The sequence below is a fragment of the Nematostella vectensis genome, chromosome 11, assembly GCF_932526225.1.
Source record: "Nematostella vectensis chromosome 11, jaNemVect1.1, whole genome shotgun sequence".
NCBI lineage: Eukaryota > Metazoa > Cnidaria > Anthozoa > Actiniaria > Edwardsiidae > Nematostella > Nematostella vectensis.
The window spans coordinates 3269111-3338428 of NC_064044.1; the positions used below are offsets into that span (position 1 = coordinate 3269111).

Sequence of the window (69318 nt, forward strand, 5' to 3'; positions counted from 1 at the left end):
GATCCCCCATCAGGGTACTTCCACGATGGATCCCCCATCAGGGTACTTCCACGATGGATCCCCCATCAGGGTACTTTCACGATGGATCCCCCATCAAGGTACTTCCACGATGGATCCCCCATCAGGGTACTTTCACGATGGATCCCCCATCAGGGTACTTTCACGATGGATCCCCCATCAGGGTACTTCCACGATGGATCCCCCATCAGGGTACTTCCACGATGGATCCCCCATTAGGGTACTTTCACGATGGATCCCCCATCAGGGTACTTCCACGATGGATCCCCCATTAGGGTACTTCCACGATGGATCCCCCATTAGGGTACTTTCACGATGGATCCCCCATTAGGGTACTTTCACGATGGATCCCCCATTAGGGTACTTTCACGATGGATCCCCCATTAGGGTACTTTCACGATGGATCCCCCATTAGGGTACTTCCACGATGGATCCCCCATTAGGGTACTTTCACGATGGATCCCCCATTAGGGTACTTCCACGATGGATCCCACATTAGGGTACTTCCACGATGGATCCCCCATTAGGGTACTTTCACGATGGATCCCCCATCAGGGTACTTCCACGATGGATCCCCCATTAGGGCACTTCCACGATGGATCCCCCATTAGGGTACTTTCACGATGGATCCCCCATTAGGGTACTTTCACGATGGATCCCCCATTAGGGTACTTTCACGATGGATCCCCCATTAGGGTACTTTCACGATGGATCCCCCATTAGGGTACTTTCACGATGGATCCCCCATTAGGGTACTTTCACGATGGATCCCCCATTAGGGTACTTCCACGATGGATCCCCCATTAGGGTACTTTCACGATGGATCCCCCATTAGGGTACTTTCACGATGGATCCCCCATTAGGGTACTTTCACGATGGATCCCCCATCAGGGTACTTCCACGATGGATCCCCCATCAGGGTACTTCCACGATGGATCCCCCATCAGGGTACTTCCACGATGGATCCCCCATCAGGGTACTTCCACGATGGATCCCCATCAGGTTACTTCCACGATGGATCCCCCATCAGGGTACTTTCACGATGGATCCCCCATCAGGGTACTTCCACGATGGATCCCCCATCAGGTTACTTCCATGATGGATCCCCCATCAGGGTACTTCCACGATGGATCCCCCATTAGGGTACTTCCACGATGGATCCCCCATCAGGGTACTTCCACGATGGATCCCCCATCAGGGTACTTCCACGATGGATCCCCCATCAGGGTACTTCCACGATGGATCCCCCATCAGGGTACTTCCACGATGGATCCCCCATCAGGGTACTTCCACGATGGATCCCCCATCAGGGTACTTTCACGATGGATCCCCCATCAAGGTACTTCCACGATGGATCCCCCATCAGGGTACTTTCACGATGGATCCCCCATCAGGGTACTTTCACGATGGATCCCCCATCAGGGTACTTCCACGATGGATCCCCCATCAGGGTACTTCCACGATGGATCCCCCATCAGGGTACTTCCACGATGGATCCCCCATCAGGGCACTTCCACGATGGATCCCCCATCAGGGTACTTTCACGATGGTTCCCCCATTAGGGTACTTTCACGATGGATTCCCCATCAGGGTACTTTCACGATGGATCCCCCATCAAGGTACTTTCACGATGGATCCCCCATCAGGGTACTTCCACGATGGATCCTGGTGAATTTAATTTAACACTTTGATTGCTAAGTTCTATAGCAGAAATCTCTTCTCCGTTAATTGCGGTTCCCCACAGAGCCTAATATTCTAAATTACATTTGTTTACTTGTCACATTATATAATCTTGCAGCCAAAAATACAGCATATCCTGAGCATATGTGAAAGCGACGACTGCTTGAGTCTAAATCTATCAGGGCCATTGTTTTAAATTTTCGCAAAGTGACTTAAAAGGGATTATGATGTGCCCGAAAATATTTTCCCCACATATCCCTATGCTCCTTTGTAGCTAAGTCACGGGGAGCAAACTTTTTTCTAAAATCTCGCTTTTGGCTTTTAGCTAAAGTTTGCTTATTCGATTTTTTTCTTTCTAGAGATTTTACTTAAAATTCTTTGATTTTTTTGACAGGACTGTTTAAGCCTGGTTTCCATAAAGTCGTAAGGCTCGTAACAGTCGTATAAGGTTTGCCACCCCAGGTGAACACACGACTCGCTATCTTTTGATCTTTTGTTTTCACCTGGGGTGGCAAACCCTATACGACTGTTTCGACCCTTACGACTGTTACGACTATATGGAAACCAGGCTTTACAGGTATCACCCTATGGCAGGTACGCACTAGCCTAGACCAGCTTAACAGGTTCCTAAGCAAATCTGAAACTCGCTTTTTAGGCCGGTTAAACGGGAGTTAGACGGGATTTGGTACCGTGCGTGTAAGAAATTAAGAACAGGATCAAGGATCTTGGGTGAACAGCGACCTGTAGACGGGATTTAGGGACAAAAGCAGACGGAAAGGAGGAATTCAGGCCCGGGGAGGGTTCTTTAGGGTAAAAGTGATAGGGATGCTCCGTCGGGAAATTTAAAAAAAAAAATCCCCTTAAAATACCTGAACACCAAAAATTGCTACCCTAAAAAATACCCTAGAAGAAAATATTATCCCTAAAAAATATCAAAATGCAGATTTAAGTATCCCATTGTATAAAGTCTGGAATGACGAATTTTTAGAGTGTTTTGTTTAAAAGTCGGAAGTATCAAATATTCCCTCAACGTTCCCTCATAGCGCCTCAAACCCCTTAAAACAGATACCCCCCTAAAAAATACCTGAGGCCCTATTTCGACCCCTAAAAATACGACGAGCATCCCTATTAGGTCGAATTTCATCAGTAACTAGGCTTCTCCGCAAAAAGAAGCCTAGAATTTAGACGCGGGAGCGCTGTGGCGTTCTTTTCCGGTTTGAGTAAAAGAACGCTGCCTTCAAAGCCTATGGCCGACAGGTTGTGCCATGGCCGACAGCGTTGGGCGATTGCTGTCAGGGGACACACATAGCGCCTCGACGAATAAGGCGTTATAATTGCATCAACGCATAATTAATATCAAAAGGTCCATAGACTTCGTGGCCTCGTGTAACCCAGACGATAAGAGGACGGGGTCTAGTTTTTCTGCTCTAAAGGATTCTGGCATGCAGATGGCAAAGTGGGGTCTTTGTCCGTATTAAACGGGTTCCAATGGCTGATGTAAAAGTTAAGGCCCACAAAGGTGTCCGTATTAAAGGGGTTCCATTGCATCGAAAGACTAATTGTCATTTTATAGTTCCTACTCTCTTGAAATGGGGGGCACTGAGCAGGAGTCATGAATAGGTCGGAAATCAGGTTTTTTATATTAATTCCCTTTTGTTCCCCACGCCCTTGCGATGTCAAATCGGAGTAGGCATTTCTCAAAATCTGTATTGAACTCGAATCAAACCAAATGTTTCCAAAGCTTATGTGAAACTTGTATTCCTTAGTCTGAGACTATTTTGGTGGTTTCTCAAATTATATTTCATTAAAAATAAAAGCTTATTAACACCATATTTTTTGCTACAAAATGGGGGTTTATGCCGGGATCCAACTTTGGGGGTTTATGTGAATAAATTTTTCATTGCACGAACTTGTCTGGGTTAGCCGATTTATAAGGTGGTGGGGCGTCTATTTCCAGTGATAGCGTACCGGTACTGGAAGTTACGGCTATGCCTAGTCCACTGCTTTGGCCATTATTACTAATCTTTTACTTTTTGGTAGAAAGGAACGAACGAGCCATATGATTCCGATAAACTACTCAGAAATTTCCCATTTCTCTGAATTGGGGGAAAATGACTTTCATATCCTTGGCTTAAGGAAATAAGCCATGTAGAAATCTTCGAGGGGTCTAGTTATCACACCGACGCTTTACTGAATAATAGATTCAAGAAGGTTTAGTACGCTCTCACCCATCAATTGTCCTGACACATGCAAGCATAATACAACTGCAGCGCTAACCAATAAACTAGTCTTATGAAATCGGGTCAATTCCTCTCCGTTGGTAACGAATAACGATCTAGTGTTTTCAAGAAACAACGAATTCAATAGCCTGTAGAGTAGGCTTAAAAAAAATAGATTAGCCGGAACCAGCTTTGGAATTCAAATGTGATAAGTTGTCTTCAGAAAGATGTGCCGACCTAGAATAACTCGTGTTCCCTTCCCGCTTTCTCGTTAGAGATTATATTGTCCTCTTCCCGAGGCGTAAATACAAGTAGATCATTTCCAAAGGTTCTCAGACAACTCATGGTCATTTTAGAATAAAACACGTTTTGTTTTGGGGAGGAATCGGTATTGTTTCAGAAAGAGTGTTTGGATTATTGAGCGCAGCTTGTTGTGTGAAAACATTCGTTTGGTGCCGGACTACGCGAACCTTTGCTGATCAATATCGGCCTAAATCACCAGATCAGTAAACAACACTACAAAATCTAGCAAAGTGTTTATTCAATACAAAATTGCTAACCGTTACAGAGAATATTTTTAAGACCGAGTTTATCAAACGTAAATTATTGATGATTTTGTAAAATGGTTAGCACATTTTGAATTTCCTATAAATACCAATACTTATCGTTTACATACAATGTGCCGTCGTACGGAGTAACTAAAAAACCTCTCAATACTAAGCAGTGGATATATTTTCCTTTTACAAAAATACGGCGAAAATTAACTGTAAATGTGGACGCGGTTAATTTGGTCGGGATATCTGAATGAAATAAAGGATACCTTCGCTTGAATAGTTCGGCTCATTAAGTTTCTAAATATCTTTTTGTACGCGCAACTTTTAACAGGAATTGGAAACAACATGGTTACCCAAGTGAATAATAGTTTGATTTTAGTTCCAAAACTAGAATAATTTAATACCGAAAAGTAATTCGGTTTCAAATTTGTCATATTTGCTGATCTTTCAATACCTTATGTGTAAAAACAAATTCACGCCAAATAAAGCGTGAATACTCGCATCTGAAATGACTGAACACTGACCCTGAAAAAGTACCCGATTTGAATACATATCTACAATGAAATCCACATAAAATCAAGTGATTGTAAAATATAGTAAAACAAGATCCAGAGAACCCATTTTAGTGCTCTAGAACGCACGGAACCCATTTTGATGCTTGAAAAGCCATTACAGTGCCCGCGCAATACGAAAGCAGGCTACAAAATAATTCCCCAGGTCTTGCCCTGTTTAAAACTCAGTCGATTAGAGTGTGGTAAACTTATATACTTGGATTATCGAGACCGTCTAAACCACCAATTTCTTAATGATAAGAATGGAATGGCGGGTCGAACTGATAGATATTAGTAAGTTGGTCTAGTTGTGTCACTGTCCTCGTGAGTAACACATGACAGCACCTAGCTCACTTTAGAACCAGAAATCTGCTCCCCGGTGAAAATAAAATGTTTTTCTTTTCCGGTCCAAAGACAAAGTAAAAATCCTGTAGTCTTTTCTGTACAAAGCCAACTCCTGATGCAGAACCCTCCTCGCTTGAACTCAAACAAATGCCTCCTTGCCGGGGTCACCGCGAAGTTTATTTGTATCTTTGTACGCGTTATCCGTAAGAGCATAGCTCCCTTCATCTCTCTTTCTCAGGCGATACACCAAGAAAGCAATAAGGATAATCGCACACACTCCCCCTACAACCACGGCAGCAATGACTTCGTTTGTAAGGACTTTTAGACGCTTTTTCTCTGATACTCGGGCCTGCATGTCACCTTCTTTCGGATTCTCGGGGTCGGTCTCCATCACATCGTCCTCTGTAGTCGGCTTGACAAATTCCGTCGGTTTTTCAGTCGGTTTGACCGGTTCTGCAGTAGTGATTTCTACCTCCTCGGTTTCAACCTTTGGCTCCTTTGTTTTTCTGTCTTTTGGTTTTGGTTTTCTTGTAGAAACTTCGGGCGCTTTTGTGAGCTCTTTTGTGATGGTAACTTTTTCTGTGGGAATGATTGTGGTAGGAACGGCCTCATCGCCACTTCCAGATCCGCTCGAATCGCCCTGGATAGCCGAACCTTCTTCGCCATCTTCACCATCTCCCGAGACCGTAGGAGTCGGTTTTGCTTTCTTATTTGGTGGTTTTATAGTAGAAACATCGATGTCTATCTCTCCGTCCTCATCTATGAGAGCGGCGGCAAAACCGCAAAGAAATACAGCGAGAATTAAGAGAGTAATCTTCATACTGCCACACAATCCTCTCTAGATGTTAAAACAATGTCTCTGGATATCCTAGTTTGTATTTTGGTGTCGTTTATCCCTCTTTGTACTTCTGATTTTAGAGAATTTTCGCAATCCTTCACACTTCAATGTCTCTCCTTCGAGTTGTGTTTCTAAAAGCAGTCAACGCAGCATTGTGCCTCATACACTGTCAATCAAATGACGTCATGAGCCCATACCGAAAACCAATCACTTCAAACACACAAACTCCCGAAGTATGTGGTGTATTTCCTCCAAATCAGCGAGCAAAACCCAGTTTTGCAAACATTCAAGGACGTCTAATCACTTGAATGTTCTGCCAGTAATATTTCTTTCACCTGATTTTAGGTTAAACACCATGAAAACAAAATATTTTCACTGTCGAAGGATCTGTCGGGGAAGCGATACTGTTATCGATATCCGCCCGACAACGGCTCGTGACGTGGCGAAACACTCCCGTCTAGGAATCGGGGAAAGCCTATTTCCGGCTCACGCATTCGGAAACGACATCTTTTTAAAAATCGTATATTCTATCATATCAGAGCCACACATGATCTAGAATCCATGAAGGCGTTCTTGTGGTTCGGTGCTGACTGAATATTCTAGGATTGCGAATAAGTGAGTTTCTACATATGTAGATATTTTTAGAAAGTTACACAACACAATTTTCCCCCGGACGAAGGAAAAGTTCGTTGAAACATTAACAATTTCCCAAAATATTGGAGTAATTTTTTTAATCCCTTATCCTCTTTGCTATAAGACAATCGAGATACGAATATTCTTTCAGCCTATTCATTTTACATTATTGGGTACAATGAGGTTTAAAAAAAAGACTCATTTGGTCATTATTGTGAATAAGGTTTCTGGAGAAAAAAAACTATAAATAGCCATACGTCCCCTTCTCACTGCTTTTTAGTCCTTAAATGTGATAGAATGAAAAAAGATCTTGGCTGCTAAAAGCGTTTTTAGAATGGATTTGAAAAGCGGGCCAAAGGCGCGTGGGTCGTTTATGAATCCGGACTTGGAAAAAAGAAAGTGCTCTAAGTAATTTTCAGCGTCCGTTGTTAAAATAATATTATAATAGGACCAATAAAAAAGACCCGAATAGTCGTGATCGTAAACCAGAAGAATAAATACAATGCACCAAAAACTGGTATTCGCTTTTACCAAATTTTCGTCTTTAATAAGACTTCTTCAGGGCAGTCTCAATATCAGTTTTTGCATCATAGTAGGACCAGGTAGATTTACCGTTTTTGGCTGAAATAAGCGTTGCTTTAAAAAAGGCCCATGTTTAAGTTAACCGGCTAGTGTTGAATCCCCTCAAATGCTATAGAAATGCTAGTCAAATTGTGCTGCGGAGAAGAAATGCTGATAGAAGCCAGGCGCGCACACAGAAGGGTGCGCAGGATGCGCGCGCATCCCCCTTCCCCTTGGCGGCCAACAGGTGGGTCATCCCTTATTAATAAAGAATCTTCAAATACTATGCTTTTTCTATATGATTCCTATGACCCCCCCCCCCCCCCCCCCTCAGCCAATTCTGGATACGCGCCCGGAAATGGGCACCATTCAACCCCCCACCACAGCCACCACCACCTCCCCGCATTCTTGTATAGGTGCATGTATGGCTTGGCTTTTATTTACCAGGATTCAGCCATTTTGTGATCCCCATAAAGCAACCTTATTTGAAATAGGTGTGTACATACGTCACTTTCGATACAGTTCTGTTAAACACGAGGTTCCGCTATAAAAAGGGAAAGCTCCTTCCACTCTCGGGCTCGAATTTGCAATTATAATCATAACACTGCCAAGCTAGCAGTCACAATTTTTATGTCTCTAGTAAAATTGCTTATTTCAGAGCCTCAGTCGGCTGGAATAAAACTATTTTTGCACAGGTAACAAGGCATTTGTGCTAAGAGATTGATAAATTAGTGATTTGCTCTCCACTCAGGTTTTCGATGCAAACTTTTAAATTTTGGGCTATCCATAATCTAACGCATCTGCATAAATTATTCTTGTGCTGTGATGAACATGCTCGTATTTTAAAGCGCACACAGCTTGGTATAGCATTATTTTACTATAAATAGAACCATTTTAGGTGGACAAGTCTAGAAGTGACATTTAATAAGGTTTAGAATATAGAATTTGAATTGAGCGCTCAGAGCAATGGTCCTGACATGTTGACTCATTGACGGTTGATTGATAACTGATTGTTCTTGAGCCCCGGGGTGGGAGGAGCTTTCCCTTTTATAGCGGAACGTCGTGTTTAAGTGATCTCTTGTACGCGTCTTGTAGAAACATGGTAATGCTGTCAATGATAAACCATTATTGATACAATCATACGACTACTAGAAATTATCGCCTTAACTGGTGACAACTGCTATCACCGCGCTGTAGGCGTCTAGCAATACAACTAAAAGAGAAACCATTATTGACACAAGCAAACTAATTAAATGTGGCTCGCCATTTCTCTTGACAAATCGTAGGCGTATAATGGTACAACCTTCAGGGTAAACCATTATTAATACTATTAACGCATCTTTCAATTTCATGCTTTTCAACTGAAAAAAGCTATTTTTTTTACTTTGCAGGCGATAAAATAAAACTGCGAAATGGAGATCTATTTCAAGACTTGGCAATAAGATTTGACAATACTATTTGAGTGGAGTCACACTTTGCGTTGTGATTACGTCAGTGGAGCCAAAATCGTCCTGAAATACATGTGGCTTATACATGTGTTACACATACGTTAGACCGGTGAAACAGGGGATTTCAAGTAAAGAAAGCAAAAGCTTATGGTATACTCTCGGCCAATTTTCGCCCAATGTTCGGCTAATTATCGGCTAATTCATGGTTTACAAGGCGAATTAGAGTGACCGCAAGCTCCCGGTGCTTTTTGTGTGTCCCGTATGCTTATCATCAATCTGCCATTGGGAAAAGACCCATAGACCGTTTACTTCTAGTGTTATATACATATTTTTTTTTAGTATATTGGAGGACAAATTATTAAACAAACAAACAAAAAATACAAAAAACAAATGACCCCTCATAAGTATATGAATATTTTCTAAAAAAAAGTTCGGTTCACCCATGGTGTTATGAAGGTTCCTGGGGGCGAGCGCAAAAACGGACGCAGGGCAGGGGGGCAGGGGGCGTCCGTTTTTGCGCTTGTTCCCAGGAACCACGCGGCTTAAAATAAAAGGTGGCGCCCTATCACTGAAGGAGAGGGTTTTCCCCGATGATAACACCGACTATCGCCTGCAAGCAGGCTAGGTGGAAAAAAGCTACCCTCTCTACCACCATCTCTATCCATTAATGTATAAACTTAGAATAAGTAAAATGATGTAATGATACTAAAAATAGGCATCAACCCCGAGACCAGAACACCTACACTTCCCACCCCCCTCGGGGCCTGATTGACCATAAGCTGCATCATGTTGCTAAGGGAACCGTTGTTAGGGTGTGGCTGAATCCCTAGCAACTCGCACATCATTGGGTATATATCAACAGACCTAAGAGGACCATCAAAGTAGTACCCAGTCTTAAAGGCGGGACCGCGCGCATAAAAAATGGCTCCCATTCTCTCATCGGATGGGTATCCATGGTAACCATAAACCCAGTCGTCCGAAACATTAAACCATGCCCTCCTAGGCTTGAACCCATACCCGAACCCAGCTGAGACATAGATGGGAGGGACCCGGCGATTATTTTTGTAATGGAACGCTTCCGGTATTTCTTCCTTTTTGTACACCTTGACCTGGGGGTACTTCTGAATCATGTGGGTGGTTAGATTGGTGTAGATTTCGTCGAATTTCCCAGGTTTTGGCCATATGTGACCGAACGCTGTAGCTTCAGTTAGCATATAGGTTGCAGGGTCAATAAAGTCATCAAAGAAAATCACTCTACTTTTGTTGACAGTTGTGAAGCTGTGATCCGAGACAAATATCAAGTTGACCTTTTCGAGAAGACCGGCATTCCTGAGTGAGTCGATCATTCCACCAACAACAACCTTATCCACATGTTCGACCATTCGCCTAAACTTGTCCGAGTCTGGACCATACGAGTGTCCGACCCAGTCAGGTTGATCAGCATAAAACCCCACAAACTGCGGGGGTTTCTTTGACGTGAGCCAACTCATAATCTTTTCTATTCTCTTTGAGAAGGGGATGGTGTAGTTAGGGTAGCAGTGTTCGTAGGGAGGCCACTCTTTCCGGGTCTTATTCCTGTACTTCCACAATTCACTCGACGGTATTGCACTACAGTTGAGAAAGCACGTCAGTTTCTCGTAATACGTAGGCTTGATGTCGTAACTGAAGAAGCCTGGCCAAAAATGCAAACCGGAATCTTTGCCCATCTTTTGCAAGGTCAACCAAATCGGCTCAGATTCGTTCCAGAATTTTGGGTCGCCATTTGAGCAGTCGTGATCGAATATAAACTTCTCTTTATACGCGGGATCCCAGAATCTATTGGAGACAATCCCGTGGCTTTCAGGGTAGAGCCCCGTCATGTAGGTTTGATGGTTGGGCCATGTTACACTGGGTGTCACGACCTTCATGTATTTCGCTTTGACTCCAGTTTGCGCCATGAAATCCAAATTCGGCGTATTGAATCGCTCAGGAAACTGCCATCCTAGCCCGTCCGTGGACACTAGAATGACAGGTGAGCCACCAGATGGGCTTGTACTTGTAGGGCGGATTAAACACTGCACTAGTGGCAGCAGAATCACCAGCAGCCCAAACATGACGAGGGTCTTTAGACGTGCTTTAGGCGAAATGTCGAAATAATCGCGTGACGCCTGTTGTATTGACTACTCGCGTGACGCCTATTGTATTGACTACTCACGTGACGCCTATTGTATTGACTACTTGCGTGACGCCTATTGTATTGAACTGCGTGCCACGTATCGACTTGCGTGACGCATTTTGTATGAACCTGCGTGATACCTATTGTATCGACCTGCGTGACGCCTATTGCATCAATCCGGGTGTGCTCCACTTGTTCCCCTCCTCCCCCATCAGAGAAAATGCACCACATGCCCTCCCCCTCAATGAAAATGCACCACATGCCCTCCCCCTCAAAGGAAATGCAACACATGCCCTCCCCCTCAGAGAAAATGCACCACATGCCCCCCCCTCAGAGAAAATGCACCACATGCCCTCCCCCCTCAAAGAAAATGCACCACATGCCCTCCCCCCTCAAAGAAAATGCACCACATGCCCTCCCCCCTCAGAGAAAATGCACCACATGCCCTCCCCCCTCAGAGAAAATGCACCACATGCCCTCCCCCCTCAGAGAAAATGCACCACATGCCCTCCCCCTCAAAGAAAATGCACCACATGCCCTCCCTCCTCAGAGAAAATGCAGCGAACTTCTGATATTGCCTATAATTTTAACGTATTCGAACCGCGGGCGTGGTTGTGATGCAACCAAGATGCAGAAATTATTTTGAAAAGGCTAGAGGGTACGCAAAAGGGCGCAAAAAAAACAAAAATGTGAACTTTAGAAGCACACTAGCATACACACATTGGCACCAGTCGGGCCAAGACGGGACGCTAGCACAGTCTATTACCCGTGCAGTTCGGCAACCATGAACAGCTGTTTCGTCCTTATTAGGACTCGTCAGCATGGCATAGCCGGTTTGCCTCAGTTAAACTTCATCGGCAAAGCCATGCTGACGAGTCCTAATAAGGACGAAACAGCTGTCCATGGTTGCCGAGCTGCACGGGTAATAGACTGTGCTAGCGTCCCGTCTTGGCCCGACTGGTGCCAATGTGTGTATGCTAGTGTGCTTTTAAAGTCCACATTTAAAAAAACAAAAGTTACTAGACCCAGCCCCCAAGGACGAGTATTACCCAGCGCGCTCTGCGGTGGAGTCATAGAGAAGAGAAGCGCGATCGTGATTGTTGAGAAATGTTTTGCTGTGAAATGTAAAAACTCTAAAATGTGATATCCGAAGGAAACTTAAGCATCCTGTTTTGACAGAAAACAAGGAAACAGTGCTTCAGCTCAATGAATGTGGAGACTGTAAGCCCTGGAGAAGAACGGATCGATGGATGTGCGGAAAAATCGGCTTCTTGTAAGCAACTATCTGAAAGTTGTACATTTTTAGAAAGAAACTATCTTTGAATTATCCCTACACTTGGTTCTTATAGCTAATGTCAAGGAACAGGAGCCACAAAAACGCCCCAAGCAGCCGGACAGTAAGAGATTTGAGCGGGAGATCGAAACTCTGAATGGGAAAATACGAGAGAAAGAAGCTAAGCTGGTATCCTTCTTTAAAAAGTGTTGTTGTTTACAGTATGAGGTTTAAGCTTATATGCACGCTTTTGATTTGATCGTAAACCTTGTTTGTATAAAAAAAAACCCATTAGCTTTCTATTCTAACACGATGTATTCGATAGTAGCTATACCACTACTGTTTCAATAACTATTGATAAGGACTAATTTTGTCTCCAAATTACCGCGTTTTATTTTGTCATGGTTTCTTGACTCGATTAAAAGCACTCACTACAAAAACCTTCTCCACGATCGAGGTCCGCTTCAAACTCAAGCATCTACGCATGGAAAGACAAAGATACTCTGCTTGCAGAGTTGCGTTCATATAAAGTTAACAGAGAGAAAGATATTGAAGCCAGACAAAAGATAGACATCGAGCTCAAAAGACTCACAACTCTTGTACAGCAAAAGGTGACAAAGATAATCTTTACGGTACTATTGGTATAGATACTATGTATCTGATTTGCCCTATGGCCATCATGTAGTAAATCTCAATTTAAAATTTATCATTAGTTGAGCATATCAGGGGCTGTGAAGTGTGTTTTTGAAGAGGGGGCATCATATCACGATGAAGGGTGGGGGGGGAGCTGAATTACAAAGAATGTATGAAAAAGTTTATCATGTAGGAGGGGCTAAAGCTTCTCGGTCTGTATGTACTATTAATCAATTTTAATATTTACATAAGTAAGATTGATAAAAAAAAGGTGTTGCCATTAGTTAGAGCAGATCGTTTTTACACTTTTGATTATAGGTAAATAAGACAGGGGAAAAACAAATCATAACACCAAAACAACATCAGAATACACGCTTGCATGGGCGGGGGCTGGTAGTTCTGAACAATGAATACTGATCTGAAAAAATACTGCTACTACTACTATGGTACTGTACTAGCACTGCTTATCACCCTTTTATTTATTGATAGAATGACGCATGCCGCAAAGCTCAAGCTTGTTTAAAATACAAGTCAGAATCTAAGACTGATGAAGCAATAAGGTCAGTTCCATGTCTTAAAGAAATAATCTAATAACCTTTAGGAAGAAATGTGAATATATTAGACCTAGATAAAGATTAAAATATAAAGGACTTAACATAACAGGTCAGTGAATATTCTTATAGTTCTATCTGTTTTCTATCCCAAACAACCCCATGCTGTTATTAGGAAACTTGAGCATTAAGTGGAATTACACCAGCTCTGAGTTTTTCTAACTTTTTTACCCCAATGACCTCTCTTTTTACCCCTATAATCTAATTCTTCAGAGCCACTTGTTCGATTGCAGTTCTAGGTTTCCCTGATGGTCTGTTTTTTTTTTCAGGAGACTCGAGCATCAACTAAGAGTGCAGCAGCTGAAACTTCGAGATGAGACAAGGATAGTCACAGAGATTGATGCACTGCGCCGGTCAAAGAAGATGATTCAGTAAGTAGAACATAACTAGACTTTAGGTTTGGTTGATTCTTTATGTTTTTAATTTTCTTCATATGGATACCATATAATGCTCATTTGCACAAATAATTTTAAAATCTGTATTTTGGTCAATCTTCTGAAAAAAAGGCAGTGAACTGGAATGACTGGGTTGAATCATTTGTGACATAGATCAAATTGTCAATAAAATTACATAAGAAAATTTATGTACATGCTATAATAGTTCCCGTATTCATGTCTTAGTTATTGTTGGATATTGTTGTGTGGTTACAAATTTTCCTGTCATCTTTATATCTCAACCTGGTAATCAACTGATTATTTAACCTGCAAAATTAGCAAACATTTTATAGTCTGTGGGTTTTTCTTGCATTTAATCATGCACGCTGCATGTGCAATCAAGAATGGCAACATTCCAACCAGTGTGCACTGTTTTTGAAACCTACAACAATTATTAATTATTTCACTAACATTGAAATAATTGTGTTCCAGTGAATTTGTGGCATTAAAAGCAGTGTTAGATCAGTTGAGAGACAAACAGAGAGCCCTACGCACAGAACGAGATGTGAGTAACTTTGGGTGCTATTTTATTGATTCAATAGAATAACACTAGTGAATTTTGTGTATTTTGTTTAAAAACAAGCAAGTGGAAGATGTGCAGTAAAGGAGCTCTTTGAAGACATCTCTATAAATATATGCAAAAAACAACCAATTTAAAATTTCACCCAAAATGACCCTGAAATCCCTAGTGCGTCTGGTGCCACTTCAACATATTTTCAGACACTTTGATCTAACTGAAAATGCAAAGTTTTTTTCCTCCCCACTGCAAACTTTCACCTTTTTCATTGTGTCATGGAATAAGGCTAACTAGGCTGGTCTGGATGTTTTTGTCGGTGTTGCAGATTTGTACTAAGAGAATCAACACTCTGAAAACAAAAGAAGACGAGATCAAGAACATCTTGGATGAGCAGAGAGGCAAGGCTGAGGAAGTTCGGGCTTTACAAAAGGAGACTGAATCTGAGAGAGCACTTTTGAAAAAAGGTACACCTTGGAGTCCAATGGCTGATACCCTCTTGACTTGTGTCCATTATTAGCGGCTGTATGCTTTATGGAGATAAACTTTCTATTAAAAAATACAATTATGATAATATCATGTCATAAAGCAGGCAAATTGTTCTGACAATTATGGTGACTGGAAGTGTGTGAATATTTGTATAATCAACATTGTAAGAAGCCCAGCACAACCCTTGCCCCTACAGTTTCCACACTAACTTCTAAATGGTGAGCTATTGTGTTAAACGTAACTTATAGAGCTAAGGGAAGTACATGCGGACTGGGGACGTTTGGGACCTGTCGGTATGGAAGAAGGATGGAGAAGGACAAGAGAGGTCTAGGGTGGTGTGGGGCTACGCTGTCTATGCAAATTACATTCCAAGGATGCCATTTGACTAGCTGCTATGTCCCAATCATCGATAAAAAGCTAGAATTTAAGTTAAAAAAATCATTTCTTACAGGTTTTTGAATGGATTGTTAAAAAAAATGGGGATAGTGCCATCGCTCTCTTATCCTGCACCGGTGTCAGGGTTTTCGTACTGATTAAAATCAGGCAGAAAATCGTGCTGAAGCTCATTAACATACTTAGTATCGACTCATATTCTGAGACAAACTTATATCGCTCTAAACTTGTAGAATTGAGCTTCTTGGGAAGAAAACACCACAGACGGATACATTTACATCGCAACCAATTTTATTTCATGAATTAGAGCATAAAGATATAACTCATAGATGTTTATTTTTGTGAATTCGTATGTCCTTAGAAATCATTCACTGATGCGGTTGGGAGGCCTGTGACTAAAGTAGTTGTTAATCTTGTTTATTTACTGCTTCATTTGATTTTTTTTTAATTAGAAATTGATGGCCTTTATGACCAGAAAAGAGCATTAATTGCTGCATTCAACCATGAAAAAATTGAGTACTTCAACAGTCTTCGCGAGGCCAAGCTCCAGAACAGACAGAGAAAGAGAGAAGAGTCCCAGAAACACACAGAAGAAAAGCGATCCATGCAACAAAGAGAAAGGTTAGTATAAACCTAACAAAAGTTAAGTTCAGAGTGTCCAACATGAAATTTTGATTTTGCTTATCTCCCCCACCCACTAAACATTTACAGTATGACACCCCTTATGTTAAAAAAGTTTATTATCCCCCCCCCCCCCTCCAAAGCATAATTTTCTAGCCCTGAAAGTTATTGCAAGCTATAGTCAAGGGTGTTGCTCTGTAGTGCCAGTGCCTATTAACACTGGGTTCCAAGTTTGATTCCCTGTTCCAATGCAAGCTGAGGAATTTTTTAACATGTTTACTCTGGGAATTTTAATTTTTCACCTTCCACATTTCTATCCTTCTCTTTGGTCAGACATGAGTTGTACTATGCCAACAAGTTGCCTTAGACTCCTTCCTATGCATTTCACTCAATCATGGTGTATCTGTACTCTTGAAATTCAGCATTCTAGCAGCGAGGAGGGGATTAGTTTCTTAAATTTATTAATTCATTCTACTTTATAATTTGCGCTTCACCAGGGCCACAAGAGGTCCCTCTCCCCCACCCTACCAAGCAGAGCTGGCACTGTGTGACACCCTACTAGACTACATGGAGCGCTTGACGCCCAGCCAGCAATCCGAGGAGCCGAGCCAGTCAAGGGAAGTGTCAACTACGCCCTCACCTGAACCTCTGGGTCAAGGTAATGGGTAACGGTGGTAGCCTCTACTGTTAATTATTTTAACTTGAATGATAGGACAATTGCATGTTTGCATTAAACAAATTCATTATTCGTAAAGAATGAAAAAGTGTGTAACATAATAACTTAAAATCTTCCTGATAACCTTGCCGTGTGTACTAAATGGAAAGTAACCAATTTTTTGTGAAATTGTTTTCATAGGATCTAGTTGGTTTACTTTATATAACAACAAGTTTAAAGTAAACATACACCCTGTACTATTTGGAATCCATTTCCATCAACCTGATTAGAAATGTTCAAGCCACAATATTGCATTTATTTGAAAGAATTTAGTGATGGAAAGTAAAGCTGTGAACTTGTTATGTTGTAGCTGTGAGCCCGCGTAATGAAGAGTCCGGTGTGTATCTAAAGAAGAAAGGAGATGACGACCTGGAGGGGCTGTTTGCTGGTACAGCCAAACGATCAAAACGTGAAAGCAAAAAGAACAGGAGAAGCCTAGCCAGAGAGGTATAACAAGGTTTCAAGACTAGGGTTTGGCAAGATTGTATAGTCTTAATAATTGGTTCGGCTAATCATAAATTCTACGTAAACTAGACACAAACGCCTATGTACATTTCTTCTTGTTTGTTCTAGTTGCATAATTTTTACCTTGTGTCTTCTAGCTGCCTAAGAAGCTCGTGCTACATCCAGCCGTGGTTGACCAGTTCTGCTCGTTGCGGCTTTCCCCGCCCTCTTCTGTGGCAGATATCCCACGTGCAGTTGCCGACCTTAATGACAAGAAGGTACCGGTACATAGCAATAAGTACATCTAACCTCAGAGAAGCCACCACTCTGGGTACAACTTGCGTGACATGTTGCGTGACGCTTAGCAAATTAATGGAGCATTTTTTTTATTATATGATCGAATTTTTTTTTCTGTAATTTAATTGGATTTAGTTCGCCTCTGAAAAATACATTTTATTTTTTTAGTCTGGTGTGACAGTAAATCTTTGTTGCAAAATTAGGACACAGGTTCCGCTCAATGGTTTTGGCCAAACATCGACAGGATAGAAACAAGCGGGGGTTCTGCGGTAATAAACGAGCGCGCAGGGCAAGAATCTGATTCCGCCTTTGGCTTAACCCTTCGCTTTATAACAATCTAATGTTTATGTTTGATTTATGTGATTTGTATTGTCAACAGGATTTCTTCGCTTCTGGTGCCGAGCAAGGTACATCCTCTAGTCAGCTTACCTCCACCGCCTCCTCCCTCTCCGAGGACTCCTCATCCCTTTCGCGCTCCGATACCCCCAGCACTCGACCGGGCTCAGTTGCTAACTCTGAGTTACTTGAGGTTGACTTACAGATCGCCACAGCTTTGCAACTCGGAGATGAATCCTTTTCTCAGCATTCGTTCGCCGACTCGCAAGACTTCTCAAGTGACGAATTCCCAAGTCTCCCCTCCATGTCCTACCCAGTCCCCCCTCACACTACTGCTGATGACATTGGTGCTGAAACTAGTGCATGGGTCCATAAAGTTATTGACACCGTGAATGGCGGCTCTGCTAGAAATGGAGTGAGTAAAGAACTTGCGGCAAACGGGGACACCAGTTCTGCCATGGAACCCACAGTGGGCGATTTAGAAAAAAGCGTTAATCATCAAATAGACGTTAACGCGGAGGTGACTTTAATAGAGAATACTAATATCAATAGGGACAATGCCGAGGAAAGACTTGATGATCTTCAAAAAAATAACAAAAACGGATCATATTGCAAGCAAAGCACGAATTTGGATACCATTGACAAACTCGTTGAGAACGAAATATCTGGTAAACAGAACAACTCGGAAAGCGAGGAAAAAGTTTACACCGAAAACTCTAAAAGTAGTGGCTTATCACACGCCATGTCGAAAACGGATGATATTGCAGCTCTACCAGGCGAGGAGAGCAAAGAGGAGTTACCCCCCGAACTGATCCATCCATCGAACTGCAGCAGTAAGTCTATGATTAAAACAGACGATGTGTACAGTAACGGAGAAACTCCTGATATTTTGAACGATCTGGACGAGACGAGAGTATCACCTCCTGCTGTCAATAATTTTGAGAAATGCCCAGCGTGAGTGACATACGCCAATCAAAATTGATTTACGCCCAAATGAAATGCTTTTTAGCCCGTGATTCGTAACACTGTCATACTTTTCTTACATATTGTAATAAAATCCAGAATTGCTATACTATTAGTATCAGAGTATCTTCTCTCGGTGACACGCGCTTTGCTCTCCCCATAAGGCCATTTAAGAAAAAAAAAACTAGGAAAACAAATTACGATTTCGCGAATAAACTGGTCTGAAACTCAACAAAACTGACAGATACGAAGGCTATTGTGCATTGTGATTACGAGAGCCCCCCCCCCCCCCCCCCCCCCAGTAAAAATGTCCAATTTAGTAATTTGGCGTTAAAATTAATATTGACCACACCCATTGTGCTATCTTATATTTTCTCGCTGGCATGTGTCCTTTTTAGGGGGAGTCCCCCTCTTCGGGCTAAAAAAGTGTTCAACGCCGATAGCGCAACGAACGAACGCCGACGGGAACCCGAGGATGGGTCCATGTTTTCAGTAAGATGCTACAATGGTACCTATATAAGGCAGCCACTATGCAAAGTCCAGAAATATTGGTGACTCGATCACTGCATCCTATACCTCTATAAAGCGGCAACTTCACAAAACAACGACTCTATTATAATATAATTTTATTTCTAAAAACGTAATTTCCCAAGCGTTAAAAGTAAAACATACAATGTGATCATGATAAGAATACTTTGAATATTTAAGACCAAATATTATTTCCTATATTACATTCGGTACTCTGAGGTTTATACAAGTTACGTACATTTTCAAAATAATTGATTCAACATGCATCGATATTACTCATCATCGAGTAGGTCATTTTGCCTATCAGGCGTCTAGGAAAAATAAGTCGATTTCTAAGAAACCCATGGTAAATGCTGCTAACAAACCATAAGCTCCACCGGTGACAATGTTCTATTTACTTTCTATTATTAATTGTACAGGCGAACCTCCAATATAAATAACATGCTCAAGACGGAAAAAATGCGTCCGATAAAGAGGCTTAATTAAAGGATTTGATAGAAGAATTTGAAAAACTTTGGAAAGCGTCCGATGATTAGATGTTGTTCGCCTAATGGATGTCAGTATTCAAGAGGTTAAACAACAGGTCCGGGAGGTGCTTGTTTGACTAGTTATAAATAGAGAAATCAACCTTTGTCTGAAATGATTTCAGACAGGCTTTCAATGATAAGCAATTCAATGCCTGTTTGAACCAGACGTGTAAAGGGTTCATGAATAATCGAGGTGTGGCGGTAGACGCGATTGTATTTTATAAGTAGAACAATAGCTTCGATTTGTACACGGATGATACTAAAAATGCTAAAACTTATCTACAGTGAGATGACGAAAATAAAGAAATACAGATAAAAGCATTAAAATGAACCGTGACCATCTATAAAAGCGAATATCTGCGCAGGTTGTATTTCGCATATGTGAGAAGTTAATTTTGTTGCGCCGCGTGAAAAGCGCGCGCGTGCTTATTTTGCCGACTGCACATCACGTGAAAAACGCGTAATGTCATACGCTCGCTTTTTTTTTGGCAACGGCGCGTCACGTGACAAACACGTGATATTATACGCTCCCTTATTTGCATGCATTTTGAAATGCATGTGATAAACACGCCCACGTCCTCTGGATGACGCCCTTGTTTTAAAACCCGTCGAAATACTTGGCGAGCAGCAAGAGTTTAGCACGCGACCTCAAAGTGTGGCCCCTTGCTGACCATAATGTTGCCAAACAAGTCTTTCTGTGAGAGACTGACGCTGTTATCCTTGTACAATAGCAGACAGCTGTAGAACTTGTACGCGGCCTGCTTCCTCGTGTTCTTCTGCACGAGGCTGTTCAGGCACACAGTGTTCTTTTTGTTGAACTCTTTTTTGAGCGCGGAAAGGAGCTGATGCGTTCGCTTGGTCCATCTTCTGTTCTCGAACTGCTCTTCCGTCTCGTTCTCGTTCTGGTCTTCGTCCATCTGCGAGGTATTGTCGGCGTCCTCTTTCGTCGGCGCTTCCTCTATAATCGTCTCTTCGGGGATTTCCGGAGTAAGCTCGTCCCCGCCGAAGTCAACGATCGGCACTTCGTGTGGTAGATCCTCGGCAAATGATACCCTGCTCTTGTTAAAAGATATGGGGGCTTTGTGGGGCTCGGGAACATCAGGCTCAATATCCTCAACTTCCATTTTCTCTTCGGATTCTTCCTCCTCCTCTTTCTGTGCCGAGTCCTCTGCTATCTTGTTCGTCAGATTCTCAGTAAAGCATTCCACCAGAGGCCCGGCAAAAAGCTCGACCATAGGGTTCGCGAACAGTTCCTCCACTTTAGATCTTTTCTTGAGACGCTTGCGTGTCTTGGTGGGAGGAGCAAGGGTGGCTGGTTTGACGATATCGGAGGTATCTGCGAGCTGGGTTTTGATCACTTCGGTTGATAAGATCTTCTCCTCGTCAACAATGAGTTTTCTCTTTCGTCGGCTGCGCTTGCCCTTTTGAACAACCTCGACAGGCTCCAGGACAAAGCCTTCCATCTCATTCTGTACTATGGTCAGTTCATTTGTGGTGTTAGCTGAGGATGGAGGAAGGACATTTAATTAGATCCAAGGCTTGATTACAGGGACACAGGGAGTTTTTTGATAAATAGAGGACCACTATGGAGGGGGTGCTTTTGATAGACTGCTAATAGCAATAAAGTTCCTTGCTGACATTATTCTTAAAATTTTGTAAACAGGGAATTTTAAAGCCAAAGTTTTCGATTTTCAAACTCTCTTTATAAGTGCACCCTCATGTATACCATTTCAATGACCTTGCCCATGTGTAAGGATTCAACGGTACATGTTTGATAGAAACCCTAATGTAGGCCAGCAGAGTTTTACTTATTTAATAATAAGTTTTTCTGAGTTTATTCTGACCCTGGTTAGGAAAGTTCTATTACCTGTTTCATTGATTTCTGGTACAGGTTCTTGTAGGGCTTCCTCTAAACCCAACTCATCTACAGCTGCTGTAGGTAGATCATCTATTCCAGGGACCAGGGCATCTCCTCCAAAGCCATCACCAAAACCATCGGCCAGGAAGTCAACGCCATCGCCGCCAAAACCGTCATCTCTTATAGGCTCGTCAAGAGCAATGTCTAATGTGAATAAACAAATGTCAAATCAGTGTTTCAATTTTTAATCACTGCCCTTTGTATTTGATAACCCATAGATAGTAACTACTGTACCCTATTTTGGATACAGTAGGAAGGGTTTGGGGTGGAGGGGGGTTTATGATCACCAAGGGTCACTAAGGCATATAAAATAAAAACTCTAAGTGCCCTTCAGCTTACTTCTTTTTTTGTTTTGAAAAGAGGGGCTTATTTCAAAATTATCTACATTAATATTGACATTTGGTGTCCTTTTCACATTTAAAGAAAGCAAGGATAACTCATTATCTTGAAATATGTTTCATCAACATCATGACATACAATTCTTATTTTACAGATTAGAACCTTGGTCACATAGCAGTACAGTTTTTTCAGACAAATTCAAAAGAAGAAAGTCAAACTCACCAATCTTGCTCCTCTCAAATGTTGAATCAGAGATGCCTTTGTTTTCTGTTTCATCTAGGGTGATCTTTGAGAGGTCTTTGGACTGGTAGAGTGAGTCTTCCATGACCTCCCCTTCCCTAAGAATTTCCTTCTCTCCATCCTGGTCAAATGGAATATCGCCAAACCCCTCATCACCAAGCAAATGATGGTTCACAACAAGGTCTTCCTTCATTGTAATCTCCTCTATTCGGCTTTGGTTCAGGGTGAACTGTGCTTGTATTTCAACATCACTGTAATTGGGAACACATGGAGGCATGATTGGTTAATACAATGGAATCTCTAACTTTGAATATTTTTTAGCACATGTGCAAATTATGTGCACATTTGAGCACACAATTCTTCTTATATCACTCAACGGAACTGAACTCAAAAAGTTCCAGGGGTTTAAACTAACAGTGTTTCCCTGCTAGCAGAGGCCTCTTTTATCTGTATTTGGTGGTCAATTTGGTGTATAAGCTGATCTAAGTTTACCAAAAAGCTTGGTAATATTTTCTTCGAGTCTAACAGTGTGATATTTACATTAAAGAAACTCGCCCAGATGTATTGAAATTTATCACACAAATAAGACAAAACTCGTCTTTGCTGTGTTTGCTGTTCACTCTTTTTAGTGAGGTTTTAGGTGATTGAAATTGAACAATTGTTTTCTTTTTTCGAAGAGGAGAACTAACCGAACTAATCAAACTAAGTTTGATTCATAATTTGCGACAAAACAAAGCAATGCATATTGACAGCTTTTCGCGATCCTACAGGTTTTGGCATGTCATGAGGTTGCTTAGAAACGCTAATGCATGCGCAACGAAAACAGTTTTGACTCATGGCAGAGGTCTGCCTCCTCGCGAATGTCAGCCCAGCGAAATACAGAGAAAAGAGGCCTCTGCTAGCAGGGAATAATAGTGTTAAAATTGTCATTATAATTGAAGGGATAACTAGAGTTGATATTTGAAAACATCAACTCACAGTGACCATGTTACATGAGGCAATATTTCCTGCACTTTGCACAGCAACAATTATGAATTAAACATTTTGCATGTTACAGAGGGATAATACATGCTCTCAATTTTCTATTGTAACTTGCAATGTGTCCCCAGTAAATTATAATTCAGAGTGGTTGCATCCTTCTTCTGGTAGAAATAAAGGGCATTGATTTACAGACTGCATTATGAGTTTCAACTCCTAACACAACGAGAATTGCTGTACAAGGAACAATCATGATAGCTGATAATAGCAATAAGTACAATATGGTACAAATAAGGAGGCAAGGCATCCTACTTACTTTAGCTCTGGTAGGGTCATATCCAAATCAGTAAAAGCCTCAGGGAGAGTAATGGCAGCAAAGGCAAGTTCACGGCCATCTTCCGGTAAATCCACAACACCTGGTCTGAATGCCATCTTGATTTTTACAAATGCTTCGCTGCAATCTGCTAAAAGGTACTTGGCTTTTCTGGAATATATCCTCACCACACCAAGAAGTAGGTGACCAGACGTTCTTAAAGCCATTTTCATCTTAGGGGAGACTATGCTCTCCACAGAGGACTTTATATCAGTCTCAAAGACTACAGATTTGCTGAGTTTTTTCTCCCAATGTGCAGCCAGCCAGACTCTGGCCATCGGCCCCTTCTTGGCAAGAATAAAAGTGTGGTAGAACATGGTGACTGGGCACAGGCTGAAAAAGAAAGCACAGTCAACTCTCTGTGAACTGACATTTACAAACTTTAGGTCAGATAGCAAGAATGAATATGAATACAAATTTGTAAATGACATTTCACCTATTTCACAAATTCGCAAAATTCATCACTTTAAAACCTTTGTAATCCTCTGTTATTTTTTTGTTATAAGAAAAGGTTAACAAATAAACTGTGTTTACTTTAATGGTGTACTATCGGCCAATTTTCAACTCTTTCATAGCTTTCTGGCTTCTCTCAACAGAGCTCTGCTCCGTTAAACACGAAACCGCGCTATAAAAGGGTAAGGACCGCCCACAATCGACACCTTTTGAATTCAAATCTGAAGTAAAGATGGCCGTTGGTAACGGAACTCGAAGCGGGACAATAAATTTCTTCGATTTGCTTATATATCATACAATTCAGAGGCAAAAATAAAACATATTTAGAAACTTAAAGTAGACTTCACATATGACATTAGACATCACATATGAAATCTAGAAGAACAAGAGGAGCTGATTCTCGCAAAAAATTGACCAATATTTGAGTTTAATTCGAATTATGCGCCGATTTATACATCACATATGAAATCAAGAAAGACAAAAGGAGCTGATTCTTGCAAAAATTTGACCAAGATTTGAGTTTAATTTGAATTACGCGCCGATTTCTCCGGGCCATTCATGAATCGTTTTCGTCTCTGCCATGTTTACGAGCCCACAATATATTTACAGCCGCTACACAGTATAGAACATGTGTGCAATGGTCCCTCAGGATTCGGGTTGAGCTGTTGAAGAATTTGGGGACGTTATTCACTGAAACATAACTGGCCTATACGGAATGCACTACACGATAGGCAGTTGTTGAGTTACAGAGCCTCTACTGACAATCTTTAGCCGTTAACAGCAAGAATAGCAATGGAAACGAGAAATTAAGTCCTATAGCAATTTTCCTGAAGATTTTAAAATTATTTCGCTTTTTTTAAAATCGTCTGTTTACGACTTGCAACATGACTTGCACAACAGTAGAATATTTATCAATCGCGGCTTGTACTGTACGATTCGCTCATCCTTTTATTAAGTGGTTAGAACTACTTTTTTTACCAAAGCTTTATTATATTACAGGTTTATTTCAAAGGAGGAATTCTGCAGGGGTAGCTTATAGGCTGAAATATAGATATTTTAGCTGCTACATTAAGTGTGAGATTGTGAGACTGAGATCACATAACAGCGCGTGTAATTGTAATTCAGCATATACCGGTGTTTACTGTCATTCTGCGGTATGTGAAACCCTTTTGAAAATTCATAGTAGAGTTTATGCTATGAATTGTTGTAATTTGAAATAATTCAAGCAGGATAGAGTAAAAATCTTCCTCTTTATTCTCATTGTTATTCAAAGTGCTACCGGGAGCTGTTGTCAGTCGGAGGGTGAATGACAACTGAAGGTGATAAACCCCTGGCACAGGCCCTTTTATAGCGCGGTTTCGTGTTTAAGTCAAATGACGAATGACAACTCTCTGCAAGAAAGTGGAGTTATAGCTTTATATTCCAAAGGTGATATGCAGATAGGCCACTTTACAGTTTCTGTTACTTAGACAATAGGCTAAATATATACATTAATAATAATTATTTTTTAGCTCATTTACATCCAACAGTAAATGACAGGATTTAATGTTCAAGTATTAATGAAATACCAGAAACAATATATTAGCTTTAAAAAGGCAAGAAGTGCTTAGGAAATTCTTTAAAATTTACCACAAACTGGAAAATATCACAAACTCTATTGTGTTGTCTTGAGAAACATTGTAAAAATATTAAAACCTACATTCTGTAAATAGAGCAGCCTATACTTTATTACCCTTTATGTCTTTAATAAAACATTATCACGATAAAATGTTTTTCATAAAAAGAGATGGGATGAGTTAACAACTACAAACCAAACAGGCATCGTGAACCGTACAGCTAATGCTGAATTTAGATGACACATACAACTAGCTTGCGCTCATTACGTAAAGAACTTTACCACCAGGAGCAATTTAATTTCTAAACAGCTGAATGATAGTTTAATTTAAGAGAAAAAAGTAATATGAAAGCGGTTCAGATGCACATCGTACATACAACAATGAAATTTATTAGGCATCCGTTTCTTCAATACAACAAACACGTTTTAGGTCCAAAATGAGCCATGTCTCTGCATATAAGCGACATATAGCAAAACCTAGATCATCTGAGATTTAGCAAGACATGAAAGGGCAAGCTGAGTCGGCTATCTGATAAAAACAAACGATAAAAACATACAATTCAAAACGACGCGAAGCCAAAACGTATACTATTGTTATCTCCGGTAACACCGATCGATTTTCCGCGCGAATTTCAAGCTGAAAATTTTCAGAAATAGCATAAAAGACGAGTGTATATATGTTTGAACATTATCATAACTTGCAAACGTACCTTTTCGTTTAAAATTCTTGGAGTTAAATGGGTAGAAATAAGCTTTTTTAGGCAAGTTAACATGCCGTGATTATTATTCAAAATGGCAGCCCGTTTCGAACCGTCGAACATTCCCGCCGAAACATAATCGGTCACGTGATGGAGGGAGGCGGACGCGCGCGCATGATCATTTTCGCGCTCTTTTGAGCGGGTTTCCCGCGGGACGGAGTGAGAGCTGTCCAGAACGCTGATAATAACTTTATGTGCATGGAATTGTTTGAAACAGGCCACTGCATCCTCGGAAACCCAGGGGTATTTCCACAGCTGCATACCTGTCAACTCTCCCACATTAGGCGGGAGTCTCAAGATTTTGGACCCCTTCTCCCGCTCTCCCGCGTTGAGCACCAAATCTCCCGCTTTTAAGCGATTTTTATCGCTTCTGAAAATTATTCTATAGAAAATCGTCATTTTGCCTATTTTCTTTTAAAATATTTAAAACAATTATTCCCTTGCGCAGCGCAATTTATCTAACACCCTCGTGAAATCTAGTGGATTTGTTCGCGAAAGCTTTCTTTACGGCAAACGCCTGCGAGGTTATACCCACCCCTCCCCCCAAAAAAATGAATATACCCCACCCCCCCCAAAAAAAAAATTCTCAAGCCTTGAGATTTTCGGAGGTTGACAGGTATGTAGCTGTCATACATACATACATACATAAAATTTAATTTTTTAATTTGTTACTAGTATTTCTCAAAGTGACATCAGTCGTATCTGACCGTTGAACAAACAGCTTCCTTAGATACTCAGGCTGTAAACCATTCAAAATCTTATACATTAATGTGCACCTCTTTTTTCTCAGTTTATCAGCAACTGTCCTCCAACCCAGTTTCTCGAGCACCTCAGTACTAGAAGTGTCATAGGGAGTATAAGTTAGAATACGTGCTGCCCTGTTTTGTAATTTTTGTAATTTTTCCAACAAACCTTTGCTGCAATTGTCCTAAACGGGAGAACAGTAGTCAAAGTGTGGTTGGATAATTGATGAATAAATGGTTTCAAGAGCATTGGTAGATACATAAGGTCTTATTCTCTTTAAAGCACTAATACCAGATGAAATTTTCTTGGATATACTATTGATATGTGCTTCCCAAGAAAGCTTTTTATCAATAGTAACCCCAAGTACTTTAGTGTTATTGACCCTTTTTATACCTTCTCGTTAATTTTGATATTTATGAGGTGCTCGAGGTTGCTGAGTCTTTGTGCCGAGCCTAATATCATATATTCAGTCTTTGTAATGTTAAGGCTCAATTTATTGGCTATTAACCAGAGACTTATGCTATTTAGATCTGTATTTAATCTTGTTTATACTAGTGTAGCATCAACAGAACCTACAGATGTCATATAATGTTTTTATAGAGACAGCTTCACCAATAATATATGTCTACTGCAAGTTATAAGATTATCGAGAAAAGATATGCAGAAATACATATCTAAAAACAGAAATATTGCCAATTTCTGCTCACTTAAGAGACGTCATCGTGACGTCACAAAGACAGGTTTTTTGAAGAATATTGGTCGCTTTTTGAATGGGTGTCTACAAAACGAAGACCTAAAACCTAAAACCTGTGACCCAAAAAGCTACGACCCCAAAAGCAACGACCCCCAAAATTTTGCCGTTATTATTTAGCCTACCTTGTTTCCCAGAAAGGCTACACAGCGTGGAAGTTTCGTGTGGAATCAGTGATCCTTATGAGATAATAAGCTTATTCATTTTTTTTTTTGAAAAGGGAACTACTTGTGTTTCCAGGTGGTCGTTTCTTAAAACGCCGATAAACTCAGAAACCGGAGTCACCCGGTAAACATTTTCGGATGTTTCTTCCAAAATCTCCAAATCTTCCAAAATTGCCCGCTAACTAACGGGAAATCGCTCCATGTTCTAGTTGTGTCGAGTTGTAGAAAGTTTTCATCACAGAGAAAACCATTCCACTGCCCGGTAAAAAGTGGGCCAAGGGCCAATCAAGGCTTACATCATTTTATCAGATTTCCTTCCAACCAATCAGGTTTCATCTCTGTCAAATGATTTGACATTTAGCTGTCACAGTGCTCCTAAAAATATAAACAGCTTTGCGAAATTATTAGTTTTTCTGCAATATGAGACTTTATTTACTTGTTCTTTGTCTTTCTTTCGAAAAATGTCGATGCCACAGCAATTGTTGGGGTGCAAGTTGTCTACAGACATCGACAAAACTAGGATTTAAATAACTATTTAGCCAATCTATTCATAAACTTTGGAAATTATAATTTACTTGTCGGGAACCCGTATCGGCGCGCTACGCAAAAGCTTTGTTTTGATAAACACTCTTCCTCGCCAGGGAGTTCGAAAACTTTTCTAAATTACCGGTAATTGCCGGGTCTGTTAGGTTACCGGGAGAGTCTTTGGGATAATTTTTCGGGCAAAGGAGCGTGTCTGAAAAATGTGTGCAGCTACAATTTTTAATTGGACAACGACGATTAAAAATAGTTCATTGGCGTGCACATGAGGATACTTCCTCCGTGAAAAGCACCACAAAATACGCTGGATTACCTCATTAGGATCACTGATTCCATATGAAACTTTCGCGCTGTATAGCCATTTGGAAACAAGGTAGACTAAATAATAACTGAATTTTTTGGGGGGTCGTAGCTTTTGGGGTCGTAGCTTTAGGGGTCGTAGCTTTTGGGGTCACAGGTTTTAGGTATTAGGTTTTAGGTCTTCGTTTTGTAGACACCCATTTTTGAATACAAATTATGATAACTTATTTAGATGTTCTTTCCCTGCTAGCAGAGGCCTCTTTTCCGTGTATTTCGCTGGGCTGGAGTTCGCGAAGAAAAGATACCTCTGCCATGGGTCGAAACTGTTTCTGTTGCGCATGCGTGAGCGTTAATAAGCGGCCGACGTGCCAAAACCCGTACCATCACGCGAAAGCTGTCAATATGCTTTGGATAGGTTTAGTCGGAAATCATGAATCAAACTCCGGTTAGTTCTCCTCTTTCCCTGCTAGCAGAGGCCTCTTTTCTCTGTATTTCGCTGGGCTGGAGTTCGCGAGGAAAAGATACCTCTGCCATGGGTCGCAAGTTCGTTTGATCAAACCGCCGTCCACGATCGTGGACGAGATCCAGAGCGCATGCTCCGTTCATTAATTACTGGCCATTATTTGAGCCCACAATGACTAGCGCATGCATGAAACGTATATCCGCTGCGGGATAATAAGCCCGCATTCGGAACGGCGTCCTCCGTAGAAATATCACGCGACGAATTATAAAAGAAGCCATTCAATGCCTTATCTTCATTCAGAATTTTCTCTCTTTTGACTAACGAGTCAATCTTCCGTTTACAGGTTTTGCATATTCTTCTGGGAATAGCTGATCTAAGTTTACCAAAAAATTTTGTAACATTTTCTTCGGATCCAACTGTGCGATATTTACATTGAAGAAACTCGCCTGCCCAGATGTCTTGAAGTTAATCCCACAAACAAGACAAAACTCGTCTTTGCTGCGTTTGTTGTTCAATCTTTTTAGTGACGTTTTAGGTGATTGAAATTGATCATTTTTTTTTTTTTTTTTCGAAGAGGAGAATTCCCTGCTAGCAGAGGCCTCTTTTCCGTGTATTTCGCTGGGCTGGAGTTCGCGAAGAAAAGATACCTCTGCCATGGGTCGAAACTGTTTCTGTTGCGCATGCGTGAGCGTTAATAAGCGGCCGACGTGCCAAAACCCGTACCATCACGCGAAAGCTGTCAATATGCTTTGGATAGGTTTAGTCGGAAATCATGAATCAAACTCCGGTTAGTTCTCCTCTTCGAAAAAAAAAAAAAACTGTTCAATTTCAATCACCTAAAACGTCAGAGAAAAGAGGCCTCTGCTAGCAGGGAAAGATGTTCTATGCAAGGGCTTCGGAAGATGGGCTATTTATAACCATGTCATATTGTGTAGGGTTGGTTTAATAGAAAAGAGGCGTTTATAAGAGGGGCGTTCTTTACAAACTATTAAAATATAACAGACACGAGTACAGTGGGGTTCTAATCTCAGTCAGGTTCAAGTTGAATTAAAGGCTGCAGCGGTGCAGCCAGGAATTTTAACAGGAGGGGGCCTTTCAAGGCATTTTTTGCCGTATTTTAGATCTCATACATTTATTGTACTTTTGGCTGCTAAAAGGGGAGGCCCAGGACCCCTAGGCCATCCCCCTGGGCTGCGTGGCAAGATTTTCTTGACTAGCAAGTCTCAACCAGTAGAAGACAATTTAATTTGGTTTATATTACCATAATTCCTATGGCATTTGTTTTTAAGATGGAAGGGAGGGCAGGGCGGCGTTTATTAGAGGGGCGTTCATTACAAATTTGTAAGCTTAGGGGGGTGTTCTTTAGATAGGATGCATTCTTTAGATAGGGGGTGTTTATTAGATCATTTACAGTATTGCAAAGCTCTTACCATCATGACATTGCCCCTTTAAACGTGTTATATTTCATGTTTCCGGAGTCAAGATGGATTAAATCAATAGTAAAGCAGTACCGCAGTCATCACACAGCACTCTCTGCAAAATCACAATATTGCATTTGACCTAGAGGTCATGGGATTTTGGTATATTCAGTAACATCCCCAGCCTTGAGCAGTGCCAATAATGGAAAAGGACCCTGTCCTGAAAATAACAAGGTTTCCATTTTTTTTTTTTTTGCTTTTGCATGAATTTTCAAATACGATGTCATCAGGCCCGTAGCCAGGGGAGGTTCTGGGGCTTCGGAAGTGCCACTTCACTCAACTGGAAGGGCCGTTCTGATGAAGGGAAGTAATTAACACTGCACACTAGGAAGAGCTATAAGAGAAAATGGTCTGCTAAATGGGTAAACGAACCCCCCCCCCCAAAAAAAAAAAAAAAAAAATCCTGGGTACGAGCCTGCCATGGGTGCACGATGGAAAAGCCTACTTGTCCCCACAATGCAGACTTTAGACCAAGCTGAGTAAACAGGCTTATTCCTAAAGGATTTCTTTGCAATAATGTGCTGGATCTTTCATGATTAAAAAAAAAAAACACTCACAAAAAATATGTTAGGAATAATAATAGTAAAAATATGTAAATTTATAATTTTATTTACAAATGTCTTTAAAGTCTTCTCTGAATGCTATGGTTATTATCGGTAAACAGTCATAGTAGTGTGTAATAGCAACAACATGTCACAATCTTACATTGTGCACTACCAGACACCAACAAAGTGGGATTGTGTTGGTACTAGAGGTGTGGAATAGACTGGCAATACCATGACAACCACTGCATCATCTGGTTTGGTAAAAGATGCTCATGTGTTTCTTCTTAATCTGTTATTTAAGTCCTTATGGTAGACTGGCCCGTACCCATTTTTCTTGAGGGAGTGTGGAACCAAAAAAGTAGTTCTGACCACCCCCATAAGAACACAAATGTATTTTTTAAATCCCATTGAAGTATCTCCACAGGACATTAATTATCAGATTTGGCTACAAAAAAGTTTGACCAATAGATTTATGACATACCAGAGTGATCTAGAATGCCTTTTTATCTAATTCACATTTGAATTACCCTCTGCCTGAAGATAAAAGAGCCCAACAATTTGATATCATACAGTGAGGTCTAAATCATTTTCTCATATTTTTTGGCTGGTTGGAATTGTCTCTCTTTTTTTCTCTTGAATCTGCTCTGTTTTTTTTTTTTTTTTCAGCTGTATGATTTTACACACCTTCAAATGTGACAGGATTAGTGGATTAGTTCCAAAAAAATATTTAAGAAGGAACAAGAAAGAAATTCAAGTGATAAAAGCAATGCACAATGATTGTCTAATAAAAAACAATCTTTTCTAAAGTTGTTTCCCTCTCTTTGTTGTAGAACTACAATACAGTCTGTGTCTCAGAAGATGTGCATCTAGGAGGGATGCAATCTAAATGTGTTAAAAACAATCTGCTGCTTTACAGGGACAAAATCCACATCAACTTCAGGACATTTGTTAAGCAACACCTCATAAGATTTGTTTGTCAATCCAGAACAACGCATGAGAGACACATCCTTAAGTCTTGGGAATGTTTCTGCCAGCCACATGATCCACTCATCAGAAAGGTCGTCAATGTTGGTGAATGAGATCTCTTCAAGCTCTGGGCAACAGGATAGAACACTTGAAAGTGTTGATGGAGAAATAAAACAAGAAAAACGGAAGGAACCAAGGCTAAGTTCCTTTATCTTTGAAGTCCTCTTGTTTATCAATGGTTCAAAGCAATAGTCTTCCAGTACGATATCACACAGTTCCAGTACTTGAAGCTCTGTACACTCCATAAGTATGTGCTTGACTCCATGTGAAGTAAGTCGCCTACAAGCATTGGCAATCAATACCTTGAGCTTCAAACAGTTCTTTGAAAGGCAAATGAGTGCAAGGTCATTCACAGCTTTACAAAAAGACATATCGATAGTTTCCAGTTGTGGACATTGCCTGAAAAACTTTTGAAATCCCTTTGATGTCAGGTCATTGCAGTTGTGCAATAAAACTTCTATTATGCCTGGGCAGTAATTAGCCAAACAGACAATACACTCATTGTTCACTGATGGACAGTCTGTCAAGTCTATAGACTTTAATGATGGACAATTTTTAAAGAAGTTACACAGGCCAACAGGAGACAAGGAATCACATCGGTATAGCTTAACCTCACAGAGGTTCCTACAATTCAGACCTAAATGAGCAAGACTTTCATCATCGATGTTTGTCAATCTCAGATCAACTGAATGAAGTTTGACACAATTTCCAAAAAATTTCATATACCCAACTTGGGTAATTTCAGTGTTTTGGGACAAAATTATACTCTTCAGGGATTTACAATTTTGGCCTAAAGAGCTTAAATTATCATCTGTTGCACTAGTATGGGATAGATAGACAATTTCAAGGTAGGGATTTGCTTGAAAAACTCTTGATAAAACTTTTGCGGTGATGAATTCACAGTCAGCTATTTCCAACTGGTGTAGTTGCTTGCAATTTTCTGCCAAAGCTTCAAAGGTTGACTCATTGATCATAGGTAGGCAAGAATTCAGCACTAGAACCCTGAGTTGTGAACATCTCTTGAAAACTGCAGTAAGAGCTTCGTTTGTCACCCACTGATTCAAAGTTAGGACGAGCTTTTTGAGTTGTGGGCAATTTTCCGCAAGTTTGATCAACAATACGTCGAACTTGCCTGAACATTCGTTATCACAAAAGTTCATATTGCTCAAATCAACAGTCTCGAGCATTCTATTCTTGCTAAAAATATCAATGACCAGTGAGGGACCTGTCTTAATCGTCATGTCGGGTAGAATCAGTTCATTTAGACAGTTACTTCTTGACGTGAGTATTTTCAGCGCTTTGGTTCCATGTTTCTTTCTCACACGTGCGGTAAGACTTCCAATGTCGAATGCTGTTATCGAGGCGAAATACTCATCACAAAGCTGTTTGAAGGCCTTACTAACTAAGGTTGTCTTCTCTTTCAATAAACACTTACAATTGGAGTACACAGAAAATGACTTTTAATACCATACCAACAGCACATTTTTAGAATGAGACTACTTTGGTACATTTCCTGGGTTTACGGGTTCAGGAGGCATTATTGGTGACATATCTGGTGGAGTGAAATGTTGTCCAAATGGATGTCCTTGCATGGACTGAATACCAGGTCCTCTTGAGCCATCTTGGGACATGAATGATGGAGGCTGTCCTGCACCCATGGGAAATGGTCTAGGGGGTGGAGGGACTCTGTGTCCAGATGGATAAGAGACTGGTGGAGGAAACCGCCCTGGCTCCATCAAAAAGGGCCCTTGGTCAAATGGATGCCCTGGTGCTCTGTGATAGGGTGCTGGGTAACGTGCTCCCATGAAATGGGCAGGTGGAGGAGGAGCATAGCTCTGTGGTGCTCGTGGAGGGGCATAGTGCCTTGGTCCTATATCTTGTTGGTTTGGTGGTGTCTGTGGTGGTGGAGTATAGTGCCTTGGTCCCACATCTTGATGCTTTTTCATGTGAGAAGCAAAGTGTCTAGGCCACATATATTGGTCACCTCGTAGTGCTTGAGGGGGAGGGGCATATTGTCTCATATCTTGATGACTTGGAGGTGTGAATGGAGTTCTCAAATGAGGGTTTTGCCATACAGGCTGTCCTGGAGGTGGGGTTGTCCTTAAACCCCGACCCTGCCCACACCACGTCCTTTGCACAGGTGCTGATGAGAAAGAAAAACCTTATAAAGTTATAACAAACTAAAAAACCTTTTGATACTAAGGGCACGTTTTTGTCCGATCAGTCTGGAATGGGAATGGTTGGTAGAGAATGTTCAGAATGGCATTCAAGTCATTCTGCTACAGGTTCCATTCCGGAATGGGAACGTCGTATAAACAAATGCACGCTTTTTCTATTCTAATCATTTTCATTCCAGAATCACAAGTAAAAAAACGTGCCCTGAATATACTTAAACAAGCTACTGCATTTGTTTTATTTTTTGTCATCCAGGGAAATTTATTTACCAATTTAGCAGTATGTGGTCCCAGCTCACAGTAGTACTCAGTCTAGTGGAGTGGTTCTTTGCAACGCCCTACACCTCCACTCCCACCCCCCACCAGTCTTGGCCACACCCTACACCTCTACTCCCACCCCCAACAGTCTTGGCCACAGGCCTACACCTCCACTCCCACCCCTACCAGTCTTGGCCACACCCTACACCTCCACTCCCACCCCCAACCAGTCTTGGCCACAGGCCTACACCTCCACTCCCACCCCCACCAGTCTTGGCCACAGGCCTACACCTCCACTCCCACCCCCACCAGTCTTGGCCACAGGCCTACACCTCCACTCCCACCCCCACAAGTCTTGGCCACAGGCCTACATCTCCACTCCCACCCCACCAGTCTTGTCCACAGGCCTACACCTCCACTCCCACCCCCACCAGTCTTGGCCAGGCCTACACCTCCACTCCCACCCCCACCAGTCTTGGCCACAGGCCTACACCTCCACTCCCACCCCCACAAGTCTTGGCCACAGGCCTACACCTCCACTCCCACCCCCACCAGTCTTGGCCAGGCCTACACCTCCACTCCCACCCCCACCAGTCTTGGCCACAGGCCTACACCTCCACTCCCACCCCCACCAGTCTTGGCCACAGGCCTACACCTCCACTCCCACCCCCACAAGTCTTGGCCACAGGCCTACATCTCCACTCCCACCCCACCAGTCTTGTCCACAGGCCTACACCTCCACTCCCACCCCCACCAGTCTTGGCCACAGGCCTACACCTCCACTCCCACCCCCACCAGTCTTGGCCACAGGCCTACACCTCCACTCCCACCCCACCAGTCTTGGCCAGGCCTACACCTCCACTCCCACTCCCACCAGTCTTGGCCACACCCTACACCTCCACTCCCACCCCCAACCAGTCTTGGCCAGGCCTACACCTCCACTCCCACCCCCACCAGTCTTGGCCACAGGCCTACACCTCCACTCCCACCCCCACCAGTCTTGGCCACAGGCCTACACCTCCACTCCCACCCCCACCAGTCTTGGCCACAGGCCTACACCTCCACTCCCACCCCCACCAGTCTTGGCCAGGCCTACACCTCCACTCCCACCCCCACAAGTCTTGGCCACAGGCCTACACCTCCACTCCCACCCCCACAAGTCTTGGCCACAGGCCTACATCTCCACTCCCACCCCACCAGTCTTGGCCACAGGCCTACACCTCCACTCCCACCCCCACCAGTCTTGGCCACAGGCCTACACCTCCACTCCCACCCCCCACCAGTCTTGGCCAAACCCTACACCTCCACTCCCACCCCCACCAGTCTTGGCCACAGGCCTACACCTCCACTCCCACCCCCCACCAGTCTTGGCCAAACCCTACACCTCTACTCCCACCCCCCACCAGTCTTGTAACAGAATAACATCAGACTTACATGCATCTGGGGGAGCTGTATGATTTTGACACTGCAAGGGTGATGAAATAGGGTTTTCACCATCTTGCCCTTGACTTACTGTCTTGCGATTCCTTCTAAATAGCCAAAACAAAGGTACTGATTAGAAAAGAAAACACCAATACAATTATTAATTCAAAAACAATTTAAGGCCCAACCTTTCTTTCTTCTTCTTTGACTTTGCCTGTGCTTCTTGTTCATCATCAGAGAACTCAACCAACTAAAAACAGTTTGCATTGTCAGTGAATAAACAATTTGTATTGTCAGTGAATAAACAATTTGTATGGTCACTAAATAAACAGTATGGATGGTCAGTAAATGAAGGTTGACTTGCTTAACCAACTAGAAGTCATACAAATGACTGTTTAGTATTTGCCAATGATGAATGTGCCGCATAACTAGACATGTAAGAAGTTGCAAATTTGGTAATTCTACAACAGAAACGACCACTTTTTTGTGGCTGTGAGTGTGTGGGGAGCAGCAGTTTCAAGCTGCTTTTTATCTGGATAATCACATCTCATATTTTTATCTGGATAATCACATCTCATATTTTTATCTGGATAATCACATCTCATGTTTTTATCTGGATAATCACATCTATTTTTATCTGGATAATCACATCTCATATTTTTATCTGGATAATCACATCTCATATTTTTATCTGGATAATCACATCTCATGTTTTTATCTGGATAATCACATCTATTTTTATCTGGATAATCACATCTCATGTTTTTATCTGGATAATCACATCTATTTTTATCTGGATAATCACATCTCATATTTTTATCTGGATAATCACATCTCATATTTTTATCTGGATAATCACATCTCATATTTTTATCTGGATAATCACATCTTATATTTTTATCTGGATAATCACATCTCATATTTTTATCTGGATAATCACATCTCATATTTTTATCTGGATAATGACATCTCATATTTTTATCTGGATAATCACATCTCATGTTTTTATCTGGATAATCACATCTCATATTTTTATCTGGATAACCACATCTCATATTTTTATCTGGATAATCACATCTCATGTTTTTATCTGGATAATCACATCTATTTTTATCTGGATAATCACATCTCATATTTTTATCTGGATAATCACATCTCCAACAACAAAGAAGACATCTGATTTGGGAAGAACTATATCTCTAAAGCTAGGTGGTACAAGTGAGCTTTAAAGGTTTCACATACAGTAAAAGTCCAGTGACAGATTAAACAAAAAATACACCAATGCACTGCTCAATTAGTACCTCTTCTGGTGGTTCTTGGTCATGCTTCCATGATGCATCTGAGCCTTTAATTCTATAAATAGATAAAATCTCATTTGAAATCTCATCAACCTCTATGCAGCTTGTAAAGTATGCTGAGTCGTGAGGACACTGATACAAAGTGGTTGAGTCGAAGGCATAATAATTTTTCTGACAAAAAAAGATAAGATTTTTCTGACCAAAAAAAAAGTTTTAGCATATATTTATATTCTAGAGCTCCTTTCTGTATTGACCATAGCGGTCAATAACAAAGCCCTTTATATAATTGATATGCTGTGTTAAGAAAGCACAGAAAAACGCAAAAAGCTCTTAGACCCAAAAACCAAACTAAGAGTCCAGGAAGCTAAAAACAAACAATATTAATTGTACTTACTTTTCAAGGTGTGCTACAAACACAAATTTAGTGCAATCCTTGTCGTCTGGCACATAGAACACTTTCAGTCCAGCAGCAACACCCTTGTTTGTGAGGTGCTCTTCAGAGTTGAAGCGAATTGAGTAAAAAGGTTTCTGCACGGGACCAAAAGTCTCAAAGATCTAAAAAACATTTTAATACAATCAACTATAATAACAACTCATAACTGTCTCATGCACCAAGCATGCAATCACACCAAGAATGGATGACTACTGAAAGATCAGAATTCCTTGCTGACAGTTAATTATAATTAGTAAGCCGCTCACTGTTGCTAAGAATAAAGTCGGACATTCATCTCTAGTTTATGAGAAAAATTGTATACATGATCAAGTTTTACTCACCCTCCCTATGCAGTGCCGATTTTCCAGGAAAAGAAAGGTCTCAATGTCCAGGGCAGGAGTTTGTGGCAACGACTGGACGACCACTAAGAAAGAGATCAATTTGCAAGATTTCAATTTACACTTATGCAAAACAGCCATATCAAAAATTAATTTGTTGCAATGTGACTGCTCTTTGTCAGGTTATACCCTTAAAAAATCTATGCCAGTGAAGATTAAAAATAGGTCATGATAATACCCAGGAAAAGGACCAAGGAAAAGAAGCATAGTAATTTTTCGTGTTAGTACATTGTTTCTATACTTTTTTGTATAGAATTTTGGGTGTTGTCAATACCCACTCCACGCCACACACAAACCTCACCCACATCAAGTCTATAGCTGAGTCTCCCTTTAGGGATGATGCATAGTGCTGTACTTATAAAACACTGCTTCACAAAGAATTAGAAGACATAAGCTGATTAGAAAGAGCATGTCATCATAGGTTGGTTTAGAAGTATCAGTCCTATACTATGAAAGGCACCCAAAAAAATCTTACCCATGGTTTCTACAATGTGCGCAATGTTGCCAATATGAACCATGTTGGCATCTGGTTTAAGCTGAATGTCAACATCTGGTTCCAGTGGCAGATCCTGAATGTGTACAGTTAAACAACCATGAGCAAATCACTTTTATTAACAGGATTTCAGGGTCTGTTTGCATGGTTATATACAGTACAGATGTAGCTTTTGAAAAAAAACTAGATGGTCTGCATGGAAGTTGTTGAGGAAGTTACTCTATACAAGATTGAATATTTTGCACCATACAGGGTGCATATTGGAAGCTAGGCACTTAAACACTTATATTTAACAGTTTATGCTTGTGATTTTATATGCAATTTTTGTTGCATCTGTTGCATAGATTTTTCTCATGCTTCAAATTGGAAATGTAAATAGTCTTGCAACTTTGGTGGTTTTTGATATCGCACATGTTTTGGACATGTTTAAAACCTGTGCAATAAAACTCACCATGACAGATTAAAAAACTTGTATCAAAAATTGCTAGTGTAAACCATTCTAAGGTGGGCAAGCTCTTGCTATGAGTTTGTGTGCTTGATAAAGTTTAAATAAAATTCACATGAAAACAACAAAATAGCTTAACAACTCATTCACACAAACCTTTAAAGTGAGTTCATCCTTGGTAACGGGAGCTCCTTTTAGAGTTTTTTCATCTTCATTTTCTTCTGTCTCAGTTATCATTTTTCTTAACTCTCTACAATATAATGATTGACCTAAAGTTAGAGTTTCAGTAATTTTGGCACGCATATCAAGCATTTGAGAATCTCTTTTGCTACAAGGCCCAAGCCTGAATTTCGATCGACCCATAGACCAGCCACTCGCATCTCAAAACACCCAACAATCCCCTGACCGGAAAACTTCATTTTGCTTATTATTCAAAAGATTACTTGTTTTCTATTTTGTGCACTGCTTCATGTTATCCAACACTTTCTTTTAATACTGTACATGTTTCACTGTATGATACCCCAAAAATCCAAAGTTTCAAAAGGCTAAGTAATCTTTATTTTTACAATAAAATGGGTTATTTGAGTTACCTTTGACTAGTAGTGCTTTCATCACTGGATGTCTCAGTCTCAGACGAAGTTTCAGACTCAGAGTCAGAGCCTGTTTCATCACCACTGGAAACGCCTGACTCTTCGTCCGGATCATTCAAGCATGTTGTCTTGGCAACAAGAGTCTGCTGTACCGCCTTAAGCTCCTCCTGGACAACACTCATGATGTAAACACTGTCAGAAGTAACTTCTTCTACTTCCTCACAATCAACCTCAGTGATATGTCTCTTTGTCCCAATCTTAACAGATGATTCCTCCATAATAACATTCTCATTGCTTTCATTGGGAGGTATTTGAGGTTTGATCTCCATGTGGGGAAACTTATCCTTTTCTTGTAAGGCTTCAGGGTCTGGTCCCAGTGTAATATTGTCTTCAGAAGTTGATTTTTCCAGGTTTGTTATTACTTGTTGATGTGTGATTAGATACTCCATTTTTTTATCATCAGAAGCCTTGCCATCATCAGATGTTTTTTCAACATAAACTGGTCCCAGTGTTATATTACCTTCAGAGTTTGAAGAGATGGTTGAAGCTTCCAGGTTTGTCATTACTTGTTGATGTGTGATTAGATGCTCCAAATTATCAAGAGAAGCTTTACTATCATCAGATGTTTTTTCAACACAAACTGGTCCCAGTGTTATATTGCCTTCAGAGTTTGAAGAGATGGTTGAAGCCTCTAAGTTTGTCATTACTTGTTGATGAGTGATTAGATGCTCCAAATTATCAAGAGAAGCTTTACTATCATCAGATGTTTTTTCAACACAAACTGGTCCCAGTGTTTTATTGCCTTCAGAGATTGGAGAGACAGTGGAAGCTTCAAAGTTTGTCATAACTTGTTGATGTGTGATAAGATGCTCCCTTTCTTTATCATCAGAAGCCTTGCCATCATCAGATGTTTTTTCAACACAAACTGGTCCCAGTGTAATATTGCCTTCAGAGTTTGAAGAGACAGTTGAAGCTCCCAAGTTTGTCATTACTTGTTTATGTGTGATTAGATGCTCCGAATTGTTATCGACAGAAGCCTTACTATCATCAGATGCTTTTTCAACACAAACTGGTCCCAGTGTTATATTACCTCCAGAGTTTGAAGAGACGGTTGAAGCTTCCAGGTTTTTCATTATTTGGTGATGTTCCATTTTTTTATAATCAGAAGCCCTGCTATCATCAGATACTTCTTCAACACAGGTGATATCTGTTTTACTATCAATAGAGCCATTGAAATCTGTAGGCTGATTTTCAATTTCGTGCACATAGCTATCACTTATTACAGCATTGTCTGTTTGGCTGGTCGTTTCTTGTTTGTTTGCACTTTGCAAATTGCCATCTTGTGTGTCGTCATTTTCATCCTCGGAATCACTATAAGATGTCAAATTCAACCTATAGACAACAGTCTGATCACGTTTTTCATCAGCTGCAGCTACCTGCGCAACTTCTCCCTCCATCATTTATGTTAGTGATCTCTAAAAGGCAAGATAAGCACTACCCATGGATTGCTGATCATCTAAAGTTCCTACTCGCCTGGAACTGTTTGTTGTGTATATAACGAAGTATTCCGGTCGTTTCTGCAATATTCTCGCAAGAGACGCTCAGGAAACAGCTTAAAAGACAGCCCAGATATTGATAATAAGTTTTTTTTTAACTAGAAAGTGATACTTTGTGGAACTTTAGCGTATTTTAGCAATAAAATTTGCAGAGAACTTTGAAATACGACAATCTCTGAAACACGTGCGGTACACCAGGATGCTCGCGGGCTCAACTTCTCCCAAAATGCCTTGCGCGCCCTCTCTCGTTCTCTTCCCTTCCTTTCTCAACAAGAAAGGTAAACTCAAAAATTTATTTTACAATCCGATCAAATCCTCAGCAATCACTAAGGTTATTGCCTTACAATTACGACTGCTGAAAAGTTCGATGTGTCTGCTATATTGAGACGTGTGTTTTATCTTCAGATGGCTCAGCGTTTGACGTTCAGAAGGCGGCTTTCATACAACACCAAGTCTAACCGTAGACGAGTGTATGTTGTAGATAATTTTGGGATTCTTTTAGAATTTTCTTAATTTGAGCTTTTCTGCATTAGCTAACAGCTATTTCTTTACCTTTCATTTTCGTCTACGTTGGATCATGCAGCTCTAAGACTCCAGGTAAGTGTTAGAATGGTTAAAAAACTTGGGAGCTGACATTTTTATTTGGGTTTAAGATAATGCTTGTTGCTAATGTAACATTCCAAACTCGATGCTATTTGGGCAAAAGAGCTACTATTTAAAAAAATGTCGTTTCGAACTCTATTTAACTAATTTTTGTCTAGACATTTTGTGAGGCGTTTTCCTGTGTTTTAAATTCACGTTGTTTATACTGTTCGTATGTCCACATGGTCTAATGAAAACATTAAAATCGTTTCAATGTGTAATAATAGTGTATGTTGAGAATGAATTACTTTCAATATATCCCTCTGTTGTTATAATCGTTTGCTAATATTAGAAGCAAATGATAGCAAAGTGTCTCACTAGACGTAAACTAACATGTAGTGTGTGTGATATAGGTGGTCGCTCTGTATACCATACCTAGTAAACTTCAACTAATGTGTAGTGTGTGTGATATAGGTGGTCGCTCTGTATACCATACCTAGTAAACCTCAACTAACATGTAGTGTGTGTGATATAGGTGGTCGCTCTGTATACCATACCTAGTAAACCTCAACTAACATGTAGTGTGTGTGATATAGGTGGTCGCTCTGTATACCATACCTAGTAAACTTCAACTAACATGTAGTGTGTGTGATATAGGTGGTCGCTCTGTATACCATACCTAGTAAACCTCAACTAACATGTAGTGTGTGTGATATAGGTGGTCGCTCTGTATACCATATCTAGTAAACCTCAACTAACATGTAGTGTGTGTGATATAGGTGGTCGCTCTGTATACCATACCTAGTAAACCTCAACTAACATGTAGTGTGTGTGATATAGGTGGTCGCTCTGTATACCATACCTAGTAAACCTCAAATAACGTGTAGTGTGTGTGATATAGGTGGTCGCTCTGTATACCATACCTAGTAAACCTCAACTAATGTGTAGTGTGTGTGATATAGGTGGTCGCTCTGTATACCATACCTAGTAAACCTCAACTAACATGTAATGTGTGTTATATAGGTGGTCGCCTTGTGTACCTCTACACCAAGAAGCAGGGTAAAGTCCCCAAGTGTGGAGACTGCAAGAAGAAGCTTCAGGGGGTGAGGCCTTACAAAATTAAGATATCTACTCTAGCATAAGTTAAGATATCTACTCTAGCATAAATTAAGATATCTACTCGAGCATAAATAAAGATATCTACTCGAGCATAAATTAAGATATCTACTCTAGCATAAATTAAGATGTCTACTCTAGCATAAATTAAGATATCTACTCTAGCATAAATTAAGATGTCTACTCTAGCATAAATTAAGATATCTACTCTAGCATAAATTAAGATGTCTACTCTAGCATAAATTAAGATGTTTACTCTAGCATAAATTAAGATATCTACTCTAGCATAAATTAAGATGTCTACTCTAGCATAAATTAAGATGTCTACTCTAGCATAAATTAGGATGTCTACTCTAGCATAAATTAAGATGTCTACTCTAGCATAAATTAAGATGTCTACTCTAGCATAAATTCAGATGTCTACTCTAGCATAAATTAAGATGTCTACTCTAGCATTAATTAAGATGTCTACTCTAGCATAAATTAAGATGTCTACTCTAGCATAAATTAAGATATCTACTCTAGAGTTCACGAGTATGAAAATGGCTTAAAAACCCAAGATAAAAACAACAAAATTCGTCTGAAAACCCATGGGATCATTACTGTAGAGTTAGTGACAAGAATCTGCCCATAAAAGGAGGTGGGAAATTTGAAACATTTTCTCGGGAAGCGCTCCAAGGAGGAGAAAAACACGGATAAGCTCGCAGTTATCCTCGGAACAACTCTATCAAAGAACTCAAGGGTCAAATGGCCAGTACAATCACTTGCATGAGATAGTTGAATCCACTATCGTTGAGGCGAGTGCGAATTCCTAAAATAAGCTGGAAAATAAGCTTTTTTTCCTGTAGTAGCTGGCCGGCAGCACAGATAACACTCGCTGCTTGATGAACTTGTAAAGAGACTCCTCTTGAACAGACTTTACATTTTCAATACTGGTAAATCTTGTAACTTATACGGACTGGAAATCACTATGAAAATTGTGATTGAAATAATCTATTGCTTCTGCTTCATTAGGGTTTTTGACTTTTTGAACTTGAATCGAAATTACAATAGAAAACTGTCAGAATTTCTAGGTTTCCATGACCACGCTTCAATTGGCCAATCAGCTACCAAGTTCAGATTCTGAACCTAGCATAATTTGAAATAGTGCTTTGACAGGCCAGAGCCTCGTCTCAAGCTTGCTGGCCACTAAATAGAGAGACGTTCGAGGCTCTGGGACCAGGGTAGTTTTCTTACATTTTATAAATAATAGTGTGAGTGACCCTTGACATTGCAAGGGAAAGCTTCAGTGCTCATGAGAACATCTCATAGCTATGAGATGTCAATCAGTATCGCGATTCACGCATGCTAAAACGTGGTGGCCCCATTAGCGCATGGCACAACATGCTATGAATAGGCCCTTGATAAGTTTTATGAAATTGTATTGTATCAGGGTTCAAAACTTGATAAGTTTTATGAAATTGTATTGTATCAGGGTTCAAAATAGCGGCCGGCTGCAGGCGATGGCAGGCTGTTTTCTGGTCTTTGCCAGAGATTTTTTTCTGTATTCCCCTCTCATATTTTGAGTGTGTAGGCTTTTTCCCCACTAAAATCCACATAGCAGGCAAAATCTAGAATATTTCAAAAAACTATTTTGAACCCTGTTGTATATGAAACGTTGTACTCTGATAGTCGATGTGAATAATTTAATCTCAATCACCAAAAAGCAATGTGACGTAAACCTTGTTTTCTAAACAGCTCCCAGCCATGCGCCCTATGAAATTGATGCACATTTCCAAGCCACAAAAGACAGTCTCCCGTGCTTATGGAGGATCACGATGCGCTGCTTGCGTGAAGGAAAGGTAATTATAAGAAACTCTTCTAGGGTTCTCTATAAGAAACAAAGGATCATTGCCTCGTCAAAATTGCCTGAATGTTGCCTTTTGGGAAAAATTGTAACAAAAACACTGTTGAAAATGCAGTTCAACATCACTGTGTGTGTTTGGGGATAAAAGGAACCACTTGGGACTGGCCTGTTGTACAATCTTCAGCCATAGTGTATTAGAAATTACCTCTATCTTAAGATAATGGATACAACGATGTTCTCGATTTTACAATACAAATCTGTTCTCCCAAGCGTATTATTGACCTCGATTCAACAATATTACTGATTCTGTCTACCAAAAAGGAGAGAAAGATTTAAGACAATACACTCGATTAATACAGTTAATCAATTTTTTTGACTTGACAGATCTTGTTAAATGCAGATTACAGTCTTACAGAGAGTAACTGTATAGTCTTACACAGAGTAGAGTTACAATATTATTATCTTGTTAACGTGGATAATTAACCAGACCTCACTACAACAATATTTTCTAAGGATTTGCCTTTATATCTTAAAATCAAGGACCTCTTTGCAATCAATTTTACAATACATTCTTTTAGGCATATCGTAAAATCCAAGTTCCACGCTAATCACATTATACTAAAATAAGCCTTTTCTGTGACAGGATTATTCGCGCATTTCTGATTGAGGAGCAGAAGATTGTAGTCAGAGTACTCAAGGCCCAGCAGGGAAAGAAGACTGCATGATCTGTTACTTGATTGGTCAATAAAATCTTGGTGTAAATACACTGCTCTGTGGTTTGTTTTATTTTAAACAGGCACTAACGTTTTGTGCATTTACTGACATATCGTGTGGCATCAAAGCTTTAGGTTGCTGGACTAGTCTTTGCAACTTCAATAATTTGTTCGTAGTGGCCAGGTGATGCAGATGTTGGTTAATTAGCTCATTTTATTAAAGAGAACCTAATAATAATGAATATGGGACAAATGTCTCAAGCAATGCACCTTCCACAAAAACTTCTACCACTTTTCTTGCCCCCCCCCCCCCAAAAAAAAAAAAAAAAACACAGGTAGAAGGGTCTTCCCAATCCCGTCACCCGCAAATCCCTCCATGTCCCGTTTAACTCCTTCATTACTATATGTAAGGTAGAATGTCTCTTTATACTACCGATACATCATCTAAAATGAAGGTTCATTTTTATCGATACTCGGAATAAGGTAACCCTTCAAGATATCTATAAACCATATGTGGCATTGTCGTGTAATAACGTATACCCCTGTAACGTAAAATACACCAAAAACTGGAAATCGACTCAGAATCTGGAAATCGATACAGAATCATTTGAGAAAATGTACATGCAAAGTGCAAAACTTCCGCCGACCCAAATGAAGCGAGAAGGTCATTGGAACGGGTTTGGAGTATTCCCGCCTTTTCTGGCTGAATTCCCGCCCTTCCTAAATTTGACCAATCACATTTCGGCTTATTCGTGACGTCACATGTGGGGTTTGACAGGGAGGCGCGCATTTTTGAATGAAAACTTTTCTTCAGAAGCAAACAAAGTTTTAGTCTGCTTTTGGGGTATTTTATTTCGTTAGTCCTTATCGCATGAGACAGTCAAAATAGGCCAAACTGCTTGGTAAGTCTATGCATCTCCTTTTTTGGTTATTTTATCAGTTTTTTGTGCATGTCTTACTTGTTTTCCATAAAAAGAGAGTGGATGTATGGTCAGTATCGTGTTTTGAGTGAAAAGGGAAAATGTCCCACTTTCATATTTGTTATATTATTTATTAACTTGTTATATTATTTATTAAGTATATATCTTTGGTTGGAATGGATATATAGAGAGAATGTTTTATATTGGAAAAAATATCAATATTCATTCATCAGCAATTTCATCACACCTCCCATGAGAGAAATTTGGTTTCTGGTGTTTCTGTTTAATTTAAGATTTGTGTTTCTAGTTTGTCTGTTAATACAGTTAGTAGGATAAGGATTTAATTTGAATGAAGTTAAATGTAAAGATGCGCGTTTTGTTGAAAGGTATCGAATTTAAATCTTTCACAGGTTTTACAATGGACGCCTATGGAAACCCACTTTCTGAGTTTGAGCTTAGACGACTAGAAAACATCAAGAAAAACAACGAGCTTTTGAGGAGTCTTGGTAAGTTGATAAGTTATGATCATTTCTCCATCATGCCGTTTGTGATGTTGTAAAGGTGTTCTTGTTGATGTTCATAGTTAAAAAGTGGTGTTCACAAATGAAGAAAATTATTAAATAAATGAAAAGCCAGTTGTATGGTAAATAGACTTAATATGAAATTTTACAGATTTTAAGATTTGAAATCACAATTCAGAAATTTGCACATAGGATCTCATGAATCATGATCACACTCTACCTGTTTTCACAAAACACACTGATCGCAGAAAACCCCATCGCCCCCTGCTAGATCTTCTTTCTACTTCTTTCTATCATTCCCTGTTTAGGACTCTCTGTACCCCATGAACCAAAGATTCACAAGCCAGTAAAAGTTGTCCAACCAAAAAAGAAGAAGAAAAAGTGGCCCCTAGAAGACAAGTTGTTTGAAGCAAGTGACACCAGCAGTGAGAGCAGCACAGATAGCGATGAGGACTGGGTCCCAGGGGTCACTGAGGAGACACTCAAAAAAAGGAAAATGTTTCAGAAATTCCAGCCAGGTACTGTTTGGCAATATAAGACTTTTATTATACACTAGTCTCTGCAATGTTAGACTTTTATTTGTATAATCTTTCAACTTTGCATATCATCTCCTCAGAGTTCCGACCAAAAAGACAGACATCATTTGTGTCATCTTGTACTAAGGTACTAACTGCATCAAATGTCAGAATTGTTTCCTTTTCTTCTGCAATAGAAATAACTGACAAAAATAACATTCTCTCCAGCAACCCCGCTTCCCTCCCCTCCCCCCCAAAAAAACCCACAACACAAAAAAAATAAATCGCTCATTACTTGAATTCCATAAAATATCTAATAAATGACCAAAAGTCCAGGTTTGCTTATTACTGCGCACATGTCACAATTGAATCACTATAGTGTCTGGTTTTTTTTTTCATTTTTTCAACATTTCTACACCAACACCAAAACATTTTATGTTGGCTGCCAAAAGCAGCTTCCATATGCCATATTGCTGTATCTGTGTCCTTACAAGATTCAGAACTCCAGCTGCAAATAGATGTTTATTCTATTATTTTATAGTGACTTTTTAATTGGAATTACATTTACCATACTTTTATCTCATTGAGACAGAAATCTGAGCCTAAGTCTGAGAAACAACACTGTGATGACTTTGAGGAGTTAGGACGGATCGCCATGCAGCTAGACACAGACAGCTCCTTCTTTGATGATTCACCAAGTCATCAAGCTGTCAAGCACGACACAGACGCAAGGTACCCAAAGAGACCAAGGGCTACAAAAAACAGCTATCGGGAGGCTGAAGTTCCAGATGATGACCATTACTTGTGTAAGTTGCTGGTATAGCAAATCTTCATCCTCGGTGTCTCATGGTAACACAAGATAAGCACAATAAGTACCAAGCTAGGGTGATTCTGAGATGCAGACTGTACTTCTATGTCAAAGTCTTTTCTGACTACAGTTGCCTCTATAGGATCAAGGCTCAAAACAAGATTTGCAAAACTGTCAGCAATAAATCTTAAATATTCTGAATTTCTAACTCCTAATAAAGGGAGTAATTTTAGGGGAGACTTTTCAGATAGGAGTCTGAAAAGAAATAAATACTGTACCCTTTTTAACCTTCTCTTGGCAAAAATATTTTTTTCTCTTGTGTGGTACAGGAAGTTTTTATACATGAAGAGTGTTCCTCAAAAATGTTATTGTGTATCATAGTTTGTGAAGAGTGTCAAGACCTTCATTATGTTTAACCTTCTCTTGGCAAAAATATTTTTTTCTCTTGTGTGGTACAGGAAGTTTTTATACATGAAGAGTGTTCCTCAAAAATGTTATTGTGTATCATAGTTTGTGAAGAGTGTCAAGACCTTCATTATGGGGAGTGCCCCATCCACGGTCCATTGCAAGCCATTGCAGATAATGCCACTACATCCAGTACCCAGACAACAGCCAGGGCAACTCTGCCTCACTGCTTGGAGATAAAGACATCTTCCATACCAAATGCTGGTCTTGGCGTGTTTTCCAAGTCAAGAATAGCAAAACGAGTCATGTTTGGGCCGTATAAAGGAACCAAGGTTAAACTCAGTGACGAGCAAATGGAGAATGACACCAGCTACATGTGGGAGGTAAACTATGGGACTAGTTGCGACCCTCGATTCTAGTCCGATACTGCACGTTATTATAAGGAAGGGTACGGTAATGCGAGTCCGGTTTGGGTTAGCCCGGCTGTATATTGTCTGTACCTGCATTCAAGGATTTGCTGACAAGGGGCTGCGAAGTACTTGATATTATATGCGTGTGTGTGTTGGGGGGGGGGGGGGGGGGGTGCATCATTTGCAAAGCCTAAAATTATCTAGATATTTTGAGTGGTGGTTCACTAAATTTTCAGATAAGCAGGGATGGGAATTTTAATCATTTCATCGATGGTCACGACGAAGAGCAAAGCAACTGGATGAGATTCGTTAACTGCTCTCGGTGTGAGAAGGAACAGAACCTCGTGACCTTCCAATATCGTGGGCAAATATTCTACCGCTCCTACAAAGACGTCCACCCGGGTACGGAGCTGCTGGTGTGGTACGGAGACAAGTACGCCAACGACCTTGGGATAGCACTTGAAGACGTGGAGGACTCCAATATTATTGCGAGTGAGTTGTGCTGTGTAATTCATATAAAATGCAATAATTCATTTTTTCAACATACATACTCTACTGTATTCTAAATTTCAATTCGTATCCATAACGAAAAGCACTAACGATAAACAATAAATCACACTTTTAATTTAAATTATCGTCTTTTTCAGGTTTAGATACGAAAGATTATACTTGTAAAAAGTGTTCCAGGTGCTTTACCTCCTCCAACGCGCTACTTTGGCACAGAAAACGATGCTACATCGAACCGACTGGGGACGAGCTCAAGTGCAAACTGTGTCAGCAGCAGTGTGCCACACCCAAAACACTGACGGGACACATCGTGTCTGAACACTGCGAGAACTCATCTCGTGTGTGTCCAATATGCGAAAAGGATTTTTGTGATTATCGCTATATGATTATGCACATTTTGACACACACGAAATATAAGCCTTACAAATGCACACAGTGCGGTAAAGCGTTTGCACATGCAAGTAGTCTAACAGAACATATGCGGACACACAGTGGGGAGAAGCCACATAAGTGCACACAGTGCGGTAAAGCGTTTGCACGGGCAAGTGTTCTAACAAGACATATGCGGACACACAGTGGGGAGAAGCCACATAAGTGCACACAGTGCGGTAAAGCGTTTGCACATGCTGGTAATCTAACAACACATATGCGGACACACAGTGGGGAGAAGCCACATAAGTGCACACAGTGCGGTAAAGCGTTTGCACAGCCAAGTGTTCTAACAAGACATATGCGGACACACAGTGGGGAGAAGCCACATAAGTGCACACAGTGCGGTAAAGCGTTTGCACGGGCAAGTGTTCTAACAAGACATATGCGGACACACAGTGGGGAGAAGCCACATAAGTGCACACAGTGCGGTAAAGTGTTTGCACAGGCTGGTAATCTAACAACACATATGCGGACACACAGTGGGGAGAAGCCACATAAGTGCACACAGTGCGGTAAAGTGTTTGCACAGGCTGGTAATCTAACAACACATATGCGGACACACAGTGGGGAGAAGCCACATAAGTGCACACAGTGCGGTAAAGCGTTTGTACATGCAAGTAATCTAACAAAACATATGCGGATACACAGTGGGGAGAAGCCATGTAAGTGCACTCAGTGCGGTAAAGTGTTTGCACATACAAGTCATCTAACAAAACATATGCGGACACACAGTAGGGAGAAGCACTAAATAAAGGCTTCAGAAGTTGCTGGTAAGCAAACTAGAGATAACGAGTAGACACAGTGAAGAGAAGACCAGCACTCAAGCGTTCTTAAATGCCACGTGTGTTTGTTAAGACTTTACTGATCCGGGTATCGTCCACACAACGCGAAACGATATCCGAAAACGGAACAATTTGAAAACGCTCTTTGGAGTGAACGATACTTTTTAGTGCCATGTGGACAGAAGAAAACGGAACTTTTTGAAAACAACGGCGTGCTTCCCTTTGCTCGCGGGGCGTAAGCAGGTGAAATGGAAATCGTTTCCGTATCGTTTTTGCGTTTTCGTGTTGACGGTCCGTTTCAAAATGAAACGCTTCGTGTGAGCGCGGAAAATACGTTTGGATTATGAGGGTTCCATTGCCATAACATACACGTGTGAACTTAGCATTATTCATACCGGACGTCGATAACCGTAAACCCCTGTATGTTAGGTAGGATATTGATTTGTAAATAAATAAAACACGTACTGAGCGTTGTATGTGTTTTACTTGCCATGATTTCATTTTTATATTCCTATTGTCTGCGCATCTTTCAAGCAAAAAACAACAATAAAAACCATGCCCCAGTTGACAGTAAAAAAGACTAAAATTCGGATTTATTAGTATCGGCAAATCGTCTAGCAAATCGTTGCCCTTTATCGACAAAGAGAAATAGCGTTAGGTGCTCTTGGGCCATTACATATCCAGGGCGCGTACCCAGGATTATCAATATCATGAAATAAAGAATTTGACGATCCTTCTGTTAGAAGTGTACACTTTATATTAACGGGCAAGGGGGAAATAGTATGGAGATAGTGTTGCTGTATATTATCGTCAGTGTTGGGATAAAATATGAATGACCAAAAACTACAAATCTCTTAAAAAATATTCAACTATAGATACTGCTTAACGTCAAAGCGTTTGCCAAATCTGAAAAATAAAACCTAACTTTTGCAATAAATAGTACCGAAAACTGCCCATTCCATATTTTTGTACGATATACCGTAATGATTCGAATAAGCGCCCTCCTTTAAATAAGCGCCCATTCTCGACCCCAAATTTTGGAATAAGTACTCCCTCCCCTCCCACTAAAAACATCCCAACAAAAGCCTTACTTGAATGGTGAAAATCTTAACTGATTATATTTAGCTCCCATTGACACCCTCACATATTACAACACGGGTCTACTTATCATCACTTCAACTTCTATAACCATACGAGTACAAAATTTAGTTCTCATACGATTCAGAAGCTGGTATTTTTCGCCGAAATAATATAAGACCTCCCCCAAAAAAACCTGAAAAATTAAATAAGGGCTAGGGCGTTTATTCGAGTCATTACGGTAATTCTCGGACGCAAAAATATTTTTTATAGAAAGAAGTTTAGCAGCTCCATTGTAAAGAGCTCCAAATGTAAAGATTTGCATAATTCCAGAAACCATTATCCTTATTCAAGTCCATGGTCCGCGATTTGGATTCCTATGGTTGGTTGTGAGTGCTGGGAGTTTCCTGTGGCGTCATGACTCTCTCCAACAACAGGAAACCCAATATCAGAAACCCGAGTAAGAACACCTTGTACTAGGCTGCACGTTCCTTACTTTCTAGGCGATTGTTATTTGACTAGCTGCTCGGTATATAGTACAATGAACCATGTGATTAAAGCCCCGTGCAAATAGCGCCAACCTCCCTCCAGTCAGCATTGTTAGCTCATGTTAGGTCATGATAAGTAGGTGAAGAACCTAAATTGACGCAGAGCCTATCAATTCATCGTAATTCTTACACGGATAGCCACTTATAAGTATTTAGACAAGAGATATTTGACTGGCGCTACGATATATAGTGTAAGGGGTCATGTGGCGGTAATCGGGCTCGTCCCAGTCCTTTGGTCGCAAGTCGAGCTGACTCCTTGCTCTGGATAAAACCGGCTTTTCACGCTCATCTCTGACTTTAACACTGCTGACCAACCTCGAGCGTGCTGAGTTCGCCCTGCGATGATTGGCGCTACGGTCTTCAGCCATGACCGGCATGCTCTCGTGTCGCACAAGTTTACCGAACACCACAGGTAGCCTTTTCCCGTTATTTATCTGTACAACTTTTAGATTGTCTTTAGTTTTCCCAGAATTCTCCATACGCTTGTCAGAAATTCCTTTTTTATACCCGTAAACCGCAAACGCCTTGCCGTTTTTAATGTTCCGTTTCTCATCCGCTGGTAGCTCGTTGATAACTGGCATGCTGGTAAAACGGTTAGTCAAGCTAGTTACTCCTTCCGAGTATGTCATTGATCTCTCACGTGGCTTGCTGAGATGAAAACCATAGAAATCAGTGATTTTTTTTCTCCGAAAATTATTGTTGAAGTCACTTTTACTGTTTGTTAAATTCTGCATTGACACGCTTTTGGCGCGTAATACAGTAACCGCTGAACCATCCGTTTTATCTTTGTCCTTAGATTCATCGTCTCTTTCTTCATCCGTTAAAATTCCCGAATCTTCCTTAGCGTGCACTACCTGTGTTCTAGGAGCCTCAGGGTCGGTGTTCACGTGTGAGCTCACGTGTTGAACACGTGACGTGCTCGTCTCTGTCTGATGATGAATTTCGTTTTCCCACAATTCCTTGAGATCGGCCTTCATGTTGCAAATACCCGAGTGCAGGGCGAGTAATTGTTTGTGGAGGGCACGGTCTTGGAGCTGCATGGCCGCCTAGAAGAAAGTAAATGTATTTGAAAAGAACAAGTATACAGCCTACATATACAGCAACAGCTGAACAACAAAAAAACGGAAAAATATGCAAATCAATAAAAAATAAGTCAACCAAAGGGCTTCTTAAAAAGGCTGCTTTCGGACAATTACCCGCTTTTGCCCTGAATTGGTTTCCAGAGATACCCCTGGTTAGCAGGGAAACATATGATGTTTAGTGCTTTGCCTAAACTATGCTATCATAAAGTTATGCAGTATGTATATTTTTATATATATGTAACATACGAGTAGTGTATTTGAATATGAATTTGTCCTGACCTAAAATATTAAAAAAAAAACACTTAGTTCTCATCATCTATTTCTTTGTCTATAAACTTGGAAATCGGTTTGATTTTTCTAGACGAAATCTGTTGTATAAATGGTCCTATTACTCTTGGAAAACATTAATACCAGTCACACCGCCATTTAGCTTCCACTAAATACCAAGCCCCAGACCAGGTATTTGTTTATATCGGGATATTTCAATCGACACACAATCGACACAATTCATCAAATAGAGTTGATAAGTTATAAGGCTTAGTGATATTTAGTGGGTGCGGTATTTCAAAGCTTCTTGCAAACTTGTTGTATGTTAACAATAACAACGTACATCGTCGTGCAGCAGAGTTTGCGCTTCATCGCTACGACAGAACAGCAAGTGTGGGTTCGACGCTCATGTCAAAGGATGGATTGCAACTTTTATTCGGTGCCATTTACTGCGAATTTGGCCCCTACCAGTACGACAGGTTCAGAAGCACCAAGGCACCAAAGTAGTGCCCCCGTGTGTGAACTAATTGTCACTGAGGGTGGTCACTGCCAGAGGGTTCGTTGCGTTTCCAGTGTGGTTCTTCGTCAGATACGGGAGCTCTGGCCTAGTCTCATTTATCTGTTTCCAACACGGGAGAAATACCTTCAGCTTACTTGTGATACCAAATTCGAATCAAGGCATGAACTCGGAAAAATGCCAGACGGCAAGACCCGAACGCTGGAAAACAGCGGTGAGAGACCAACACACTTGGTCACCAAAGCTTATGCTCAAAATGAACTTCTTTACCATCAAAATTGGTTTATACAATTTTAGCCTAAACTTGCATGAAAATTAGGAACTTATAGGACACTCTTATAAAAAAGGAGTGCGATGGATTGGTAGAAAATACGCATGGTATTAACACCACACAGAACTCATAATATCTACCAAAACAAATTATCATTTTATCGGGTCCAGGAATAAGGATTTTCGAGTAGTGTAACACCTTGCAGCCATTTTGGCGACCATTATGCAAAATATGATATGATGTCTTCTTCGGTGGCTCGACAGAAAATATTAGGAAGTGAAGGATCTTTGCAATTATTTGCACCATCAAACGAAATTGGTCTTTGCGAAATCGTGTATTAATCGTCTTTGACAAGCTAAAATTTCTTTTCTCTTAGCATTTGCTACTACTTGACCCAAAATGCTCAAAATAGTGAAAAATAAATAGCTTAAATTGAGGCACATTCCTATTGTTATACTTTTGTTTTATAACAAAACTGTTTTGACAAATTTGAACGGTTTGTTTTGGTGTAAGTTGCTTAGAAAAGGACGACCCATTGTACAGTTTTTGAAAGGTCGTGCATTTACTGACCTGAAGATATGCCCAAATAATTTTAAAGCACGGTAAATACAAGTTTACATACCCACACGATCGAGTTTTCAACATTAAACATCGAAGAGATAAATTTTCTGACAAAATATAATTGATTAGGGCATTCACCCCGAACCTAAATTTGCATAAGTCTCAAACAGTTTTTCGAGAAAAATCAACTTCACATTAAAGCTAAACCGCTCGATAGACTCGATACACTCGTATGTACATAAACACGCCATGGGATATAGAAATACAAGACATAACCTATCGAAACTGCCATAATTAGACATCTATTCCGTTATTTTTCAAGTGATAATCTACATATCGCGACAAAAAATCGGTTATATTATTATCAAACTCACAAGTTCACGTCGTAAGAATGCGAGGGACGTATTCATGTCTAGTTTGGGCGCCTTCCAAAGCCTTGGATCTTTTTCCACCACTGGCGGGCCAGCCACACACGGCCACGGAACCGCGTCCACGACAGTCAAATTCTGTACTTTTTTGCCGGCTGGTACGCGAGTCGCCATATTTGTTTTCTTCGAAGCAGCGTATCATTTATTCTTTTTTTTTCGTGTTCGTCAGTCTCGTCTAGCGGGTTCGTTTTGATGGCGTCTGTTAATGTTAATCCAAGCTCGGGCCCCTTTGTTTCGTCCAGATCTGTTTTCACAAACTCGTAATTGAAGTTCATTGTTTGCCTTGGAATATATTTGACACTTGCATAGACAATAGGTAGCCCTAGGCATGCAGCGGTCATCTGCCCTACTCCATCAAGCCGCGGTATAGGCTGATATGCTAATAAACATTTATCAGCTACAGCTACGCCACTTCACCATAGATAAGTATTCTATTTCCCAGGATTGCGCAAAGCAAAAGAAAAATGCATCACAGTTATTTTTTCGTTTATTAACGCATAAGCTATGTAAAAATTCCGCAGGGCTGTGTTAAATAATTTATTCAAATAATGTTTACTTGATTTTTTCTTATCAAAACTTAGGCAAACTTTGGAGTAATTAGATAGTAAAGGATTCACGTAGCTTGAATGGAAAGACCACTTAAAGATGATTCCACGAGTAGTTTTCTCATTAACAGATTTTACATTAGACTATGGTCCTATTGACAAAACGACACTTACATATCGGGTGGAAGGAAGGCTTTTAAAACAACACTTTACTGCGATTTTCAATGTTCTGCGAAATCTCGTTGGTAATACCAACTTCTGAACCGCTTTCTGGCCACCGTCATTCAAACTAACAGATTTACATTCGGTGCTTTTTTATTGGTCATCGCATTGCTAAGTGTTGGATTTGAAACCATTTCAGTGCTGGCTAATGAACATAGCAAAGCAGGCCTCGAATTGTTGGGGGGGGGGGCACGATACAGAAACATTAAGAAAACAATGGGGGGGGGGGGCACAGCCGAGCCCCTACTGGTGTTTTCCTTATAATTTTTTAAAATATTGGGGGGGGGGGCACGTGTCCCCAGTGCCCCACCCCCTGCTACGACCCTGGAATCAGGGATTTTGAATTATTTATCTGCTGAAAATCGTCGGAGAGAGTATTTAGAAAATGGAAAACTTCAGTAAATCTGTGAACAAAAGTATTACATGAGAAACAAAAAAGTTAGTTAAAGGAACATCTCAACTTCATTTTGATTCCTCTTGAAAGTTCGAAGGATCGAAAGTTTGGAATTTTTTTATAGGGGCTGGCCGTTTTTTATGATACATACAAAATGCTGAAAAATTGTTGACAAAAAGGAAACACATTTTGAGCGAGTACGACCTAAAAAAATTGCGCGAGCGCGCGGCAACACCACCACCACTTGAGGGCTCTTGTTTGACGTCTACCTCTTGGGGCGTCTACCTCTTGGGACGTCTACCTCTTGGGGCGTTTACCTTTTGGGGCGGATGAGCAAAAAAGCGAACCTTTGTTGCATTTTCTAAACGCTATAGGTGCAACGGTTAAAACGGTCGTTGGTCTGGCTTCTATTCCTCAAGTAATCATTCATGCAAAAAGAAGACAAGGTCCCATTGTTCTGCAGTAAAAAGCTTTTCCCATTTAAGAACTGTTTCGTACAAAAAATACGTCTATGTACTGTTGCCCATATGACACACTGTATACTTTATCAGTTAACTGTGGACAGAAGACCCCAAAATGAGGTCTTTTTGTTAAATATGCGCGATATGAAACGGAACGTTGTTATCTCTTAGATTCCAACAGATGCTTACTATTAAAGGAAATACACATTTTGAAATAGATCCATCATACAATACATTTGCAGAAATGAAATTTCACGGTTTGTTAACCTAAGAATTTGGTAGCAGCAGAAGATGGGCAGACACAAGTTCACTAGACGACTCTGAGATACTTTCTCTTTCCTAAGAACGTCTTATCTTTAGCCGAGCTCAGAGGCGAATGTCATATAAAATTCCCCATGGATAGTGTCCTTCGTTTGCATGGATGCCCATATTTAGAAGAGCTAAAATTTTCCCATTCCCTGATCTCCTGAAAACATGGTGAAAAATGCTGATTCCTGTCAATTCGAAACTCGCGGCAAAAATTTGTCAAGAAAAACTTGATCGCTTGGTCAAATCTTTATCTCGCTAATTTTGAAAAGCCCTTAGACCCAGGCCTCCAAGAGATTGACCGAGCGGGTTTGAAGGTCACCCAAATATTGATATGAGCTTTTCGCTAAGGGGGGGGGGGGGGGATTCTTGTTGTTACATATGGCTTTCTGGCAGCCCAAAGTGGAGGGGGGGGGGGGGGGGGGGGCTAAACCCACTCGAGACGCTCCCCCTAGATCCGCTGTGCTAGCGTCCCGTCTTGGTCCGACTGGTGCCAATGTGTGTATGCTAGTGTGCTTTTAAAGTCCTTTCATTATCTTTAGCAGCTCAGGTATGGACCGTTCTTAGCACGTATAAGCTTACATTTACAATGAAAACTGAGGTATAAAAATAAAAATGTAAATGTTTTTATTGACGGCCTGTCTGGACTGAAACAGGTTCCCTTGTATATTTATTTGTTTCGGTCTCGCATAGTCCAGACCTGGGACTCTCTTTGCGCTCCACATTCTGTCTCGCATGAATGCCAGAATGTCTAGCGCAAAGAGAGTCCCAGGCAGGTCGGACTAGGTCTCCAGTGATGACCAGCGGTATCTATCTTCAGCATGACGTCATTCTAACTGGGCCGCCATATTGCACCAACACAACAACATCTCTTTTAGCTGAAATCAGCTTTTTATCTTCTCCATATAATCTATCTTTTTCATTCTTTAACCACAAAGCTTTCCTCCAGTAATCTGACAAACATATCTACAATCATTTCTCTGCAAGACTACAGCACTCAGAACTCTCAAAGTTTCCAAATTACCTTGATTTTGGTGGTTTTAGCAAACAGCTTTTTCTTCGCGTCACATTTAAATAAGTTATCTAATTTCATCTCTCAAAACCATACCATGGATAAAGGACAGACAGTTGTCGTAAGTTGTCACCCAGTGAAGCCAGCAAGTGCTTGGGGAAAGATGCCTACCGTAGCTCCGTGTTCCCTTTCTTCTGTAATTGACGAAGAATTGGCGAAAAAACTTCAACACGAAGAAGAAGAAAGAAGCCTTTTCTCAGAACCCCAAACAGTCGATCTTCCACTCGAAAGTAAGTATTTGAAACTTCATCGATTAAAAAAAAAAGATTATGTGTTTTTTCTATCATAGTAAAATGACAAATTGAAATTTCTGATATGGAGCAAAATGTTGTCCCACTCGCGTTGATGTATTTTCTTGCCCTATATATCAAAGTAAAAACAGACGCAAAATGTAAGCAAAATTAGTATTTTTCTCTTGTTTTAGACTCACTGACATGTTAACAGCAATATGATTGGCACATTGATTTTCTATTAGGGTAAAAAATTTAGATATTCATGATTTCAAAGATAATTTTGTCTGCAAATTCTTTTTCAAGTGCTTTAACTTTTGATAACCGAAATGGAATTTCACCCTTAAATGTACCTTGTGTCTGTCTAGTATCTAATTCTGACTTGCTTCTGTCTTGTTGATTGTGAGCAAGCTTATCAAACAGTCCAACATTTAGTAAAGCATAGAGCAGATTTTTATGCAACACACTACATATCTTGATTCTTTGCATTGGGGATTGTTTGTAATATAGCTAACATTTTGTTTTATTAAAATCATTTTAAGGGGATTAAAAATTCTACATCTTTTTCTTCAGCAAATGTATATCTTAAACTTACTGCATAGTTATTAAGCACAACTCTTAAAACTGTGAGTACCCAAAAATGTGTGGAATGTTCTTGTCATTTGATGAATCAGAAATAAGATTTCAGACTTTAAAACTTGTTGCGACGTTCCTAGTCGATCATTTGAAAATCTTGCATTTCTACTGTTTCTGGTTTTACTGGTCTGGCTGTAAAAGTACAATTAGAACCTTTAGAGAGGGGTAAGGTTCCTTAGGGTATTGGGTGTGGCATTCAGGGGCCTTGAATCACATTCACCTTGAGGTAAGGGGTAAATTACCATTCAATGTCTTTTTGTTACAGACACCACATATTGGAGAATTGTTCCAAATAATTTCACTATAAGTAATGAGCGAGAAAATGCCAAAAATGTAAAGTGCGACTTTTTCGTTTTGCTAGATGAACACTCTTGGTTGACCAAACACCTGAAGTTTTGATGCCCTTTAATGCCGACTCCTCCAGACACTTTTCATGGAAATTTCATGGAAACCCTGATACAGATAATATTTTTTATTCCCGTAGTGCCGTCATCTGATCCAAATACAGATAATGACTTAGCACTGGCGCAAATGCTGCAAGCGGAGTTTGATAAGGAGAATGACCGTTTACTCAACATCAAAGAACACAAGTACAACGGCAACAGTAAAGGTATTTTAATGGACAGCTTTAGTCTAATTATTTGTATGAAATAGTACTATTGTAGTTAAATGTGTTGGATCATCATTTCGCTAACCGATCTCATCATTATCAGGACTATCATCATCAAAATTGTCTCCATCAGAACAATCATCTTATTTATTATCGACACCTTATAACTGTTTATTGCTATTATCATCATCATCATCATCAATGATGCAAAGGTATAATCATGGTCCCTTCATGATATTGTCATCATTACCATAGGTCATTATATAGCCATATCATTTTATTCTATCACCACTATCATTATACACCAGTTTCTTAATATTCACCATTATACAACATCATCATTACTATCATAATTATATCAAATTGTCTTGCTTTGATTGTTGTATCTCATGGCTTGGTTTTTTTATACTTTACCTTACTTGCCCAACTGCTGAAATCAAACAGTGTTTATGTAGCTTTTTTGATGTGGTTTTTATTTTCAGTATCTCTGTCATTTGACAACTACCGCAGCGTCCACTCAATTCTGAAGGACGATTCCAGCTCTTCTGATGACCAGGATGACTGGGTGGAAGACGACTTGGGTATGTTTTAATGCATACTCACAGATAAGATGGAAGGCTAAATTTAGCTATTTTAAGGGTAGGTTGTATCACCTTTTTGGAGATAGAGAAGCAAAACATCCTTACTGTCATTCTTCCGTGTTTCCAGTCTTCTCGGATAAGGACACTCAACTGGAGGTCCCGTCTCTTCAAGCTGCACTACATTAACCTGAACCGAATGGATGTAAAAAAAAAAAAAAACACTGGGGACGCAATAAACCCTATGGCAGTGACCACCCCCAGTGACAGTGCTTACTAACCGAGGGCCATATGTTAGAAAACTGTATATTCGGTTCAATATGCTACCCTCCATAAACAAAGATTACAAAGTTCTATACTCTCTAGGGTACCTACAAAAACAATGGGAAAAAAAATATGTAATTTAAACCCTTTTGCTTCAATAAGCCCCCAGCAAAATGTCATAAATGAACCTAAAAATCACAAGAGCTGGATTCTCAGAGATCTCCCTAATAGATAGATCACCATGTCATATCAAAGCAATGTTATAGAAAGTAATCTGCGCTTACTGATTACTGATAAAATAATAAAAAAGGTTTCCACTCTGTATTTGTTTTGCTCTAAAAAACAAGAATGTGTATTATGCTCAGAAATCCATTCGCTCCCTCTAGAACTCCCCCCACCTCCAATTACAGAGCCTTCACCCAAACCTGGAGGGTCAGGCAAAAACATAACTACTAAACATGATGCTGTCGTGTGTGGTCGCAGGAATGCCCAAAACCTTGAAAAGGTACTGTACCACTTAGCCTAATTCCCTTAGCCAGCTTTCCACTAGTGATAGGAGTAGAGACAGAGTAGAAAATGGAAACAGTAGAGCTTCCAGGCTTGCAGGAAATAGAGCAAAGGAGACACAGAGAAGGACAAAACAGAACTTGTATTTCTTCCTTCTCTGCTTGAGTCTCCTTCACACAGATTTTCACTTTGCAAAGTGAGCATCCTTCATCATGACTTTTTTCTTCATCTTCGGCTTCGGCTTCGGCTTCAAACAAGTGAAAATTGGGTGTCTGCTTATGTGGGATGTGGAGTTTTGGCCTATGAGGTTGAATTATTATCAAATTCATCACTTTATATTCATCACTTAATATATACAAATATATTTGTGTTAAAGGTTAGGTCATGTGTTTCAGAGAAAAATTAAAAGTACTGTAATATGACATAGAAACCTGGGATAACTAATTCCATCATGAGTTTAGTTTAAAGCTTTAGCAATTAACCCTAGTATGCATACAGTCAGGGCTTCTGGAATTACGCGCTTGTTTGGAAGCGCGTAATTTGGCTTTCTCCGCGTAATCCGCGTAATCCACAAACTTCCACGTAATCCCGCATAATATTGAAAGACAAAACATTTAAGTGCACAGCGGATGTGTTCTTTAGGGTTCTTACCTCTATTTCTCGTAAAAAGAGACAGATTTTCTTTGTAAGAGTGCAATATTTTGAACTGAATTTCGAAAACAAATAAAATGACTAGGCGTTCTTTGCAAAACTGCAAAGGCCTAGGACTAATAATAAAATGCCTTTTTTAATGGGCTGGTGGTCAGGAGCCAATGAAAACTTGCCTGAGATATTTTCGTGCAAAAAATAAACCTTTTTCAAGTTATTTCGTGCTTTCCTTAGGTACAAAATGTAGTTTGGGTGTAACAGTTGATATTCTGTGTAATTTAGCGCGTCATTCAGTAAAGAATCCTGCAAAATTTTGATTGTAATTTAGCTCGTAATTTAGCAAAGAATCAATCAATCCGCATAATTTTGAGTTTTTCCCCTAATTCCAAAAGCCCTGTACAGTATATTTATTGATAATTACTTTGATGTGTTTTTCAGTTTCCCCCAGGTTTCGCCGCAGGTGATGTGGGCAGTAAATCACTAGACTTGAAGCTGTCCAACTCAGTGTACAATACCCTTAAACAGCATTCCTACCAAGAGGAAAGGCGGAGCCACCGTGTGCATGACAAGAGGGAACACTCCACTCATGTAAGTACATTATCCTGTCAGGATCATCCAGCTCGGCACAAGAATTCATATTCCTGCTCTTTGAATAAACAGGATAAGAAAAATCAAGATTTAATATTGTGAAATATTACTAATGGTATTGTTCAAAGAAATACAAATTGATTAAAAATGAAATGTGATAAAGCATTGGTTAATAAGATGCTCCTTTCTTATGATAAAAACCTCTTTCAAGAACTTTCAGATGAGCAGATACTGAGCAGCAAAAAGCCTTGAAGCAGCACTCAAATAACATTGCCTCACAAACTCTTTATTCAGGATAGACTTCTTGTCCAGTGACTTTGCACTAAAGATTTTGCTCCTTTTTTGTTGGGAGGAGGGGGGGGGGGCAGGGTATAAAAGGGTCCTGATTTCAAAATCTACTGGCTTGACAATAACAAATGTTAGAATAATATAGTCTGGTTAACAGAGTTTATATAAGCTCTCCCTCTTTCATTGCCATGAAACTAGGGATTTGTACATCTCAAGTGTACAGTATGATCTTGATTAAAATCTAGCCCCTTGGAATTGAGAATTTAGACCATCTAACTATTGCAGCTCCTTCGAGTTGGGTGTGTGGGGAAAGTAAAACAAATGTTTAGTGTTTGGTAACTTAAGATTCTCGCTGATTGTAGGAACAAGCTTTGGACCCCAAGACTCGTTTGATGCTGTACAAGCTTGTGAATAACCAGACCCTGGAGGCGGTCAATGGGTGTATCAGCACTGGCAAAGAGGCCTGTGTCTTCCATGCAAATGGTGGAAAGTAAGCAAACTCATTCTTCCATTGGTTATCAAACTGTAGAGTTAATAATGCAAGAGGGGGGGGTTCCAATTAGTAATACATTCTCACGCCCCAGGACCTAACATTTATATCCAAATTTCTGTCACCCATTGGATCAGCATTGCTGCAGTAGCTGTCCCCAATTGGATCAGCATTGCTGCAGTAACTGTCCCCGATTGGATCAGCATTGCTGCAGTAACTATCCCCCATTGACTCAGCATTGCCGCAGTAACTATCCCCCATTGGCTCAGCATTGCTGCAGTAGCTTTCCTCCATTGACTCAGCATTGCTGCAGTAACTATCCTCCATTGGCTCTGCATTGCCGCAGTAACTATCCCCCATTGGCTCAGCATTGCTGCAGTAGCTTTCCTCCATTGACTCAGCATTGCTGCAGTAACTATCCTCCATTGGCTCTGCATTGCTGCAGTAACTGTCCCCCATTGGCTCAGCATTGCTGCAGTAACTATCCCCCTTTGGCTCAGCATTGCTGCAGTAACTATCCCCCATTGGCTCAGCATTGCTGCAGTAACTATCACCCATTGGCTCAGCATTGCTGCAGTAACTATCCCCCTTTGGCTCAGCATTGCTGCAGTAACTATTCCCCATTGGCTTAGCATTGAAACCTGTCCTCCCTTAGCTCAGGATTAATAGCTAGCCCACATTAGCTCAGAATTGGTAACTGTTTACTTCACTATTATAAGCTGTCCCCCAGCAATTTTGTTTATGATAGATAAGTCACTCCCCCTCAACTTGGTATATGAAAGACATGTCCCCCATGCCCCCTCAACTTGGTACATGAAAGACATGTCACCCATGCCCCCTCAACTTGGTATATGATAGACATGTCCCCCATGCCCCCTCAACTTGGTACATGAAAGACATGTCCCCCATGCCCCCTCAACTTGGTATATGAAAGACATGTCACCCATGCCCCCTCAACTTGGTATATGATAGACATGTCCCCCATGCCCCCTCAACTTGGTACATGAAAGACATGTCCCCCATGCCCCCTCAACTTGGTACATGAAAGACATGTCTGCCGTGCCCCCTCAACTTGGTACATGATAGACATGTCCCCCATGCCCCCTCAACTTGGTATATGAAAGACATGTCCCCCATGCCCCCTCAACTTGGTATATGAAAGACATGTCCCCCATGCCCCCTCAACTTGGTATATGAAAGACATGTCCCCCGTGCCCCCTCAACTTGGTATATGTTAGACATGTCCCCCATGCCCCCTCAACTTGGTACATGATAGACATGTCCCCCATGCCCCCTCAACTTGGTACATGAAAGACATGTCCCCCATGCCCCCTCAACTTGGTACATGAAAGACATGTCCCCCATGCCCCCTCAACTTGGTATATGATAGACATGTCCCCCATGCCCCCTCAACTTGGTACATGAAAGACATGTCCCCCGTGCCCCCTCAACTTGGTATATGAAAGACATGTCCCCCATGCCCCCTCAACTTGGTACATGATAGACATGTCACCTATGCCCCCTCAACTTGGTATATGATAGACATGTCCCCCATGCCCCCTCAACTTGGTACATGAAAGACATGTCCCCCGTGCCCCCTCAACTTGGTACATGAAAGACATGTCACCCATGCCCCCTCAACTTGGTACATGAAAGACATGTCCCCCATGCCCCCTCAACTTGGTATATGATAGACATGTCCCCCATGCCCCCTCAACTTGGTATATGAAAGACATGTCCCCCATGCCCCCTCAACTTGGTATATGAAAGACATGTCCCCCATGCCCGCCCCCTCAACTTGGTATATGAAAGACATGTCACCCATGCCCCCTCAACTTGGTATATGATAGACATGTCACCCATGCCCCCTCAACTTGGTATATGAAAGACATGTCCCCCATGCCCCCTCAACTTGGTATATGATAGTCATTACACTCATCTCTCAACTCGGTATATGATAGTCATTACACTCATCCCTCAACTTGGTATATGATAGTCATAACACTCATCCCTCAACTTGGTATATGATAGTCATTACACTCATTGTATATGATAGTCATGTAACTCAACCCTCAACTTGGTATATGATAGTCATGTCACTCAACCCTCAACTTGGTATATGATAGTCATGTCACTCAACCCTCAACTTGGTATATGATAGTCATGTCACTCAACCCTCAACTTGGTATATGATAGTCATGTCACTCAACCCTCAACTTGATATATGATAGTCATTACACTCATCTCTCAACTTGGTATATGATAGTCATGTCACTTCCCTCAACTTGGTATATGATAGTCATAACACTCCCGCCTCAATTTGGTATATGATAGTCATTACACTCAGCCCTCAACTTGGTATATGATAGTCATTACACTCATCCCTCAACTTGGTATATGATAGTCATTACACTTATCCCTCAACTTGGTATATGATAGTCATTACCCTCATCCCTCAACTTGGTATATGATAGTCATGTTGCCTTTCAGGAGGGAAGATGGTGAAGAGCTTCCAGAAGAGTGCGCTGTTAAGGTATTCAAGACCACCCTGAATGAGTTCCGCACCCGCGAGAGGTACATCCGGGAGGACCATCGCTTCAGAGACCGATTCAGCAAACAGAACCCCCGTAAGGTGGTCCGCCTCTGGGCTGAGAAAGAGATGTGTAACCTGTGTAGGTAAGCACACCAGTGATCAATAATCAGCACATTGTGAAGCTTGCCTATTAACCTACGTGTAGCCACTTGCTCAATATAAAAAATCCTATGAAGCAAACTTGCTTCTGTATACAGTGAAACCTCCCATGAAAGCCCCATCCACACATCAACAGCATCAGTCAGCATATTATGCTTAAGTGACCACAAAACACAGAAAATACTGGCAAACTCCTTCACAACACTTCCCAATATCGTGTGTCCACATTACTGGGCCTCGGTGTATTTAATGAACACTCCCTTAATGCCAGCAATTCTGGTGCTGTTTGCATGGGGGGTACCCACAATGTCTCCCACCCCTTTCCCACGATATTGTACAGTTTTCTTTATTCCCTTATTGTACAGTGCTTTGTATTCCCTTATTGTACAGTGCTCTGTATTCCCTTATTGTACAGTTCTCTGTATTCCCTTATTGTACAGTGCTCTGTATTCCCTTATTGTACAGTGTTCTGTATTCCCTTATTGTACAGTGTTCTGTATTCCCTTATTGTACAGTTCTCTGTATTCCCTTATTGTACAGTGCTATGTATTCCCTTATTGTACAGTGCTTTGTATTCCCTTATTGTACAGTGCTCTGTATTCCCTTATTGTACAGTGCTCTGTATTCCCTTATTGTACAGTGCTTTGTATTCCCTTATTGTACAGTGTTCTGTATTCCCTTATTGTACAGTGTTCTGTATTCCCTTATTGTACAGTTCTCTGTATTCCCTTATTGTACAGTGCTATGTATTCCCTTATTGTACAGTGCTCTGTATTCCCTTATTGTACAGTTCTCTGTATTCCCTTATTGTACAGTATTCTGTATTCCCTTATTGTACAGTTCTCTGTATTCCCTTATTGTACAGTGTTCTGTATTCCCTTATTGCACAGTGCTATGTATTCCCTTATTGTACAGTTCTCTGTATTCCCTTATTGTACAGTGCTTTGTATTCCCTTATTGTACAGTGTTCTGTATTCCCTTATTGTACAGTGCTCTGTATTCCCTTATTGTACAGTGCTTTGTATTCCCTTATTGTACAGTGCTATGTATTCCCTTATTGTACAGTGCTATGTATTCCCTTATTGTACAGTGCTCTGTATTCCCTTATTGTACAGTGCTTTGTATTCCCTTATTGTACAGTTCTCTGTATTCCCTTATTGTACAGTGCTTTGTATTCCCTTATTGTACAGTTCTCTGTATTCCCTTATTGTACAGTATTCTGTATTCCCTTATTGTACAGTTCTCTGTATTCCCTTATTGTACAGTGCTCTGTATTCCCTTATTGTACAGTGCTTTGTATTCCCTTATTGTACAGTTCTCTGTATTCCCTTATTGTACAGTGCTCTGTATTCCCTTATTGTACAGTGTTCTGTATTCCCTTATTGTACAGTGCTTTGTATTCCCTTATTGTACAGTTCTCTGTATTCCCTTATTGTACAGTGCTCTGTATTCCCTTATTGTACAGTTCTCTGTATTCCCTTATTGTACAGTTCTCTGTATTCCCTTATTGTACAGTGCTCTGTATTCCCTTATTGTACAGTGCTCTGTATTCCCTTATTGTACAGTGCTTTGTATTCCCTTATTGTACAGTGCTCTGTATTCCCTTATTGTACAGTGCTTTGTATTCCCTTATTGTACAGTGTTCTGTATTCCCTTATTGTACAGTGCTTTGTATTCCCTTATTGTACAGTGCTCTGTATTCCCTTAGGATGCAGAAGGTAGGCTTGAGCTGCCCTCGCGTGTTGCTCCTCAAAAAGCACATACTGGTCATGTCTTTTATTGGCAAGGATCAGCACGCGGCACCCAAACTAAAGAACGCCATGTTGACAGGATCCCAGCTACACTTGGCTTACGAACAGTGCATCCAGGTAGGCAAGGCTACAGCAAACCTGACATCTTTACAACCCCATGTTGACAGAAGCACTCTTCATTAAACGTATCGTAATTCGCAACGTTTGAACACAGAATGCGAGCTACAAATAACGTTATACTCGTTTTATTCGGGATTGCAAGTTTATACAGGGTGGATCAAAAGTTCACGCACAAATGTTACAAAACAGCAGCATGACAAGTGTTGCATATGATGAAAATACGAAAAATCAATAGCCAGAGTGGCCGCTTTTGTTCTTTATTACAATTTTTATGCGCTTGGGATGAAGCGAAAACATTCCTATTTACTGATACATTTCGCCAAGAACGGAGGAACCTCTTTAGTTATTTTATCGTCGTCGGCGATGGACCACTGTAACTTGACTTGTCCAAAATATCCTAAACACCTTCTATTTGTCCATGGTTAGGGTCATTGGCTTGTCATTTATCCCTTTCTATGGAATTTGGCAAGTTTTGTTGGTAACATTTAATAAGGAACTTTAGCTTTGTGAACAGGAGTTCCGTTTTGTATTAATTTTATGTTTCTATTCGCACTGAACACCCATGTTTTAGTAGCTGATCTTGGGCATGGGAATTCGTCCAATCTCCTCCCTTGTAATTTTCTTTGATAATTGTATTTTTTTAAAGTTTTGACTTTTGTCAGAACTACTGGGCTCCCCAATCTGGCATTGTCAACAAAATCGTACCGTGAACACCAATTCTTGGTGCAGCGTGCTATTACTCGAAATGAACAGTCTGATGACCTCGAAATTGCTGCCTGGGCTCTAGAATATGTCACTTTTCCTCCATTTTACGTTTTCTGGCGCTCCTGATGCAAAGGAAACCTCGGCAAATAGAACTCTCCTTTACATTAACAACAAAGATGGCGCGAAATGTGCATTTCTGACTACGCATTGAAGGGTTAGGGTTTGCAAGAAAGTCTCCATTTATCTGCTGTATCTTCGCCCCTACTAATGTGCTTACACTACCCGCTCTCAGATGATTTGTACCATAATACCTGAAGGGTTATGGTTTGCAAGAAAGTCTCCATTTATCTTCTGTAACCTCACCCCTACTA

The 69318-nt window shown here is 40.6% G+C and overlaps 10 protein-coding genes across 11 annotated transcripts in view; 4 read left to right on the forward strand and 6 right to left on the reverse strand.

Annotated features, from left to right (window-relative positions):
* Positions 1–4441: 4441 nt before the first annotated feature.
* On the reverse strand, positions 4442–6553 carry LOC116616898 (syndecan-2). Its single transcript, XM_032379075.2, has one exon. The coding sequence runs from the start codon at positions 6185–6187 to the stop codon at positions 5507–5509; it is 681 nt and encodes a 226-aa protein (XP_032234966.1). The 5' UTR covers positions 6188–6553; the 3' UTR covers positions 4442–5506.
* A 1935-nt stretch (positions 6554–8488) lies between these two features.
* LOC5509985 (ectonucleotide pyrophosphatase/phosphodiesterase family member 5) lies at positions 8489–10986 on the reverse strand. Its single transcript, XM_032379092.2, has one exon. The coding sequence runs from the start codon at positions 10938–10940 to the stop codon at positions 9525–9527; it is 1416 nt and encodes a 471-aa protein (XP_032234983.1). The 5' UTR covers positions 10941–10986; the 3' UTR covers positions 8489–9524.
* Positions 10987–12050: 1064 nt separating this feature from the next.
* LOC5509995 lies at positions 12051–18834 on the forward strand. The gene is made up of 12 exons (XM_032379060.2): positions 12051–12275; positions 12352–12464; positions 12701–12886; positions 13398–13468; positions 13789–13890; positions 14386–14458; positions 14796–14934; positions 15802–15970; positions 16468–16628; positions 16996–17132; positions 17288–17407; positions 17806–18834. Exons 1-12 carry the CDS (start codon positions 12209–12211, stop codon positions 18718–18720), a joined length of 2253 nt encoding a protein of 750 aa, XP_032234951.1. The 5' UTR covers positions 12051–12208; the 3' UTR covers positions 18721–18834.
* Positions 18835–19334: 500 nt separating this feature from the next.
* On the reverse strand, positions 19335–26544 carry LOC5509993 (double-strand-break repair protein rad21 homolog). The gene is made up of 5 exons (XM_032379061.2): positions 26407–26544; positions 23572–23961; positions 22260–22528; positions 21648–21842; positions 19335–21281 (listed from the first exon to the last, which is right to left on the reverse strand). The coding sequence occupies exons 2-5, from the start codon at positions 23943–23945 to the stop codon at positions 20416–20418; spliced, it is 1704 nt and encodes a 567-aa protein (XP_032234952.1). The 5' UTR covers positions 23946–23961; positions 26407–26544; the 3' UTR covers positions 19335–20415.
* A 4939-nt stretch (positions 26545–31483) lies between these two features.
* On the reverse strand, positions 31484–33899 carry LOC116616890 (F-box/LRR-repeat protein 2). The gene has a single exon (XM_032379047.2). The coding sequence runs from the start codon at positions 33704–33706 to the stop codon at positions 32306–32308; it is 1401 nt and encodes a 466-aa protein (XP_032234938.2). The 5' UTR covers positions 33707–33899; the 3' UTR covers positions 31484–32305.
* Positions 33900–33908: 9 nt separating this feature from the next.
* On the reverse strand, positions 33909–41722 carry LOC5509974. The gene is made up of 9 exons (XM_032379043.2): positions 39977–41722; positions 39543–39636; positions 38924–39017; positions 38392–38474; positions 38012–38172; positions 37621–37672; positions 36508–36569; positions 36332–36426; positions 33909–34608 (listed from the first exon to the last, which is right to left on the reverse strand). Exons 1-9 carry the CDS (start codon positions 41434–41436, stop codon positions 33962–33964), a joined length of 2748 nt encoding a protein of 915 aa, XP_032234934.2. The 5' UTR covers positions 41437–41722; the 3' UTR covers positions 33909–33961.
* A 23-nt stretch (positions 41723–41745) lies between these two features.
* LOC5509973 (60S ribosomal protein L34) lies at positions 41746–45842 on the forward strand. The gene is made up of 6 exons (XM_001630433.3): positions 41746–41810; positions 41938–42002; positions 42116–42129; positions 43138–43217; positions 44968–45071; positions 45720–45842. Exons 2-6 carry the CDS (start codon positions 41938–41940, stop codon positions 45799–45801), a joined length of 345 nt encoding a protein of 114 aa, XP_001630483.1. The 5' UTR covers positions 41746–41810; the 3' UTR covers positions 45802–45842.
* A 147-nt stretch (positions 45843–45989) lies between these two features.
* On the forward strand, positions 45990–51555 carry LOC5509978 (zinc finger protein 883). Of its 2 annotated transcripts, XM_032379044.2 has the most exons (8): positions 45990–46691; positions 47120–47215; positions 47539–47748; positions 47847–47893; positions 48338–48551; positions 49064–49341; positions 49605–49860; positions 50016–51555. In XM_032379044.2, exons 2-8 carry the CDS (start codon positions 47128–47130, stop codon positions 51053–51055), a joined length of 2133 nt encoding a protein of 710 aa, XP_032234935.2. In that variant the 5' UTR covers positions 45990–46691; positions 47120–47127; the 3' UTR covers positions 51056–51555. The 2 variants fall into 2 exon arrangements, with proteins under 2 accessions (XP_032234935.2, XP_032234937.2); XM_032379046.2 differs by lacking the exons at positions 45990–46691; positions 47120–47215; positions 47847–47893 and having other exon boundaries at positions 47543–47748.
* Positions 51556–51653: 98 nt separating this feature from the next.
* LOC116616891 lies at positions 51654–56227 on the reverse strand. Its single transcript, XM_032379049.2, has 2 exons — positions 55787–56227; positions 51654–53760 (listed from the first exon to the last, which is right to left on the reverse strand). The coding sequence occupies exons 1-2, from the start codon at positions 55952–55954 to the stop codon at positions 52867–52869; spliced, it is 1062 nt and encodes a 353-aa protein (XP_032234940.1). The 5' UTR covers positions 55955–56227; the 3' UTR covers positions 51654–52866.
* Positions 56228–58595: 2368 nt separating this feature from the next.
* Positions 58596–69318, forward strand: part of LOC5509990 (serine/threonine-protein kinase RIO3) — a 12666-nt gene continuing 1943 nt past the window's right edge. Inside the window, exons 1-8 of the mRNA XM_032379058.2 lie at positions 58596–59070; positions 60191–60316; positions 60799–60897; positions 61545–61663; positions 62752–62901; positions 63552–63679; positions 66170–66355; positions 68080–68239. Coding sequence (XP_032234949.1) covers positions 58878–59070; positions 60191–60316; positions 60799–60897; positions 61545–61663; positions 62752–62901; positions 63552–63679; positions 66170–66355; positions 68080–68239 — 1161 coding nt within the window. The 5' untranslated portion in view covers positions 58596–58877. The remainder of the gene's footprint in view (positions 59071–60190; positions 60317–60798; positions 60898–61544; positions 61664–62751; positions 62902–63551; positions 63680–66169; positions 66356–68079; positions 68240–69318) is intronic.

Coding starts and splice junctions, on each gene's coding strand:
- LOC116616891 (XM_032379049.2), bottom strand. CDS start 55,954: ATGGCGACTCGCGTACCAGCCGGCAAAAAAGTACAGAATTTGACTGTC. Junction 53,761..55,786: donor CATTCTTACGACGTGAACTT/GTGAGTTTGATA, acceptor ACTTTCTTCTAG/GCGGCCATGCAGCTCCAAGA.
- LOC5509995 (XM_032379060.2), top strand. CDS start 12,209: ATGAATGTGGAGACTGTAAGCCCTGGAGAAGAACGGATCGATGGATGT. Junction 13,469..13,788: donor AAGACTGATGAAGCAATAAG/GTCAGTTCCATG, acceptor TTTTTTTTTCAG/GAGACTCGAGCATCAACTAA. Junction 14,935..15,801: donor GAGAGCACTTTTGAAAAAAG/GTACACCTTGGA, acceptor TTTTTTAATTAG/AAATTGATGGCCTTTATGAC.
- LOC5509985 (XM_032379092.2), bottom strand. CDS start 10,940: ATGTTTGGGCTGCTGGTGATTCTGCTGCCACTAGTGCAGTGTTTAATC.
- LOC5509993 (XM_032379061.2), bottom strand. CDS start 23,945: ATGTTCTACCACACTTTTATTCTTGCCAAGAAGGGGCCGATGGCCAGA. Junction 22,529..23,571: donor ATGACCCTACCAGAGCTAAA/GTAAGTAGGATG, acceptor TCCCAATTACAG/TGATGTTGAAATACAAGCAC. Junction 21,843..22,259: donor ATTTGAGAGGAGCAAGATTG/GTGAGTTTGACT, acceptor TATTCACATTAG/ACATTGCTCTTGACGAGCCT.
- LOC116616890 (XM_032379047.2), bottom strand. CDS start 33,706: ATGACGATTAAGACAGGTCCCTCACTGGTCATTGATATTTTTAGCAAG.
- LOC116616898 (XM_032379075.2), bottom strand. CDS start 6,187: ATGAAGATTACTCTCTTAATTCTCGCTGTATTTCTTTGCGGTTTTGCC.
- LOC5509978 (XM_032379044.2), top strand. CDS start 47,128: ATGGACGCCTATGGAAACCCACTTTCTGAGTTTGAGCTTAGACGACTA. Junction 47,749..47,846: donor GTTTCAGAAATTCCAGCCAG/GTACTGTTTGGC, acceptor TCATCTCCTCAG/AGTTCCGACCAAAAAGACAG. Junction 48,552..49,063: donor AGATGATGACCATTACTTGT/GTAAGTTGCTGG, acceptor TGTGTATCATAG/TTTGTGAAGAGTGTCAAGAC.
- LOC5509974 (XM_032379043.2), bottom strand. CDS start 41,436: ATGATGGAGGGAGAAGTTGCGCAGGTAGCTGCAGCTGATGAAAAACGT. Junction 39,018..39,542: donor AGGATGAACTCACTTTAAAG/GTTTGTGTGAAT, acceptor GTACACATTCAG/GATCTGCCACTGGAACCAGA. Junction 36,427..36,507: donor TCAAAGAAGAAGAAAGAAAG/GTTGGGCCTTAA, acceptor TTGGCTATTTAG/AAGGAATCGCAAGACAGTAA.
- LOC5509973 (XM_001630433.3), top strand. CDS start 41,938: ATGGCTCAGCGTTTGACGTTCAGAAGGCGGCTTTCATACAACACCAAG. Junction 43,218..44,967: donor GCAAGAAGAAGCTTCAGGGG/GTGAGGCCTTAC, acceptor TTTTCTAAACAG/CTCCCAGCCATGCGCCCTAT. Junction 45,072..45,719: donor GCTGCTTGCGTGAAGGAAAG/GTAATTATAAGA, acceptor TTTCTGTGACAG/GATTATTCGCGCATTTCTGA.